This window comes from Glycine soja, chromosome 3 (assembly GCF_004193775.1).
Source record: "Glycine soja cultivar W05 chromosome 3, ASM419377v2, whole genome shotgun sequence".
In the NCBI taxonomy this organism is placed as follows: domain Eukaryota; kingdom Viridiplantae; phylum Streptophyta; class Magnoliopsida; order Fabales; family Fabaceae; genus Glycine; species Glycine soja.
Window position 1 is genome coordinate 7,367,057 of NC_041004.1, and position 72,089 is coordinate 7,439,145.

General features: G+C 31.1%; 4 protein-coding genes and 2 pseudogenes across 5 annotated transcripts in view; 1 reads left to right on the plus strand and 5 right to left on the minus strand.

The window, feature by feature from the left end:
- Window positions 1-504: 504 nt before the first annotated feature.
- LOC114405397 lies at window positions 505-1,532 on the minus strand (annotated as a pseudogene).
- A 13,290-nt stretch (window positions 1,533-14,822) lies between these two features.
- On the plus strand, window positions 14,823-16,167 carry LOC114404899 (annotated as a pseudogene).
- Window positions 16,168-24,017: 7,850 nt separating this feature from the next.
- On the minus strand, window positions 24,018-28,725 carry LOC114404900. The gene is made up of 4 exons (XM_028367628.1): window positions 28,579-28,725; window positions 25,808-25,847; window positions 24,754-24,862; window positions 24,018-24,436 (listed from the first exon to the last, which is right to left on the minus strand). Exons 1-4 carry the CDS (start codon window positions 28,723-28,725, stop codon window positions 24,166-24,168), a joined length of 567 nt encoding a protein of 188 aa, XP_028223429.1. The 3' UTR covers window positions 24,018-24,165.
- A 20,360-nt stretch (window positions 28,726-49,085) lies between these two features.
- On the minus strand, window positions 49,086-51,522 carry LOC114406098 (UPF0098 protein CPn_0877/CP_0992/CPj0877/CpB0906-like). Of its 2 annotated transcripts, XM_028368672.1 has the most exons (3): window positions 51,006-51,522; window positions 49,387-49,482; window positions 49,089-49,293 (listed from the first exon to the last, which is right to left on the minus strand). In XM_028368672.1, the coding sequence occupies exons 1-2, from the start codon at window positions 51,438-51,440 to the stop codon at window positions 49,405-49,407; spliced, it is 513 nt and encodes a 170-aa protein (XP_028224473.1). In that variant the 5' UTR covers window positions 51,441-51,522; the 3' UTR covers window positions 49,089-49,293; window positions 49,387-49,404. The 2 variants fall into 2 exon arrangements, with proteins under 2 accessions (XP_028224472.1, XP_028224473.1); XM_028368671.1 differs by having other exon boundaries at window positions 49,086-49,482; window positions 51,006-51,521.
- A 7,463-nt stretch (window positions 51,523-58,985) lies between these two features.
- On the minus strand, window positions 58,986-60,006 carry LOC114405398 (transcription factor bHLH140-like). Its single transcript, XM_028367959.1, has one exon. It carries the CDS (start codon window positions 59,808-59,810, stop codon window positions 59,262-59,264), a length of 549 nt encoding a protein of 182 aa, XP_028223760.1. The 5' UTR covers window positions 59,811-60,006; the 3' UTR covers window positions 58,986-59,261.
- An 11,685-nt stretch (window positions 60,007-71,691) lies between these two features.
- Window positions 71,692-72,089, minus strand: part of LOC114406099 (receptor-like protein 7) — a 3,949-nt gene continuing 3,551 nt past the window's right edge. The window contains exon 1 of the mRNA XM_028368673.1: window positions 71,692-72,089. This exon is cut by the window's right edge and continues 3,551 nt beyond it. Within this exon, the coding sequence (XP_028224474.1) occupies window positions 71,894-72,089 (196 nt within the window). The 3' untranslated portion in view covers window positions 71,692-71,893.

Sequence of the window (72,089 nt, forward strand, 5' to 3'; positions counted from 1 at the left end):
AGCTTAATGCAATAGTTTCATGCATCAAAGGGAGTTGGATATGAATACAACAATTACCTTCCACCATAGAGAAGAAAGCCAATGGCTGCACACAAAGAGAACCCTATTGCAATGCACCTGATCAGACTTAGGGAGAGAATATAGTCTAACGAACTGCCTAATTGAGCTATGCTTCAGCTAGGCCTAGCTTGATTCACTTCTACATAGATAAGGCAGAGGAATCAAAGGAAGCTATGAGAGTGGGAGTCACTTGTCAATGGAAAGAAGCATGTTAACAAATCTAGGATGCCAACATAGAGGAAGCAAAAGAATTCAGTTTGATGTTTCAAGGTAAAATAGAAAAAATTTGAATCTAGTTTGTTATTATTAAATGCTTGCATATTGCTCTCTTAGAATTTAGAAACCAATATTATTATCTATTCCTTCATATCTCTACAACCATAACCTAGTTGTACAACTATACTACTATATCCTATTATTGGATATCACACAATTTTCCTTCTAGCCACCATATAGTGAATCACAACCAAAGTCAAACATCATTCAATAGTTGATCACATACATAAACTTTGTAAACAGTAGAATTTTCACCTGAACAACATAAACCACAATATTAATCGTATAGAAACTTGGTTTCAACCCATTAGTTGATACAACATGTGCCTGCAAAAGCATTTAACACCCAGGTGGTAATTAGCCCATCAAAACCAATCAGCAAAACACACTGCCATGGAAGAAGAAAATCATAGGAGGCAAACCAACCATGTAGAAGCAAATGCACCACAAATCAAACTTGCCTGGTAATAAATCTCAGCCTAGAACAGGACCAAAAGTGCATATGTTGTAAAGAAAGCAAGACTCGACATATCAAGCAAGATGTGTTGAACAATCTACAAACACAAGCAAACGCAGTGAGTGAGTATAAGTGTGAATCTAACCACATTCTGTAATTAGAAAATAATAAACAACTAATCTTATGTTAAGAAAAAATTACTCATATTAAATGTTACATTCTATTCCCTATACTCCAATACCTCTAGCTTCAACCTCTGCACGTTCTGATAGAAGATAAAAACTACACACCGAACTGCAAAATTAAAAAGAGTGCACAATCCCTTAACAAAACATCACATTATTAAGCAGTTACTACACAAATAATTTTAAAAAGTAAAATAACAAAAGGTTTGAACGATACAAACCCCCATTCACCAAAATATTGATAAGGTGAAAGACCACTCTCAATTGTATCCAAGCCAGTTGAACCTAAAGTTCAATCAAAATAAAAAAATTATAAAAGAAAATCGAAATAACAAAAATAAAACCCTAATTTGGAATTGAAAGAGTACGCGACGCAACGATACCAAAGCTACGGTGGCCACGATACCGTAGAGTACAACGAGAGTGTAGGAAATACGATCCTGCCACGCTGGAGAGTCATCAATTTCGTGCCACCAGCTGGAGGCGTCAGTGAGCTCGACGGTGGCCATCGACATGACCTCCACCACCATCGACGGCACGCCCTCGCTGCCCATTCTCGAATAGACGGTTCTTAGCACGCGCGGTGCCGAGAGTGAATGTGTAACATCCCAATTTTTCGTAAATAAATTTAAAAAGGCTTTTTAGTATAAATAAATAAATAAATAAATATAGAGCAAATAATAGGCTGAGTACCCTAGGTATAAATAGTTATGTTAAGTCAGCTGCCTCCTTTTGGCCTCATTTTCGTTTTTTTTCCTTCTCCTCTCAAAACCCTTTCTTTTTCCCGCAGCCCACCAAACCAGTCTCAGAAAAACGACGATCTCAAACCCGTTCACCGTTGGATCGTCGTGAAATTTGAGTATAATGTTCGAAACCCAATTCCGAACATTCTCACCGTTGGGAATTTCAAAATCATATCTGAGCTTAGAGGAAAACCCTTCGCATTGTAACATTTTAATTTCCCGCAGAAACCCAAAAACTGTCTCGGTAAAACTACGATCCCGGTTTCGTTAGCCGTTGGATTTCCATGAAATTTGGATATGTTGTTCGAAATTCAATTACGCACGCTTCGACCGTTGGGATTTGTGAAATAATATTTGTGGAGGGAGAAAAAGGAATCGCATGAAGACAGTACAAGTGGAGGTTTCAATCTCTTCTCCGTCTCTCTGACGTTTGGGAATTCTATCGGAGTAGTCGGATGAATAATTGAAAGAATTTCAGGAAACCGCTAGAGATGTTGCTATCACTTGCTGAAGACACGTGAGTCCGCTCAGAGGTAAGGGATGAGTTATTCACAGTTGGGGATTAGTGAGAACATGTGTAGGGATCCTTAGAGGATTAAATTGGGGTTTTATTTTGGGATGTTTGTTAAATTGCAATTTTTCCTTTATGATTATAAATAAAATATTGATGTCCTAATGAAAATTGCTTGATAAATTGTGTTCTTGATATTTGTATATTTCGACCTATGATTTTGATATAATTGTGTAATATTATTTGAGGGGTTTTAGTCCTCATGTTGTGATAGTCTTTTATATAAATTGTTATATTGAGGATATGAAATGATGATTCAAATTATGAGTATGTGATGAATTGTAGAATAACATGTTGCTTTAAGATTATAATATTGTTATTGAGATTGAGTATAAGTGTAAAGTTGAACATGTGTTAATTTGTGAGATACATGTGAACATGTGATGGTGGATTGTGACACTATGAGATGTGAAATTGTGAATGAGTTCTAGTTGTGGATAAGTGTGTAGTTAACACTTGATGTGAAATCACTTGTGTTGTAAGCTATGAATTGTACAATAACCCGACCAGTGTTATCTTGAGAAAAGCGTTGATGCGCAGTGTTAAAGAGAAAATGTAGGTTTCCTATTTAGGAACCAGTGTTAAATCATAGCGCAATTGTGTTGAACGTGTTTAAAACACAAGTGTAAGGTCGTGGGTGTTGTATAATTCATGAGCAGTGTCTGCATGCAAAAATTATTTTAGGGGTTGGACCTGAATCAGGAGGGAGAGGCCCTGACGGACTCTTCGGAGTGTAGGCCTTGGGGGTCACCGGGTTTGAGTGCTCCTTTAAGCCTATGCTGATCTCATATGGTTGGAGCATTCTCGCAAAACATCGTGACCCTGACTGGTCTCCCTATGATCTTACTTAGTGAGAGTGACCTGACAAACCCATTGTGTGGTGTGTCTTGTTATGTACTCCTAAGCGCCCCAGGGTGGTTTTTCACTGACATGGTACCACATTGCATATAGGATTGAGTCTTAGCATAACTATTGCATATGCTTGCTAATTGATGTGTTATTATATCTTGATCGAAGTGTGAGATTCTTGTGTAATGTGATTGATAATTGAAAAGTGAATTTTGAATGATGAAGTGGTGAAGTTACGTGAGCTATGTTTAAGCAAGTGGTATCTCATTTATATAATATGTATATTTAATTGTCTTGTCTCTCTATTAGCTAGGAATGTGATAACTCACTCCGTGTGTGTTGTTGTGTTTGGATCCTGTGATGATGTTGAACTTGTGTTCGGGGGAGCAGATGAATAGGTGGATGACTATGAAGAACCTCATCCTAGAGGACACGGGAACACAACGCTCTGATAGGATGTGACATTAGGATATAAGTTCTATATTAATTGTATGAAGCTTAGACGACCTTGTTGAGTCGAGAATACTTTATTATTTATTTGGACAAGTTTGAATATGATGTAGAAGAAAATGAATGTGAGCCTTTTTCCCCTTTGAAACACTTGTTTAAAAAAAATGTTTTAAAAATACTTTTAATTAATATTTGAATTTTTTATTCCTTATTAGTATATATGTGAGGGGTAGAGGGTGTCACAGAATGAAGGAACAAACGAACAATAGAGGGAAGAGAAAAACATTGGTATGATGAGGAGCTAGGCTTGTGTGTGTGGTAATAACTTAGATTCGATTAAGTTTAGGGAAAGGAAAGCAAACAAAGAAAGCCAATCAAGAGAAAGGATGAGAAGGAAGATGGTAATCTTATAAGTAATCTATATTTTTCTTTATATGTTATTTTTCATTTTTCTTTATCTTTTATAACTTCTTAATTATCTTTTTATCTTGAAATGAATATACATTATCATTATCATTCTCTCTAAATTCAACTTTCTTCTGGTATAACTTCTTAATTATCTTTTTATTTTCTTTCTATTTTTTATGGGATTTTACTTGCATGTATTTGTAGGTAGAAACTTTTTAAATTTTATCTACATCAATAGACCCTAGGTACAAGTTTTATAGGATTTGACCAACAACAAGTAACCAAATAATCGTAGGTATATGTTTTTTGAAATTCTTCCAACACTGGACATTTGTAAGTAGAAGTTATTTTAGGTTCTACCTACATCAAATAATAGTAGCTAAAAATCTTTGAACTTTACCTATAACAAACAAACAATTGTAGATATAAATATTTTTTGACTTTTACTTATGATAAGTTATATCTATAGGCAAAAATTTCCGTAGGTATATGTCATTTTTCTTGTAGTGTGTAGGTATAAGTTTTTTAAAATTTTGGCTACACTGTGCTTCTGTAGGTAGTAATTCTTTTGAGTTTTACCTACACTAATCAACCATAGGCACAATTTTTTTGGAGTTTTACCTACACAACATAGTTGTAGGTAGAAGTATTTTTTTAGTTTTAATGAATTTGTCTACACCAAATAATGGTTGGTACAAGTGGTTGAGTTTTACCTACATTAGTCAGTTGTAGGTAAAAGTATTTTTGAGATTTACCTACACTAATTTATGTCTGTAGCAAAAAAGCGTCCGTAGGCATAGGTTATTTTTCTTGTAGTGTGTCAACAACCACTTTGGTGTTTTTCATGTATTTTTTTAAGTTTTAGAAACAATTTTGCTACTGTAATGACTATTATTTGCGAATAAAATTAGATATTTGTTCATTTCATTTTGGTATGCATGCACTCAAACTTTGAGACAATGTGTTGTATTTGCATTCGGAATTAGCGTGGGTAGGATATGTGTTTGTTGTGCAACTAAGCTGGCCATTTTTGCAGGTCTTTGGAAAGTTTTGCATTTGAAAAATAGTAATGATACCGAAATTTTAGAATGTTCATTATAATGTGTGGAGTCATCATGGGCAAGTGTAGTGTTGTCAAGTGTAAGGCCCCTTAAAAAGGTAAGCCATAATCATTTTTGCTTTTGTTTCCAATTTGTCATTATTGGTGTCTAAATGTGTTTCTTCATTGGTACTGGAGTCTGCAATGTGTACACAAGCACTACTTACATCAGGTGATGTGGAGCACGAGGCAACAGTTTCTGACAACCCTTTCACAACTACAGATCTCGTAGTCACGGATATTAAGATATGTAATGTTGAGAAATGACATGAATTCTGGTTGAGTGCCTTAGAGTTTTTTTCCTCAAAATAGAGACCTTCTTTCCTTTTCAACGTCAACAAGGAGGAAGAATGAAGGGGTAGTTTGGTTCTTGACTAATAAAATGCTTTTTATGTCTTGTTGTTGTATTTTCAGTGTGTTTAACTATTGGATCTTATTCAAAATGGCTTGATTATGCATCTGAGGCAATGTTTGTATTGCCATTAGTTTTAGATATCCTAATGAATGGCATGGGTACATATGAAGAATGTGCAGTTGCTACTGCTTTGGCATTTAGAAGGTCTATTCCACATCTACAACAAGACCGTTAATGGAGAAAATAGTTTCAAAGTTCCTACTGAAGACTCTTTGCATCTGGTTGAAGCTTTCAGGCAGTTTAGTTCCTTTAAATATTTGCATCTAGGATTGTTTGCTATTGTTTATATCTTGAATTGTAGGTATTGATTTAAACGTCTTTAATTTGTGTGCAGTATGGTTGTTACTGAACTTCCTCAAGATGATGCTAAGAGAGCTCTTGAGGCATTATGCATACCAGTCATAACTCATTTACAAGTTAGTGTCCAATCTACAGAGATATTTTTAATTATACATTTTCTTTTGATGTTTTTGCCTTCTATATTTTGCTTTATCAGGAAGGAATGCATGAAGGTCCAGAAAGCTTGAGTAAAAGACCTTCTCGTCAGTTAACAATTCATATTGATTAATTTGCCTACATCTTTAGGTGTGTTCCATACTTAATATTGTCATGTCTATGCACCCTACTACCTTTTATTCCTTTTAACTCAATTTTGTCACAATCCTGAACGCATGACTGAATCTTCTTCTACATTTGCAAATCATTCTCAAGTTGTGGTAGATGTTATTCAACGGCTATGGCCAATTTTTAAGGCTATTTTTTATATGTAAGTGGTCTCTAATTGCTTATGTAATGTCTATCATTTCTTCTTTTGTTTTCTTCTATTTTCTGAATCTTGGTTGTCTAAGACATGTTTATGTGATATTGATGTCAAACATGCTTGGGACATGAGAACAATGGAATCTCTCTATTGAGCATGTAAATATGTAGTAAGCTAAACCATTAACTTTGCTCCATATGCAAATTTACAATGTAAACAAAATAATTAATAATGACAACACATGAGTTGGTATTAAGTCATCCAATTTGGATAAGGCATTTATGTTAAATTTCCATATTACTGCAATTTTTGTTTGTGGATTCAACTTTCAACCCAGGCTTATTATTTCACGGGGCTCACAATTGGTATCATGCTTGAAGAGATTCAGAGTCTTTATAGGCAGCACCACCAACCATGTTTTCTTTATTTCTCCAGTGAAGTTATAAAGGTACAAAGATGTTGCTACGCCATTGGTCATTCCTAATGACCAATTGTTGCCAAAGTTATATATGGTATTAGCTCAATTTATTATGCATGTTAGTAAATATCTTTTATTATAAGAATGAGTTTGGATGTAAAGGTGGTCTTAGAATTACCTTTCAACTTTTAATGAAGATCTTTTTTACCCTAGGTGAACATCAATTCATGCTTATTAATCCCTGATCATGGCATGCATGGCACGGCCAAGCCCAAAAATACCACAGCAGGATAGCAAAAAATACCACACAACCAAGTCAAAACAATTGTGCTATGATGCATGAACAAAGTCCAAATAGTTGTGCTATGATTTCATACACTTACATTTACAAGCATAGTTTTGTAATGATTTTTCAAAAATGTTAAGGAGTTTTGCTATAGTGGTAAGGACGGGGTTCCTTTATCACTTTCATTGCCTAAGTTTAGCCTATCTTGGTTAGGGACTGAGGTAATGACCACCAGCTTTTATTTTGTAGTGTTTAAAAGTTTGTGAGTGAAATATTGCTTGTTTGAGCGAGAAGTGTAGGAAATTTGTTTCTGAACTTGTTGTCAAACATATTGTTACTGTGATTCATTGTGACAACATGAGCAGTGTGTCTCTTGCTCATAACCCTGTTCTGCATGTTATGTCTTTACACATGGAACTTGATCTGTTTTTTGTCTATTGGTCCTTAGCAAGTTTCTGAAAGTGGTCTATGTTCCTGCCCTTGATCAATATGTTGATATTATCACCAAGGCTTTGTCTCCTACTCACAGCTCTTTTGAACAAAACCATTTTTTATAGTGTGTGATTCTTCTGCTTCTACTCAGAATCACCCACCATGAGCTTGCAGGGGAGTATTGGAGTATACTTATTACGTCAAGTGTTTTTACTTTGTGTATTTTGTTTTCTATTATCTGTGAGCTGTCAGTTAACTCATACTTTGTTATAGCTCTAACCAGAGTTACTTTGTAACAAATATATAACTAGCCTTTTCATTTTTTTGATCAATGAGAAATTAGAGGTTCCCAAACTCTATTAGTTAGTATCCAGAGAATTATAGACATGTGCTGCAATCTTTGAACTTCTTTTATACTTGTATCAGTAAAGAGAGAACAACCCTTTGATAGATAGATATAAGGAGAAATGAAGTTTACTTATTTTATTTGTCTCTCCCCCTTTCTTTATTACATGTATGTTCTTGCTTCTTTTAAGATTTCATATTCTTGAGTAAATTACTCCTGCAATTTGTTTTCCTAATAAAATTTCTTATTTTAAATTAAAAAGGAGTTTTTATAGATGTACTTCTCATTACCCCCAGTTTCTTATTCTACTTGTATGCTTTTTCTCTATGATTGAGATATCAATAAAAACGAGCTTTACCTATTTCCATCTTTCCCCTTGTATATTCTTGCTTCTTTGTGCACTTGGATTCCTCAACTAATTTACTCCCCTAATAGTTTAAGTTATTAACTCATAGCCACTTTTTCCATTGAATCTAATAATGAAAGCAAATTTCATGTTAATACTCAATACAATAGGAAATTGCAAATACATAATGTAGTGCTCATACTTTTGCTATTTTTTAAAACTAGATACACAACAGGAGCTGCTACTTTGCACATATTTTGAGTATCATTCAATCCATTTATATAGGAATATACACAAAAAGGGGTTGTTTGTTTGATGTTGAATATTCAATTTTATAGAAGTTTACTTGTGTGAAAAGCTATCACTAGTAAATGAGATGTACTTAATTTGCTATAACACTGGATCGCACGAGTGCTGATCCAGTAAGTTTCCTATTTCAAAACTTTTTCTTTCATTTGCTTTGTATACAAATTTAAATTCTTACAAGTACCATTAATACCAAATTATTCCTTGTTATCATGTTTAATATATGGCTCCATCTTCCCTTCAATTACACACTACTACCATTAATACCAGATTATTCCTTGTTAAACATCTCATCTTAGGTTAATATATAGTCTGTATATCAAATATGTGATAGATTATAAAGTTAACGACATTACAATCATGCTAATATATAGTCTTTTTTTTTTGTTTTTTTCAGCTTCTCTCCGTGTCTGCTGTTAGAGATAATATCTTGGAGGCTATCAAAGTTTTAGTTGGTCCTCTCAATTTTTGGGAAAAAATAATTATTTAATTTAGGAGTTACTTTATAATAAAAAAATTTGATAAATTTTTTTTCTATGAAAATGTCTTAGGAATTTTTAATTTGTCAACCTCTTATTTTAATTTAATCTATCATTTCAATATTTATTTTTAAATAAATTTTAATATTAATATTAATTACAATCATACTAATAAAGATTTTTTAATTATATTCGTTCAAAAAAATATCAATAATTAAAAATAATCCTTATTTCAAGGACGGTGCCTACATAAGTACCGTCTTAGAAAGCAAACACCGTCCTATGTAAGCACCGTCTTAGAAAGCAAACACCGTCCTTGAAAGCTTGTTTTCTAAGACGATGTATTCTTACCCATCGTTGAAAGTGTTAACTTTCAACGTTAGCTTCTACGATGGTCGACAACCATCGTTGTATGCTGTTTTCGACCGTCGTAGAAAACCATTTTTTTAGTAGTGTCAAAATAACATACGTTGGGCCTGTTTGGATGCACTATTGTAAAAGACCTTATAGAGAAAGAACTTATCCAAGAAGCTCTTATTTGAAAAGTTACTTTTCCATAAGTTAATTTGATGTTTGGATGATAAACTCTTAAGTGCTTATTTAAATTAATATGGTGTTTGGATGAAATTGTAGAAGATCTTTTGCATAATTAAAATTACCAAAAAGGATATTATATGCTTTGACATTATTAAAACTAATAATTAAATACTTAAACATTATTATATAATTATTAAATGCCTTAAATAATTAAATATTATTAAAAATAATAAAAATTATTTTCTTCTTCTATTTCATTTATAAAAATATTTTAACTTTATCATTATATTTAAAATATTGTTATATATTTTCTAGAAATTTTGATTAAAAAATAATTATTTTTATAAAAATAAAATAAATGTATCTCATAAAAATATAGTTATACACCTTTCTACATAATTACTTTTCATATTTAAAATCTAATTAATTTATTGTTTTAGTAATGTTGTCACATACATTCTAGTTTATAATTTAATTATTATCTATGTAATTATAATTTATAACAAAATATAAAATATCATTAACTTGGTGATAATACGATCAATAATGTCTTTCAATATAAAATTGTTCAAATGTACCCATACCATAAACATGCAACCTTGTAGTATTAAAAAATAAAGAAATTAAATACGTGTTGGAAACATATTCTTCAAAGATTCTCTAAATCGTTCCATTTGTAGAGTACTTTGAGCATCCGGTTCTTCCCATGTTGTAATACTAGGACCAACTTCACTTTCATCCTCATCACTATCTATATCTTCATTATCTTCATCTAGCGAATCAAATTCTCCATCACTCTTGTCATTTCTTTGAATGAAGTTATGTATAGCCATGCAAGCAACAATGATTTGGTTTTGTGTCTTCAAAGCAAAAAGGTGGCATATTACCCAATATCTTCCATCTTGCTTTACATAAACCAAATGCACGTTCAATTGTACTTCGAAGACTGGAATGATAATAATTAAAAACTTCAACTCTTCCCCTGATTCTAGGCCCAATTCTAAATTGCGGGAGATGATACCTAGTTTTCTTGTGCGGTCCTAGAAAACCCATAAAAGTAGGGTAACCAGAATCAACAAGATAATATTTACCTAAAGAATAAAACAATAGAGCATGTTAGGACACAAAATTATAATGATACATATTTATAATATATAAATTTTAAGTACCTTGAGGAGGATGAGGAAAATGCAATGCAGGCTTACATAAAGCCTCCATAAATATCTTAGTATCATGTGCAGAACCTTCCCAACCTGCCCAAACAAAAGTGAAACACATGCTAAAGTCACAAACAGCCATGACATTAGTGGTAGTGTAGCCTTTCCGACCAATATAGACTCCTTGTAGATGAGAGGGAACACAAACTCGTATGTGAGTACCATCTATTGCACCAATACAATCCCTAAAGTAAGGGCGATATCTGGCATCTTTTAGAATCTCATCAGGAGTATCCCTAAATGATGGATCAATAGGCTTAATTATATCCTTTGCAAACATACACACAGCTTCTAAGACATTATGGAAATGTCTAGATATTGTTTCACTTGAATGTTGAAATCTTTCCTCACAATTACGAACAGAACCTGGTTGACTCAACATGTATAAAAACAAGCCAACTTGCTCATAAATGCTGACATTTCGAGTTTTCTTTAAGTTGTACTTGGTTTCCAAGATATCACATAATTAAAGAAAGACAAGTTTCTTCATTCTAAACATCTGATAACAACATATTGGATGACCATTTAGAATTTCAGATACCCAACGATGGCCTGTCATGCTTGAATCTCTACATGGATTTTTCACAACATATTTCATGAAGTAATTGGTAACATTAGCTACAACAAACATCAACACTTTGTTCTTCGTAATGTGATCGTCATCGTCAGAGGAAGAGTCATTTGATGATAGTGATGAGTCATTTGATGATAATGATGAAGACATCCTGTAGAAGGAAAAAAAATCATAACACAACTGAAAATAAAAAAATCAAGAGCCAAACCATAACTAATATCCATAACATAACCAAAATTAAAATCAAAGATCCATGACATAATTGAAATTAAAAACTAAGATCCATAACACAACCAAGGTTCATAACCAAGCAAAACTAGCAAGTGTCAATGATATCAAATAGAGGAGAAACTAAGGAATTTGTGCTTTAGTTTTAGACTTGATCCATCCAAGTTGTAGCTCAGGCTCTTCTAAAGCAACAAAGGTGATCCTGTTTGCCCTTTTTTTCATAAGTTTAGTGGCTTTGTAAAATAGTTCACTCCCACGCTCAAGTCCTGGTAGATCTTTCAACTTTGCTACACATGCAGTAATGCTAGTTGGGTCTTGAGCAGATACACTAGATTCAAATGTTTGAATAATACGATCTAATTGTGAGGAAAGCTTGGCAGCAACCCCAATTCTTTTATCACCCTCTCTTCCTCTCTTCCTCTGTCCATTTTCCTTTGCCGAAGACGTGTTCTGAGTTGTCGTGTCTATCTCAGGCTCATTCACTTCCATGTCAGTGTTATCATCAATGTTATCATTTGTCTCTTCTGTTCTTGTGTTGAATCCTTCATATTGTCTTGAATCTTCAGATGGTGCATATGCTGCAAAACCAGTAGCAATAGTACCTTTAAAAAGGAATTCCATCTCAGGTAAGAATTTGAGGCCTTGCTCTCTAAACTTTGCTACTTCAGGATCCTCCTATAAAATAAAAAATAAGAATTATAATATATATTTGGCATGAGAATTAAGAGATAAAAATCAATCTCATTATAATATATTTGGTAAGGTTGACATTCCTATATAATTTAAATTAAGCAAAACCAACTTTCTAGCTAGCAAAACTTGTGTTATCACGAATAATCAATTTGGTGACCTTCGAGTGTTATCATGAATAATCACTATTAAAAAAAAGGACAAGTTGAATTGACCAAAAGAACAAAAGAATAAGAAATGGAGAGGAGTCACTAGTCAGTACAAGTAAGCAAAATAATTTAATTAGGAGCAACAATAAATGTTATAAACTTTTTCTTTTTTTTCTATAATGTGTTAGGAAATCTCCCAAAGCATACATCACTACCACCATCACGCCTAGATGCAGATTGATTGGCCTGTGGGACACAATATTATAAGAGGTCAACTTGACAAACCACCCAAGAAATAGTCCAAATTGTGCAAGCAGTGAAATTTGCAACGTAAAGAAAATTAGACAACGTGATGACCAAACTAGATCTGGTGTCTTAATAAGCAATGTAAAGAAAACTAGACAACGTTACAAGCTTAGCAACAACCTTAATAAAGCAAGTAGTGAAATTTGCATTTATATTATTGTTCTCTGCATTGACATTAAGTAACCAGTGACTCAACGAACTTAGTGGAGGGTGAACTAACTACCTGCCAAATACCACCAATAAAAACGCGAAAGGCAATGCTATCTAATACTAATATGCTAATATAAAATATTTGGTTTATCTTTTAGTTTTTTTCTTTATATGAAGTTAGACCAAACAAAATTTTAAAAATTATTCTAAAAGTAAAAGTAACTTTTTAATAAATAATTTTTTTATATAACTTTAAAAGAGAGACAAAAACTAAAAAAAAAAAGTTAAACATTGCAGAAGTTCCTACTCCAGAAGCAGAGTGGAATACTGAAAATATGTATATAATTCAAGACCAAACAAATTAGCAACTTGCCTCTGCAACATACAAGAGGCTCAACATGACATAATAAATCGAAAAACCTCCTTGAGTGCCTCACCGAGTCAAAAGAAGCATGCATATATAGTAGTATAAAAACAAGGAGATCAAAGAAAAATATGACAATCAATGCATATAAATATGTAATAAATTAAACAATCATTAAAATTTGGCAATGCAGAGGCTACAATATCACACAATGATATTATGAACCTAGACAATGAAAGGGTAAAGTATATTCACTCCAGGCTCTCTAAGAATTTGGGTCGAGAAAATAGTGTGAAGGAATTGGATTCAACTACCCTACCCACCAAGTCTGATAGCCATTTTGGGTCTAGAATATATTTTGTTGTTGTTGGTCTTGGTACACCCAAGAGGGACTTGTCACTCATTTTTGACACAGGTAGTGATCTTACATGGACTCAGTGTGAACCCTGTGCTGGTTCTTACTACAAGCAGCAAGATGCAATCTTTGATCCATCAATGTCAAGGAGTTTCCTTGTTGGTTTTGTAGAAGGTCTAGTTCTTGCTGTTCTGATTCAAGCTCAGGACCAATCAAGTTTGATAACAAATTAAAACATGAACTTCAATATAGAAATATTTAATTTAAATTTTAGGTGAGGCCTCAAATCCCATGCATATATATACATTTCTATGTCTTTAGGATTCACCAGCATAGACTGCAGAGCTCCTGCAGATTTAAACTACACTGAGTCAACAACAGGCATAAATTATACTTCAGATGCAAATTTCATAAATACTGGTGTGAGTGGGACAATAGTATCTGAACTTAGAAATGACTATCAACGAACGTACGAGAGTGTGAGAAGCTTCCCAGAAGGAAAAAGGAACTGCTACAAAATAAACATCACAAGAGGCTCTAAATATCTGATCAAGGCTGGTTTTTTGTACGGAAACTATGATGGCCCCCCAACCCAAATCCTTGCTCTTTATTTCCCAAGAAAATGGATTTTCAGTTTTTACCACTTTCAATTTTGGGTTTTGATTGGGCATTGGGATTGTTGGCCTTTTGGATGCTTTCAATTGAGTACAAGTCACAATTTTCAAACTAGTGTGTAAAGATTGTGTTACTTGGGCTCCTGATTTTTGGTTTTCTTTATCTATACCTCTTTCCTTACAAGATCCTGGAGGACTCAACCAACTGTCAATACCTCCCTTTATTCCTAATTTGAAAATTTAATGTTGGGATTAGCATTGCATTTTGCATTAGCTCTTCACATGTTTTGTTAGTCTCTAGGTTCTAAAACTGCAGTGTGTTAGGTATATTTTAGCAAATAGTTTCTTAACGTGCTTGTCAATAAATTCATTCTGCCATTTCAATTTTGAGCCTTCTCTTCTTGCTGTTAGTTGGATACAGCCTTATGGTGAGATCTGTTCTATTGTATGCCTGCAATTCAGCTTTCAAAAGCTAATCCTATTTATCTTTCTTTTTATAATTTTTGCCAATAAATTGTTCATTATACATGATTTTTCTGGTTTTCCTGTATCTTGCTTATGAAGAAAATGCTTCTTCTATTTGACTTAGTTTTATGTGGGATTGCTAATCCGAAAATAGAGAGATTGACTAGTTGAGAGCTGCCTTATCAGTTTTAGCTCAATTTCTGTTAGAGGAGTGATATGAACACACTCCTTCAAACACATTCTATCAGTAAATCCAATTGTTTGTGAGTGCAAAGAAGGAAAAAAAGATGCAATCACTTGGTCAAAATGAGGCACCTCTAGCATGCCCTCAAGGGTGTTGCCCTACTTCTTTATTGTTCAACCCTCCACCACCACCACCACAATCTCAGAACACAACAGCCAAACCTAGAAACAGTTCTGCAGAGTGTAGACACAACTTTGCAGCTACAACAACATCCTCAATCTTCCCAAACACCAAATTCACCAACCATGAGTCCCTTCCTTCTCTGCATGAATCATTCAGTGGGTTCAAGAAAGTGTATCCTCAATACTCCGAGACTGATCAAGTGGACCATGTGAGAGCCAAAGAATATTACCACCTCTCTTTCTCCAACCAATCATGCCTTGACTACATTGGTATTGGCCTCTTCTCCTATTACCAATGCCAACACCACCATGACACCTCAAACACCCAACTTGCATCTTCTTCAACACCCCAATATTCTGATAATATTCCCTTCTTTAGCATATCCTACAAGACTGGGAATCTGAAGACACTTTTGCTTCATGGGGGACAGGAATCAGAGTTTGAGTCTGCAATGAGGAGAAGAATAATGAAGTTCCTCAACATTTCTGACAATGACTACTTCATGGTTTTCACAGCAAACAGAACCTCAGCTTATGACTATGAGAATGAGGCAGTGGAAGCAATGATTAGTTGCTCAGAGAAGAGAGGAGCCAAGGCACATAGTGGCACCTGCAAAACCAAAAGAAGGTTCTGGAAGTGTGGAAGCAAAAGGACTAGTTGAGAGCCTTCAAAGTAAGAAAGCACAAGATAGTGGTGAGAATGGGGGGTTTAACATTGAGTGCAGGTGTTTGGATCAAGTGGACTCTTTGGGATTGATAATGATCACCAATAGAACGAGGTACCTTATAAATTGGCTGGTGAACTCCATGATGAAACTGAAGCACCTTAATGCAGAAGGGGTTCCCCTAGTCAAGATTTATGGTCCTAAGGTGAAATTTGATAGGGGACCTGCTTTGGCTTTCAATGTGTTTGATTGGAAAGGTGAAAAGGTTGAGCCTGTCCTTGTACAGAAGCTTGCTGATAGGAACAATATATCTCTTAGCTATGGATTTCTTCATCATGTTTGGTTTGCAGATAAGTATGCAGAAGACAAGGGGAAAGTTCTACAGACCAAAGAAGGAAGAGTCCAAGGAGTTACCACCAACAAGAAGAAAGATAGAGATGAGCTAGGAGTAATTGTGGTTACTGTTGCATTAAGCTTCCTGGCTAATTTTGAAGATGTATATAAACTATGGACTTTTGTTGCCAGGTTCCTTGATGCTGATTTTGTGGAGAAGGAGAGATGGAGATAAACAACTCTCAATCAGAAAACAATTGAAGTTTAATACAATAAATTTCACCTCATTCTTCTGGATTGTGGAACACAGAAGACTCAAGAGTGTGGATTCGGATGAGGATTTCAAGAGGAGAAAATAGTTTACTTATCTAATCATTTTGTTGATTAGTTCATAAGTCATATAGACAATTCATCAGTCAAATATATTTGATTTTACTTGCTTCTTCTATTTTGTCCTTGCATACACATTCAGGCAAAGAAATCACAACTAGAAAATTGAATATACCCTTCTATTTATTCCCAAACTGACAAAAGTGTAAGTTCCAGCACTAGTATATTGAGCAACTATTCTTCAATGATATGTATGTCTATTTAACAAAAATCAAAATAAATAATAGGCGAGGTTGGTTCTACCTCAGTTTTCTTGTCACTACACTGGTTGCAATGGTTTTCGTTGAATAACACATAAAAATCAAAATCAAGAATTACACATAAAAATCAAAATCAAAATCAAGAATCACACATAAAAAACAAAAGAACAAAAGAAGGCTGCAATGGTTTTCGTTGAATAACACATACCTGAATTTTGGCTTCCCACCATTCATCACTAGCTGCAATGGTTTTCTTCTCCCCATCCCAGCCAAGACCTGTGTCCTTCCCAATAAGCTTAGCCCATAATTGCCATTCTTTTTTCAAAGAATCCCACCTATTTCTGAATTGCTTATATTCATATCTCAAATTTGTTGCCTTATTGAACTTTTCTGCAATATTTGCCCAACCAAGCTTAGTGAAGTGGTTGTGAGGTTTATTTCCAGCATTCACCTCTTCTATGCACACTTTCAACATAATCTCAGTATTTTTATCACACCATTATGCTTTCTTTCTTTTCACAGGAACTTGATTGAGAGACATTTCACAAGCTTAACGAAACAAACAAAAGCATACAAAGGAAGAAGAAAAAGTGACGAAGGAAGAAGAAAAAGAATGACGAAGAAAAAAACCTGTGATGCTAACAAAGGAAGAAGAAAAAATGACAAAGGATGATCGGAAGAGATGACGAAGGAGATCGGAAGCATGGGAGAAAATTTTCGAGGAAGGCACAGCACGGCAAGTTCTCAGGAACGAGAGAAAATTTTAGGGTTCAGAAAAATGAGGAGGATATGCTTGTCATTTTGAAATTTTCTTGAGGACATTATTGTCCAAGCCTTATTTTGGGATCAGATTCCCGAAAAAGAGATTTGAGAAGCTGGAAATCAGAGCTTAAGAGAAAGATCTGCTGAGAGCTTTTGCTTTTGTAAAAGCTAAAAAAAAAATAACCAAACACTCTTAAAAAATAAAAAAGATCTTTTTTCAGTAGATAAGATGATAAAAGATCTTTTGGGCCACATCCAAACTGGCCCGTTCTGACAAACTTGTCTCTCCCTTCCTTAAATATATAACATGATATGGTATTATTGTTGAGTGTAAATGAAGTCAATAAACCATTTTTTAGTAGTGTCGAAATAACATAGGTTATGACAAACCTGTCTCTCCCTTCCTTAAATATATAACATGATATGGTATTATTGTGAAGTGTAAATGAAGTCAATAAAACTCATTTAATATATTTTTAATAAATATTTAATGTCATTAATTATTTATTATATATTTAATATCATTAATTAATTAACTTTAATGTCATTTATTCAATATAGTACATTTACTAACTTTATTTAACCTATATCCCAAAATAAGTATCTTATTTAGAAAAAAAAAATTCCAAAATAAGTGACATATTAGCTTTTCTCTACTAATACTCCTAAAAATTTAACTTTAGTTTTTCAATATAATATTAATTTTACTCCATGTGTCCCATTATAATTATCACCTTAGTTTGTCTTAAACAGACAAACAAAATAATACATACATGGTAGAGAATAACAATTTTACAAAATTAATTTTATCATCATTTATTCATTTTGTTTTGGTAGCCCATATCATTAATATTATAAGAGTTATAGGTATAAAACAATTAGTTAATGTTACATTGAAAAACTAAAATAAAAATTATTTCAAGGAAATTTTTTTCTTCTTACATGAAGATTATTATGAGATTGAGAAACTATCATCTTTTATTTAATAATTTTATAAAGCTAACCTTATTCAATAAATGAAAGAGAACAATCCCTTAATTTCATACTAAACACTTTGTAAGAACAAAAAATTTATTCCAAAATAATTGTCTTTTTAGTTTTTCAATATAACATTAATTAATTTTTTTCACTTATAATTCTGATAATATTAATGATATAAACTACAAAAGCAAAATGAATAAATGATAATAAGATTAGTTTTATAAAATCGTTATTATCATTCATCTATTTATTGATTTTTCTTCGCCTACTTAAAACAACCTAAGATGAATTATAATGAGACGGAAGGAGTAAAATTAGTATTACATTGAAAAATTAAAGTAAAATTTATTAGGAGTATGAGTAGAAAAAATAAATTAATATTACGATGAAAAGCTAATATAACACTTATTTTGGAATCATTTTTTTCCAAATACAATATTTATTTTGGAACGGAGCCCGAGATTAATGAAGTTAGTAAATGTATTATATTGAATAAATAACATTATATTTAATTAATTAATGATATTAAATATATTATAATTAATTAATGACATTAAATACTTATTAAATATATATTAAATGAGTTTTATTGGACATTATTTAACATCAACAATAATCTCATGATATATATATATATATATATATATATATATATATATATATATATATATATATATATATTTAATGAAGGAAGAGAGAGGTTCATTTGGCACAACCTATGTTATTCCCGGTTTCAAATTGCTATAAGATGAAGATATTCATAGGAATTTATTTAAGTTCTCATTCATTGTATTTTTTTTTTTTTATTTTCAGGTGCTATCATTCTCATATTGCAACAAATAATTCTTTTAGTAACAAAAAAGTGCAACTACCATCTCTTTTTAGATATAATTCTCTCTGGTAACATCCCTATTCAATCTCTATATATATCTCTCTCTATATAAACCCCCAGATATGTCACAAAATCCAAACTAGCCCAGGTATATCACTATAACCTTCAACTAATCATGTGTTTTTTTCTTCTAGAACCAAATGCAAAGTTCTTTTTCTTTAATTTTGTTGCCCCTCCCAGGGTGATAGTTTAATGGTTTAGATTTGATTATACAATGTTTGATATTGTATGTTGTTTACATGTAAGCTTTGAATAAACTCCTTATTACTGTAAATATTTTTATGAAGGTGCCCCCTTCTTATATCTTGCATTGAAACTATTTGCCTTGAAAGCGTGAATTGGTTAGATGCTCAATTGGTTTCTTGATCGATAACTTTAGTGTATATTAAATAATCTTTGGTTTGTCTTTAGGAAACTTTAACTGGAATTAGGAATTGGTTCAAAGTTTTTAAGATACATGATGGAAAAGGTGTTAACAAATTTGAATTTGGCAACGATGCTGCTAGCAAACAAGGTATATATTATTCCTGCATGAATTGAATCTAGAGTAAACGTTATGAATATTTCTAGTTAATTATTTGCTTATATTGCATTCTCAATAATTATCATAATATAAAAAAAAAGATGTATTGAATCTATATGTTATAACTTGGCATAGAGTCTCAAACAAGGTTTTCGATTAACGAATTACAAAACTAATATTATTTACGAATTATGTAACTAGCATGCACTCGCTCAAGATCATGCGTGACCATATATCATTAGTATTCAATACATATTTTTCTTATATTATGATGATTCTATAAAGAATCTAATAAAAGTAATCGTTTTACTATCAATACTACCAGTGACAACAATCGATCTTCTCTTATTCCAGAGGTTCGAGTTCCCTTAATTTTACATATTCTATGAATCCATATAAATTAAAATAATAGATACTTTCACTAAAATTATTTTTACATGCTTTATGAATATACCCAATTGCTTCTTATACATTAAATTTAATTAGTTTTATATTGTTCAAACAATTATTTTATAACCGATACACAATAAATATATTAAATTTTAAAAATTATTAAAAAAAATAAAAAAAAAGATTTTGATGTTTGTGAATATAAACAGAATTCTCCTATATCAACATTTGAAATAAAAAAGGAATAAGGTTTTTATCAATATCCTCATCTTATAGTAGTGAGAAACTCAGAATAGCTAGCATAGGTTATGACAAAGCTCTCTCTCCCTTCCTTAAATATATAACATGATATTATTCCGAAGGGTAAATGATGCCTGATAAAACTCATTTAATATATTTTCAATAAATATTTAATGTCATCAATTAATTATTATATATTTAGTATCTTTAATTAATTAACTTTAATGTCATTTATTCAATATAGTACATTTACTAACTTTATTAAACACTCACTCTATCCCAAAATAAGTATTCTATTTGTAAAAAAAATCATTCTAAAATAAGTGTCAAGTTAGCTTTTTCAATGCAATATTAATTGATTTTCTCTATTAGTACTCCTAAAATCTTTAATTTTTTATTGTAATACTAATTTGTTACCCCATTCATGTCATTATAATTATCATCTAAGCTTGTCTTGTACACACCAAGAAAAATCAATAAATAGATGACAGGGAATAACAATTTTATAAATTAATTTTATCATGATTTATTCATTTTGTTTTTGTAGCCCACATCATTAATATTATAAGAGTTATAGGTGGAAAAACATTAGTTAATTTTACATTGAAAAATTGAAATGATAATTATTTCAAAATAATCTTTTTTTTACTTGATAATTATTATGGGATTGAGGAACTACTCTCTTTTATTTAATAATGTTAGTTTTTTAAAATATTTTTTCACCTATTTATTAGTCTTAGGTTGTTTCACCTATTTTTAAAAATTATTCTAAATAAAGAATAATAATTTTATAAAACTAACCTTATTAAACAAACGAAAGAAAGTACTCCCTCTATCTATACTAATCCTCACGTAAGAAGAAAAAATTTGTTCTAAAATAATTTTTATTTTAGATTTTTAATGTTACATTAATTATTATTTTTTCCACTTATAACTCTTGTAATATTAATGATATGGACTACAAAATCAAAATGAATGAGTGATAATAAGATTAATTTTATAAAATTATTTTTATCTTATTTATTGGTTTTTCTTAGTTTGCTTAAGACCACCTAAGACAATAATTATAATGAGATGAAAGGTGTAATATATTAGTATTAGATTGAAAAATTAAAGTGAAATTTATTAGGAGTATTAGCAGAAAAAATAATTAATATTACATTGAAAAGTTAATATGATACTTATTTTAGAATTTCTTTTTCCAAATACGATAATTATTTTGAGATTGTTTAATAAAGGTAGTAAATATATTATAGTGGATAAATGACATTAAAGTTAATTAATTAATGATATTAAATATATTATAATTAATTGATGACATTAAAGATTTATTAAATATATATTAGATATGTTTTGTTGGGCATCATTTACCATTAACAATAATCTCATGTTATATATATTTAATGAAGGAAGAGAGAGGTTCATTTGTCGCAACATATGTTATTCCAGAATTCACATTACTATAAGATGAAGATATTGATCTGAATTTATTCAAGTTCTTATTTGTTGTATTTTTTTTATTTTCTTGTCCTATCATTTTCATATTGTAACAAATAATTTTTTAGTAACAAAAAAAAATGTAACTACTATCTCTTCCTGCATCTGATTCTCTCTAGTAACATCCTATTCAGTCTCTATATATCTCTCTCATTCTTTTTTATTCTAACTTTAAGTTCCATCTCTTCTATTCTCTCTTCTCCTCTTTATGTTTTTCTTTCTACAAAGATAGGTTTAGGAGTTCTTTCCTACTTCAATTTGAGTTTTAAGATTTTGGGAAGGAGGGGAAGTGGAGTAGATCTCGTGTCATTGTTGAAAGTCTTGAGATGACAACATTACGAAAGTACGAGTAAATGAATGGGTTAAGGTTTTCATGAAAAAAAATATGCAATAAAGGGTTGGATGTTGAAAGTGGGAATATCCAATTCCAGGCTAGGGTCTAGCCTCAAATTGCATAGATTCTAAAATAACACTTTTGAAGAAACTAAACCACTAGATATGATACAAATTTAAAATCCAAACTATAGCCTAATTTTATCACTATAGCCTTCAACTAATCACATGTTTTTTTCTTCCAAAACCAGGTGCAAGGTTTTTTTTTCTTTTATTTTGTTGCCCTCCTAGGGTGTTAGTTTGATGGTTTTAGATTTGATTATACAATGTTTGATATTATATATATATATATATATATATGTGTGTGTGTGTGTGTGTGTGTGTGTGTGTGTGTGTGTGTGTGTGTGTGTGTGTGTGTGTGTGTGTGTGTGTGTGTGTGTGTGTGTGTGTGTGTGTGTGTTGTTTACATGTAAGTTTTGAATAAACTCCTTATTACTGTAAATATTTTTATGAAGGTGCCCCCTTCTTATAGATCGACAACTTTTGTGTATATTACATAATCTTTGATTTGTCTTTAGGAAACTTTAACTGGAATTAGTAACTGGTTCAAAGTTTTTAAGATGCATGGTGGAAAAGGTGTTAACAAATTTGAATTTGGCAACGACACAACTAGCAAACAAGGTATATACTATTACTACATGAATTGAATCAAGTATGATGAGGAATTATATACTTTGTGTTAATGATATAGAAGTTAATAGTTTACATGTTCTATCAAATGGGTTGTTGGTTGTTGTTATGATTATTGATGATGAGTTTTTTTGGCTAATTTTTTTTTCTAGAATGACTTGATTAGTAGAATTTTCTATTTAAATGACATCTTTTTGTTAATTTGTTGTTTGTATCTTGAAGATTGCTACAACAACATGAAGACTTTAGTCAAGTCACTTTGAATTAATCATGTATCCATAATATTATCATACAATATTAAACATTGTAATAATAAAAAAAATGAACAATACATTAACAATGCCTTAACAATGCCTACAGATTGATTCTTACAAAATAGGAATGAGATTTAGTAATAAACTAGTATGCAACTCGTGCACATGCACGGGTTGTTTGTTAAGTTACTTTGCATGCTTTTTTTAATTGCAATATAGACTTAAAATTAATATGAAGAAAGATAATATTTATAATTAACTAATTACTCTGATGGATGTAAAAAGATGACACAACAGTAATTCTCAGTTGCAGGTCATCTAAAATAATAATAATAATATTTGAAGTGAAAAATCAGACTTACTCTGAAATTTCTTGTGCATGTGCCTGTCAAATTCCCAAACCAAAAAAGACAATTGTGGATCAATACGCAGCGAAAAGTTATGGAGTTCAATGGAATTAATGGAATTTGTATGAAGAAAGCCATTAAATTATGGCCTTAATATGAAGAAATGGAAAGTCATACCCATGTGACTGGCCTCCTTTAGTTGTGGCTGATCCTTTAGATGTTAATAAAGTTGCATGGGTTGCAGTTGTTCCACAAGAATCTAGAATATCAACACCAAGTGATAAGCGCAGGCCAACAATTACTTTTATTGGAGCTAACATGCATGGCCACAAATGATGTCTATTTAAAAATGGGGTAACCTGTAATATACAATTTAGTCATAGATGCATACAGCAAATAAATGGACATACATGAGCCTATATAAGTTCGACTGCAGTTCATTATATTATAGTTTATTCTTACAGCAAAACCACTTCTGTGGCCGAGTTCAAAATCCAAGTCACCTCCTCTTCAAAGTTAATATTTTTAAAATCAAAAACCACATACTGTGATGCTAAAAAGATGGGAAAGTTCAAATTGTAAAACACACAGTTTGATATTAATTAATCGCTAATTATTGCTACATGTTGAATGTGTACTCCTTTGAAGTAGCATAATACATAAATGGGTTACGAAGCATCAAAGTTAGTTTTTTTCTTTGTGGATCAAGTCAGTGCTTGAAAGATAATGTATCAATTATCAAATAAAATGAAAGAACAAGCCTTTATTCAAATGCCAGAGTCTCCTAAAAGGACTACACTTGCTATGTTCTTTCCTCCTGGAGCACATTTAGGATTCGCAGGATGAGAAAGCAAAATTTGTCTCATTTCCTTGGACAACTCATTCACAACAGCAATTGTGTTTCTTACTTCATTGGAATCATCCAAAGCTCTTGCTGTCAAAAGAATGTCGTTGTCCTTCAATGGGCATGTTCCTGCTATATTTCCACTCCGATTTGCTTCTTTAACAACCACTCCACATCTATCTTCTGCTGCATACCTAATTAAAGGAATACCCAAAACATATAAAGAATTGATAATTGCTTTGGCAAATAAGTGGTGGCAATAGCACAAACACATGGTGGGCAAATAGACATCGTCTATTTTTTGGCAATTATATTCATCCCATTATGATTATAGATGATAATTGAGCGTGGAGTATGCATCAAGAGAAAGAACATTTTACACTGATTATCCTCAAGAGAAAGAACATTCACATTTTTCTGAAATTTCAAAGTGGAAGGAAACATTCACAAATAGATAAAATAAATACATCAAAGATAAAACCATAAAAATGACAAAAAGGAATGAACTTACCATATCAAACCGTTGCATGAACACAACCCTTCACAAATTCTTCGGCCAAAGCGGAAAATGCTCGTAGAGAAAAGGAAGGTTGGGAAAAAAATAAAAATTAGAGACCAAACTGCAATGATAGAAAAAAGAAAAAGAAGCACTTACATAATATAAAATGGAAATTAAAGGTTGGAAGAAAATAAAAATAAAAAAACAAAAATTAGATACCAAGGTGCAGTGAAAGAAAAAGAAAAAGAAGCACGTATATCATATAAAATGGAAATTAATCCAAGATAAATTTTCATCTCTTCACATAAAAAATATATATTATGCAGAAAAATACTAACTTGCCAAGTCTTCACAGTACGGTCAGTGACTTCATATGAGTTGTAGAAAAAGAAAAAGAAAGAAGGAAATACCTTTGGGACTACCCCGTAGCTAGCAGCAACATGAATTTGAAAATCCAAAATAGTATGAGTGAGCTGGCAAAGGCAAAGTGATTTATAATGAGCAAGCAACAACAAAACTTTGGGAGTCAAGAAGGATTTATAATGAGCTGGGTAGCATTTTGGTTTGATGGATAAAAGAGTACTAAATTTCAACTTCAGAAAAAAAAAATTAAAATTAAATAAAAATAAGGCAACCATTCTCACAAAGCAAAACTGAAAGGAAAAAATAATATGGCTAAAAAAAATCCGAAGCCAGAAGAGCAATGCAACACTACAAATTACAACACCAGAGAGAGAGAGACAAACAAAAAACCAAGAAGAAACGGTTAAAATTTCAGAAAACAAAAAAGGAAAAAATGACCTGAAGGCTTCCATTCTTCACTAAAGTGACAAACTGCCCAAAACTTGTGCTTCTGAGCCGATGAATTTCTGCTGAGAAAGTGAGAGAGTGAGTTTAGATGGAAAGATAAAATAATTTTGGGGAAATAAAGCGTACACGCATCAATCTTTCAAAGTTTTCAAAATTCCAACTTTGTTAACTACAGGGGTACACGTGTCAAGCTCTCAGCCATGGGTACAACTCATGGAGAATTTAATAAGGAAGGACAGAGGTTCAAACTTAAAACCTTTCTGAGCTTTGTAATCTTTTGATAAACCATTGCCAACCTGCAATCACAAAGAAATGGTAAATCATTTCCTTACACCTTCAAATTTAAAAGAATAAGGTTGGAGAAAAATAAAACCTTAGTACCACAACAGATTAATAAAGCATCACCAATAACAAAGCATCCTTACAATCCCCTTGTCTATCTCCTCATGTAACCCTTTTCTGGAAAATAAATTGCACACCCGTAGTTATATAACCCTTTTATAAAAAGAAAATACCCCATTTTATATATGCTCTTAAGCTAATCCTTTGAAATTTCATGCCAACAATGAAAATCTAGGCTACAAAATCAAATTTATCAACATTGAAATTTGACCATTTGAGAAAAACTTCTCCAATCTTGAGAAAATGTCTATCCATCCTAATCACCCCCAGAAACTAAAACAACAACCACAACAATAAACAATAGAGACAAACCTCATCTTATACAATGTGTATGAGAATTTGAACTACATATGCAAATAACATGTTCTTTAACCAGAGATTGCAAGGGCACAAATTCTGTTTCGCCTTGTAAGGAGTAAAGAAGATTAAAGTAAACATTACAAAAGAAAAGAACAAATACATTGAAACACGAAGGGAGCACTTTTCCTTTTTTGTTGGCTTTTTTATACACCTTATCTGCAAATCCCATCACTTTTTTCACCATATTCCTCTTTGTTCTTATCTTTGTGCTAGTGTATTGAATACGAAAATACTTACCCATTTTTTACTTCAAGGGTGCATGAATCTTTGCTTATTAAGCTTGACACAATGACATTCAATCACTATTTTTTTTAAAGATGGACTATAAAATGATTTCTTATTTATGATAAATAGTTTTTTTTTGTTGGTAAAATAAAGTAGTTTCTTTTACTAAAGGGATGGTCCCACATTATAAGATGGTATAAGATGGGTAAGTATTATAAATTTGGTGATATCATATTTAATTGGTACAGATAAAAAAAATCTTCTTATAAATTACTATTATAGCATATTAAATTAAACAAACTCATTTCATTCAAATTCAAACCATGAAAACTCAAAACTCACTCATACATACATTAAAGATGTCAAATGACAAGGTAAATCTCTTAAATATTCTCGCACCCATTATGAGAAATCGAGACATGTTAATTGCCTCCAACTTGTAGTTGTTGCAACAAAAACAGTATATACTACACATATATTCATCCAGTTAATTTTATATCAATCAAAACAAAATCTGAAAGCCAATATTTATGTGTAACACACCTCAACTGCATCAGAAATACACTCCACCCACAGAATGCTTAATTCTGGCTCTACCAATAATATTCATGTAGAAAATAAACATCATTGCTGTAGAAATGGATTGTAGTTGTGGAATTTCATTCCGACAGTAGCAAAATGTGCTATCAAAAAAGGGGGAAAATAGAAAAAGTTAGACAATATGGAGAGAGAATTGGATTTGGTTAGACAATGTGTGGTACATCAAATACAAATACATAATTTTCCAAACTGGAAAAAGCAGCCGATGAATCGACCTTAAAGAAAGATCGAAAATTACACAAAAAAGGGGAAAGCCAAAGTGGAAAACAAAACAAACTCAGGCAAAAACAAACTAGGAAAGTTACCAACAAACCAAAAAGAAAGATAAAAAATTACCCAAAAAGGCAGAAAAATAGATGCAGTCGCCGCATAATATATATTGATGTATAAAGAATTATATAATACCACCACTTCTCAACATTTAACATATTTATTATTTATATATATACATGCTCCCACTCACAACTCAGGAGAGTGTATAACCGCAAAACTCCATATCCCTCTTGTTCATGAATATATACATTATCATTTTTCACATGTGTGCTCAAATAAGTCAATAGTGATTGCGGGAGACATGTCAAATTATCAATCACAAATAAATTCAAATTTAACTTGATTCAACCGAACACACCTACACATCATTGGATTCAAAGCTATTGATTTCACTATGACCAACATTATATATCATATAACTTTTTAATAGAAAAAAGATGCAAATTAAACATTCTCACTTCAACTTTGACATGAATAAAGTTGCAAGTCTTTCTGATATACTACTATGAAAAAAGTTGTTAACCTTCTGTCAATGCAACTTCTGAGGATAAAGCTGTAAACCCTCAGCAGCATCAGCAACGTAACTTATAATTTCATCTTCCTCATTCTGTTATACTTCCAATAATTCTCTCTATACTTTCTTTTTAACTCTGGGTATTTCAGTTAATCTTTCAAAATATTGAGATATTTCATTTGAAAGACAACATCTTTAAACATATTTTTCAAACTGCACTACCTCAAATAAGTCTCTAATACAATATTATAAATCTAAAATTGAAAATTGCTTGACAAACATCTAACCTATATATGGGTAGTGGAGATGGAGATTTCCCTATGATAAATTACGGTACTCTGTTTTGAATCATAGAAATTTTGTCGCTGGATGTATTTGGTGCAATCTATATGCCTGCGCATTAAACGATTTATTAGTTTGCTAATATGAATAATCAATTTAGAAGCAAGAATAAGAGTATTTGAAAATTTTCAGTCAATAAGAATATTTGATAATTTTCATTTGATTAAGAGCCAGTGCAAGAGAGAACTAAAGTAATTTAAAATTTAACAAACTCAAAGAATCTGACAATCAAAATGTTTAGTGACACCAATTTTATCAGGCATGCAAAATCCAGGGAGATTAATTAAAGAGGGTATTAGGATTGGTCTTACATGAAAGATAAAAGGAATAGCAACCCATGATGGTGACTTCCAATATCTTGCAATCTGCTCATATTTGAATTGGACCACTATACCAACCAAGTATGGAAAAAGAGTTGCAGGAACTACAGGGCCAGTCCATGGCCAGGTCAAACCCATTATGACCAACGAAATTGCAATACTAACCAATCACAACCAGGGCAATATCAAAAGACACTCATTGTTCCAATTGTAGGCTCAGAGTATTACTGTTGTTTGCAGAAAGATCCAACTGTTTGGGTCTCATTAAACGGTCTAGCATAAGAAGAAAAACCGCAACTCCATAATAGAAAGTCGCTTCCGTGAAGAATAATAGGAGGACAACTGGAGATAAAAAATGAATGGAAGTTCAAAGTTCAGCATTAAGTAAAAAGAAGGAACAAATAAAAGATATTATAAAATATCAATATTTAAAGCAAGCAATGGGATATTCCAGTAGAAGAGGGGTTTGTTCAGGTAAAAACAAAACACCAGGAAAAAGGTAAAAAAGTGCCACTCATAAAGACAACCCGTATTGAGGATATGCAAGCTGATGTCCAAAGAGGAAGAAATCATAAAGCTGTAACTAGGGTCGAGGAGGCTTCCTCCCGTCCGAATCCATGATCATTGCCTCTTGGAACATCAGAGGCTTTAATTTGCCTCTGAAGCATCATGCGATGCAGAACTTCCTTCGCTGCAAGGAAATTAACGTCATGGTTGTGTTGGAAACAAAGTTGAATAAGGCTTCAGTTAAGGAAATCATGAGAAGAAATTTTGGTGACTGGCACTTCACCCATAACTTCGCTTCTCATAATGCTGGCAGAATTCTTATCCTCTGGAAGCAGGATAAGATTCATCTTTCTGTTTTGGAGTCAAATGCCCAATTGATTCATTGTGCTATTGATTGTAAAACCACTGTCAAGCGCCTTCAGGTTTCATTCATCTATGTTATTCACTCCATTATGGCAAGAAGATCTCTTTGGATAAATCTGAATAGTATCAATGCTAATATGAATTGCCCCTGGCTCCTCATTGGTGACTTGAACTCCATTCTGTCTCCCACCGACCGTTTCAATGGAGCTGAGCCCAATGCTTATGAGTTGCAAGATTTTGTTGATTGCTATTCTGACCTGGGGTTGGGAAGCATCAACACTCATGGTCCCTTGTACACGTGGACTAATGGCAGGGTGTGGAGCAAACTGGACAGAGCTTTATGTAACCAGGCCTGGTTCAATTCCTTTGGAAATTCGGCTTGTGAAGTTATGGAGTTTATTTCTATTTCAGACCATACTCCTCTAGTTGTCACCACTGAGTTGGTAGTGCCTAGAGGTAATTCTCCATTTAAATTCAACAATGCTATTGTGGATCATCCAAATTTCTTAAGAATTGTTGCAGATGGCTGGAAGCAAAATATTCATGGCTGTAGCATGTTCAAGGTCTGTAAGAAATTGAAAGCTCTTAAAGCTCCCTTGAAGAATCTTTTTAAGCAGGAGTTCAGCAACATCTCCAACCAAGTAGAGCTAGCTGAGGCTGAATATAACAGTGTGCTTAATTCTCTAAAGCAAAATCCTCAGGATCCTTCCCTTCTTGCTCTGGCAAACCGCACTAGAGGGCAGACCATTATGCTTAGAAAAGCGGAGTCTATGAAATTTGCTCAGCTCATCAAAAACAAATATCTCTTGCAGGATGATAAATGCTCCAAATTCTTTCATGCTTTAATCAAGTGCAACAGACACAGCCGGTTTATTGCTGCCATAAGGCTAGAGGATGGGCATAACACTTCCTCCCAAGATGAAATTGCCCTTGCTTTTGTGAATCACTTTAGGAATTTGTTTAGTGCTCATGAGCTGACCCAAACTCCTTCCATTTCGATCTGCAACAGGGGTCCTAAGGTTCCCACCGATTGCTTTGCGGCCTTACTTTGTCCTACTTCTAAGCAAGAGGTTTGGAACGTTATTTCTGTGATGGATAACAATAAAGCTCCTGGGCCAGATGGTTTCAATGTTTTATTCTTCAAGAAGGCTTGGAATATCATTGGTGATGATATCTTTGCAGCGGATAATGAATTCTTTACAACTGGAAAAATTCTAAAGCAGCTCAACCATGTTATTATTGTGCTTATTCCTAAGCATGATCAGGCCTCCCAGGTTAACCATTTTAGACCCATATCTTGCTGTAATTTGTTATACAAGATTGTATCTAAAATTTTGGCCAACCGCATAGCCCCAGTGCTTGAGACTATTATTGGGGAAACTCAAAATGCTTTCATTAAGAACAGAAAGATGATGGACAACATCTTCCTAGTTCAAGAGATTTTGCGCAAATATGCCCGGAAAAGATCCTCTCCGAGATGCCTCCTGAAAATTGACTTGCATAAAGCTTATGATTCCATTTCGTGTGAATTCTTGGATTGGATGCTTAAGTCCATTGGCTTCCCAGCCCAGTTTTGTACTTGGATCATGGAATGTGTTTCTTCCACTTCCTTTAGTGTGGCAGTCAATGGATCCATTTATGGTCACTTCAAAGGGCAGCGGGGTCTTAGACAAGGGGATCCTCTCTCCCCTTATCTGTTTGTGCTCTGTTTGGAGTACTTTTCCAGAGATATGAGCAGCCTCAAGGATGATGCCAATTTTAAATTTTATCCCAACTGTGCAAGTATTCAACTATCTCATTTGGCTTTTGCAGATGATATTATGCGTCTATCTAGAGGAGATATCCCTTCTGTGTCAACTATGTTTGCCAAGCTTCAGCACTTCTGTAAGGTTTCAGGGCTTTCCATCAGCTCCGATAAATCTTCCATATACTCAGCCGGTATTAGGCCTCATGAGCTTTCTCATATTCAGCAGCTTACTGGATTTAGCTTGGGTGACTTCCCTTTCAGATACTTGGGTGTTCCCATTTTATCATCTAGATTAAATGTATGTCATTATGCTCCCTTACTTTCCAAGATTACTGGCCTGATTCAGGGATGGAGCAAGAAGTCTTTATCTTATGCAGGTAAGTTAGAGTTGATCAGAGCAGTTATTCAAGGAATTGTGAATTTCTGGATAGGGATTTTTCCTTTGCCACAATCTGTTCTGGACCGGATCAACGCTTCGTGCCGTAATTTTCTGTGGGGCAAAGCGGATATTGGCAAAAACAAGCCCTTGGTTGCTTGGTCAGTAGTTTGTTCTCCGAAAAAAGAAGGGGGTTTAGGCCTTTTTAATCTCAAGGACTGGAACCTTGCGATTTTTTCCCGTATCCTGTGGGACTTTCATTGTAAGAAAGATTCTCTATGGGTTCGGCGGGTTCACCATTACTATTTCAGAGGGAGCGATGTGTGGAATTACAATACTTCTTCATCAGATTCAGTTTTGATAAAGAAAATCATTCAAATAAGGGACTTTATTATCTCTAAAGAGCTAAGTACGGAAGAGGCCAAAAAGAGGATTCAATCTTGGAGCACCAATGAACAATTGCTTGTTGGCAAAGTCTATGAATACATTAGAGGTGTCAAGCCTACTGTTAGTTGGTGTTCTGTTATATGGAACCCAGCAATCCCCCCTAAGATGTCTTTCATTTTGTGGCTTGCTAAAAGGAATCGGCTGCTTACTCTTGACAAAGTTGCTTTTTTGAACAAGGGTTCTCTCTGCCCTATATGTTCAAATGAGCCTGAGTCAAATGCTCATTTGTTCTTTTCTTGCAAGAAATCTCTCCAAGTTTGGGCTCACATTCGTGATTTGGCTCATTTCCGCAGGCGTTTGACTTCTTTACAGCGCATTACTGACTCTTTAATTAGGAGCAAATCCACATCAGGTGTTCAAGGAAAATTATGTTGTCTGGCTATAGCAATTACAGTCTACTGCATCTGGCTGTCTAGGAACAAGCTGATTTTTGAAGATTATCAATTTTCTGTAATAGAGGTTATTAGCAAGATTAAGTTTCTTATGTATAGACAAGCGCACCTGTTGCATTTGTTTTAGCATCTTGATATAGGTCTTCTTGTATTAGGGAGGTTTTTGATTTTCTTTAACTGCGGGGTATGCCTCGTTTATTATTGTATCATTTTGGGTTTAATATAATTTACATTTTTTTCCAATACTAAGCCACCACTTCTCAACATTTAACATATTTATTATTAATACATTATCCCATCAACTTCAGATGTTGTGATTGTTGAATCATCCATCAAGGTTGCACTATCTTCTTTGGCAGTAACTTGTTCAGCACTTACTACGTGCAACAAGAGCCACTGGTAGAAGATCATCAAAAGGATCCATCGAGGCAACTAATTAGGTGGAGTACAGTTGTATGCCGCAAGCCCAAATCTGGAAACAACAGAAGAATTGTCCCGTAACTGCAAACTTGGAATTTACATTATGATAGAAATTCGACATTCATAGCAGAGGTAGTTAAACTTAGAAAACAGTTTATTAATCATCTAAATAAAAATTATAAAGGTCTTCATCAACAGTCAGCGCTTTTTCCATCATAATTCAGTAAAACAAAATACCTTATACCTGAGGGTACTCCACCCAAGGGGCCCAAACAAATTTACATATACACACAATATCATAGGGAGTAATGAAACAAACATGCATAACAGCAAAAGGGGAAAAACTTGTCTGTTGGATGCTTCTTCGTCGATAGCCCAGGAAAATAAAAAGGAACAAAAAATAGAGTTGAATCAGTAAGAAAAAATAATTATTAAGAAGAAAACATGCATAACAACAAGCATGCATAATAGCAAAAATAAAATCAATACATAAACACCATTTTAATAAAATCAAAATAGAAGAACCTCTATCTTCCTCTTAACTTCTCCGACAACTTCTTTGCCAAAGTCTTCGTTGTTACTGTAGCCTGTTCCAAAAATAAAAGCACAAAAAATCAGACCAATCAAAGAAAAAGAACCGTAGGAAAACTGCAACAACCCCGCCAAACACAGACATGCACAAAAGTCCCACCTTGAACCATAGAAGCAACAAAAGAGGAAGAAGAAACACGAAACAAAAAACTATGAATCACCAAATAAACACGCATAACAAAAAAGAAAAGGTAAACCATGGCCTTGAAAAAAGATGCACAACAACAAAAGTAAAACCTTTATTCGAACAGAAATTCCAAAACTCAGCAGAAAACAAAAACATAAACTCAAAGTGAAGATGGAACAAATAGACCACAAAAATGAAGAAGAAACAAAGCAAACGGTGAAAGCAAAATGATGAAGAAAGAAAGCCAGTTGGTGAGGAAATGACGCAATCAGAGGCAATAGCTTTCAAGTTGGTGAAAAGACTCCAAAAGAAGAAGGCACGTGGGTGAAGATTGGATTACTCAGCAAACACATGTCACAACCAAAGCACTCTCAACTGGGCACCCAAAATGACCAAAAACCCAATAAAAGGGACACGTGGCAACATTTTAAGCTGGGGTACAATAGTATTTTTTCTATACTTCCCTTTTATAATATAGGATATAGAAACATTTTTCAAGTAGGTTGCTCAAAGAAAACCCAACATTAAAAAGTATAAGTACGAGAAACCTACTTATATTTACAAATATCAAATTTTTTTTATTTTTAATAATATTTTAAATTTATCATCTCTATCATGCTTTAATTATAAAATAATATTCAAAACAATATAAAACTAAGTAAATTTAATGTATTAAAAAATAATTGTTGTTGTATATTCATAAAGTTTGTAAATTCTATGTAAAGTATCTATTATTTTAATTTATGAATTCTTAAACATGTAAAATTCAAGGCTAAACTAATCTTTGGGATCAAAGAGGATGGATGGTTGTTACAACTAGTATTACTAGTTAAATTATTGCATTCTCTAGATCAAATTTTCATAGTATAAGAAAAATATGAATAAATTATTTCTTTACACATGGAACTTGATCTGTTTTTTGTCAATTGGTCCTTAGCAAGTTGCTGAAAGTGGTCTATGTTCCTGCCCTTGATCAATATGTTGATATTCTCTCCAAGGCTTTGTCTCCTACTCATAGCTCTTTTGTACAAAACCATTTTTTATAGTGTGTGATTCTTCTGCTTCTAATCAGAATCACCCACCATGAGCTTGCAGGGGAGTATTGGAGTATACTTATTACGTCAAGTGTTTTTACTTTGTGTATTTTGTTTTCTATTATCTGTGAGCTGTCAGTTAACTCATACTTTGTTATAGCTCTAACCAGAGTTACTTTGTAACAAATAGGGCTAGTCTATGGCTAGATTTCAAGTCTCTCTCTCTCTCTCTCTCTATATATATATATATATATATATATATATATATATATATAGAGAGAGAGAGAGAGAGAGAGAGAGAGATGACTATATTCTTTGTAACTAGCCTTCTCATTTTCTGATCAATGAGAAATTAGAGGTTCCCAAACTCTATTAGTTAGTATCCAGAGAATTGTAGACTTGTGCTGCAATCTTTGAACTTCTTTTATACTTGTATCAGTAAAGAGAGAATAGCCCTTTGATAGATAGATATAAGGAGAAATGAAGTTTACTTATTTTATTTCTCTCTCTCCCTTTCTTTATTACATGTATGTTCTTGCTTCTTTTAAGATTTCATATTCTTGAGTAAATTACTCCTGCAGTTTGTTTTCCAAATAAAATTTCTTATTTTAAATTAAAAAGGATTTTTGATAGATGTACTTCTCATTACCCCCAGTTTCTTATTCTACTTGTATGCTTTTTCTCTATGATTGAGATATCAATAAAAACGATTTTTACCTATTTCCATCTTTACCCTTGTATACTCTTGCTTCTTTGTGCACTTTGATTCCTCAACTAATTTACTCCCCTAATAGTTTAAGTTATTAACTCATAGCCACTTTTTCCATTGGATCTAATAATGAAAGTAAATTTCATGTTAATACTCAATACAATAGGAAATTGCAAATACATAATGTAGTTCTCATACTTTTGCTATTTTTTAAAACTAGATACACAACAACAGCTGCTACTTTGCATATATTTTGAGTATCATTCAATCCATTTATATAGGAATATACACAAAAAGGGGTTGTTTGTTTGATGTTGAATATTCAATTTTATACAAGTTTACTTGTGTGAAAAGCTATCACTAGTAAATGAGATGTACTTAATTTGCTATAACACTGGATCGCACGAGTGCTGATCCAGTAAGTTTCCTATTTCAAAACTTTTTCTTTCATTTGCTTTGTATACAAATTTAAATTCTTACAAGTACCATTAATACCAAATTATTCCTTGTTATCATGTTTAATATATGGCTCCATCTTCCCTTCAATTACACACTACTACCATTAATACCAGATTATTCCTTGTTAAACATCTCATCTTAGGTTAACATATAGTCTGTATATCAAATATATGATTGCATTATAAAGTTAACAGCATTACAATCATGCTAATATATAGTCTTTTTTTGTTTTTTCAGCTTCTCTCTGTCTGCTGTTAGAGATAATATCTTGGAGGCTGTCAAAGTTTTAATTGGTCCTCTCAATTTTTGGGAAAAATAATTATTTAATTTAGGAACTACTTTATAATAAAAATAATAATAACTTTTTTTATGAAAATGTCTTAGGAATTTTTAATTTGTCAACCTCTTATTTTTATTTAATCTATCATTTCAATATTTATTTTTAAATAAATTTTAATATTAATATTAATTACAATCATACTAATAAAGATTATTTTGAATTATATTCGTTCAGAAAAATATCAATAATTAAAAATAATCTTTATTTTAAGGACGGTGCCTACGTAAGCACTATCCTTGAAAGCTAGTTTTCTAAGACAGTACATATATAAGCACCGTCTTAGAAAGCAAGCACCGTCCTTGAAAGCTTGTTTTCTAAGACAATGTCTTCTTACCCGTCGTTGAAAGTGTTAACTTTCAACGACGTTAGCTTCTACAACGGTCGACAATCATCATTGTATTCTGTTTTCGACCGTCGTAGAAAACCATTTTGTTAGTAGTGTCAAAATAACATAGATTATGACAAACATGTATCTCTCTTCCTTAAATATATAACATGATATGGTATTATTGTAGAGTGTAAATGAAGTCAATAAACCATTTTTTAGTAGTGTCGAAATAACATAGGTTATGACAAACCTGTCTCTCCCTTCCTTAAATATATAACATGATATGATATTATTGTGAAGTGTAAATGAAGTCAATAAAATTCATTTAATATATTTTTAATAAATATTTAATGTCATTAATTATTTATTATATATTTAATATCATTAATTAATTAACTTTAATGTCATTTATTCAATATAGTACATTTACTAACTTTAATAAACCTATATCCCAAAATAAGTATCTTATTTAGCAAAAAATTGTTCCAAAATAGTTTCATATTAGTTTTTCAATGTAATATTAATTGATTTTCTCTGTTAACACTCCTAAAAATTTCACTTTAGTTTTTCAATTTAATATTAATGTTACTCCATGTGTCCCATTATAATTACCATTTTAGTTTGTCTTAAACAAACAAACAAAATAATACATACATGATAGAGAATAACAATTTTACAAAATTAATTTTATTATCATTTATTCATTTTGTTTTGGTAGCCCATATCATTAATATTATAAGAGTTATAGGTGTAAAACAATTAGTTAATGTTACATTGAAAAACTAAAATAAAAATTATTTCAAGGCAATTTTTTTCTTCTTAAATGAAGATTATTATGAGATTGAGAAACTGTCATCTTTTATTTAATAATTTTATAAAATTAACCTTATTCAATAAATGAAAGAAAACAATCCCTTAATTTCATACTAAACACTTTGTAAGAACAAAAAATTTATCCCAAAATAATTGTCTTTTTAGTTTTTCAATATAACATTAATTAATTTTTTTCACTTATAATTCTTATAATATTAATGATATGAACTACAAAAGTAAAATGAATAAATGATAATAAGATTAATTTTATAAAATCGTTATTATCATTCATCTATTTATTGATTTTTCTTTGTCTGCTTTAAACAATCTAAGATGATAATTATAATGAGAGGGAAGGAGTAAAATTAGTATTATATTGAAAAATTAAAGTAAAATTTATTAGGAGTATTAGTAGAAAAAATAAATTAATATTACGTTGAAAAGCTAATATGACACTTATTTTGGAATCATTTTTTTTCCAAATACAATATTTATTTTGGAACGGAGCCCGAGATTAATAAAGTTGGTAAATGTATTATATTGAATAAATAACATTAAATTTAATTAATTAATGATATTAAATATATTATAATTAATTAATGACATTAAATATTTATTAAATATATATTAAATGAGTTTTATTGGACATTATTTAACGTCAACAATAATCTCATGATATATATATATATATATATATATATATATATATATATATATATATATATATATATATATATATATATATATATATATATATATAATTAATGAAGGAAGAGAGAGGTTCATTTGGCACAACCTATGTTATTCCCGGTTTTACATTGCTATAAGATGAAGATATTCATATGAATTTATTTAAGTTCTCATTCATTGTATTTTTTTTTAATTTTCTGTTGCTATCAATTTCATATTGCAACAAATAATTCTTTTAGTAACAAAAAAATGCAACTACCATCTCTTTGTGAATGTGATTCTCTCTGGTAACATCCCTATTCAGTCTTTGTATATATCTTTCTCTTTCTTGTTTTATTATAACTTTAAGTTCTATCTCTTCTATTCTCTCTTCTTCTCTTTATGTTTTTCTTTCTACAATACAAAGATTGGTTTAGGAGTTCTAGCCTATTTTGATTTGAGCTTTAAGATTTTGGGAAGGAGGAGGAGTGAAGTAGATCTTGTGCCATTGTTTAAAGTCTTGAGATGGCAATATTATATAAGTACGAGTAAATGACTGGGTTAGGGGTTTCATGGAAAAATATGCAATAAAGTGTTGGATGTTGAAAGTGGAAATATCCAATTTTCTGGCTAGGGTCTCAAATTGTGTGGATTCCAAAATAACAATTTTGAAGAAACTAAACCCCAGATATGTCACACAATCCAAACTAGCCCAGGTATATCACTATAACCTTCAACAAATCATGTGTTTTTTTCTTCTAGAACCAAGTGCAAAGTTTTTTTTCTTTAATTTTGTTGCCCCTCCTAGGGAGATAGTTTAATGGTTTAGATTTGATTATACAATGTTTGATATTGTATGTTGTTTAAATATAAGTTTTGAATAAACTCTTTATTACTGTAAATATTTTTATGAAGGTGCCCCCTTCTTATATCTTGCATTGAAACTATTTGACTTGAAAGCGTGAATTGGTTAGATGCTCAATTGGTTTCAAGATCCATAACTTTAGTGTATATTAAATAATCTTTGGTTTGTTTTCAAGAAACTTTAACTAGAATTAGAAATTGGTTCAAAGTTTTTAAGATGCATGATGGAAAAGGTGTTAACAAATTTGAATTTGGCAACGATGCTGCTAGCAAACAAGGTATATATTATTACTGCATGAATTGAATCCAGAGTAAAAGTTATGAATATTTCTAGTTAATTCATTGCTTATATTGCATTCTCAATAATTATCATAATATAAAAAAAAAGATGTATTGAATCTATGTTATAACTTGGCATAGAGTCTAAAACAAGGTTTTCGATTAACGAATTACAAAACTAATATTATTTACTAATTATGTAATTGGGCCTCATGCACTCGCTCAAGATCATGCGTGACCATATATCATTAGTATTCAATACATATTTTTCTTATATTATGATGATTCTATAAAGAATCTAATAAAAGTAATCGTTTTACTATCAATACTACTAGTGACAACAATCGATCTTCTCTTATTCCAGAGGTTTGAGTTCCCTTAATTTTACATATTCTATGAATCCATATAAATTAAAATAATAGATATTTTCACTAAAATTATTTTTACATGCTTTATGAATATACCCATTTGCTTCTTATACATTAAATTGAATTAGTTTTATATTGTTCAAATAATTCTTTTATAACTGATACGCAATAAATATATTAAATTTTAAAAATTATTAAAAATGATTTTGATGTTTGTGAATATAAATAGAATTCTCCTATATCAACCTTTGAAATAAAAAAGGAATAAGGTGTTTATCAATATCCTCATCTTATAGTAGTGAGAAACTGGGAATAGCTAGCATAGGTTATGACAAAGCTGTCTCTCCCTTCCTTAAATATATAACATGATATTATTCTGAAGTGTAAATGATGCCCGATAAAACTCATTTAATATATTTTTAATACATATTTAATGTCATCAATTAATTATTATATATTTAGTATCATTAATTAATTAACTTTAATGTCATTTATTCAATATAGTACATTTACTAACTTTATTAAACACTCACTCTATCCCAAAATAAGTATTCTATTTGTAAAAAAAAATCATTCTAAAATAAGTGTCAAGTTAGCTTTTTCAATGCAATATTAATTGATTTTCTCTATTAGTACTCCTAAAATCTTTAATTTTTTAATGTAATACTAATTTGTTACCCCATTCATGTCATTATAATTATCATCTAAGCTTGTCTCGTACCTACCAAGAAAAATCAATAAATAGATGAAAGAGAATAATAATTTTATAAATTAATTTTATCATGATTTATTCATTTTGTTTTTGTAGCCCACATCATTAATATTATAATAGTTATAGGTGGAAAAACATTAGTTAATTTTACATTGAAAATTTGAAATGACAATTATTTCAAAATAAATTTTTTACATGATGATTATTATGGGATTGAGGAACTACTCTCTTTTATTTAATAATGTTAGTTTTTTAAAATTATTTTTTTCACCTATTTATTAGTCTTAGGTTGTTTCACCTATTTTTAAAAATTATTATAAATAAAGAATAATAATTTTACAAAACTAACCTTATTAAATAAACGAAAGAAAGTACTCCCTCCATCCATACTAATCCTCACATAAGAAGAAATTTTTTTTTTCTAAAATAATTTTTATTTTAGATTTTTAATGTTACATTAATTAATTTTTTTTCCACTTATAACTCTTGTAATATTAATGATATGGACAACAAAATCAAAATGAATAAGTGATAATAAGATTAATTTTATAAAATTGTTATTATCTTATTTATTGATTTTTCTTAGTTTGCTTAAGACCACCTAAGACAATAATTATAATGAGATGAAAGGTGTAATATATGGGTATTAGATTGAAAAATTAAAGTGAAATTTATTAGGAGTATTAGTAGAAAAAATAATTAATATTACATTGAAAAGTTAATATGATACTTATTTTAGAATTTTTTTTTCCAAATACGATAATTATTTTTGAGACTGTTTAATAAAGGTAGTAAATGTATTATATTGGATAAATGATATTAAAGTTAATTAATTAATGATATTAAATATATTATAATTAATTGATGACATTAAAGATTTATTAAATATATATTAGATATGTTTTGTTGGGCATCATTTATCATTAACAATAATCTCATGTTATATATATTTAATGAAGGAAGAGAGAGGTTCATTTGTCACAACATATGTTATTCCCGAATTCACATTACTATAAGATGAAGATATTGATCCGAATTTATTCAAGTTCTTATTTGTTAATTTTCTTGTCCTATCATTTTCATATTGTAACATAAGTTTTTAGTAACAAAAAAAAATGTAACTACCATCTCTTCGTGCATCTGATTCTCTCTAGTAACATCCCTATTGAGTCTCTATGTATCTCTCTCATTCTTTTTTATTCTAACTTTAAGTTCCATTTCTTCTATTCTCTCTTCTTCTCTTTATGTTTTTCTTTCTACAAAGATAGGTTTAGGAGTTTTTTCCTACTTCAATTTGAGTTTTAAGATTTTGGGAAGGAAGGGGAGTGGAGTTGATCTTATGTAATTGTTGAAAGTCTTGAGATGACAACATTATGAAAATACGAGTAAATGAATGAGTTAAGGTTTTCATGAAAAAAATATGCAATAAAGGGTTGGATGTTGCAAGTGAGAATATCCCATTCCAGGCTAGGGTCTAGCCTCAAATTGTGTAGATTCTAAAATAACACTCTTGAAGAAACTAAACCACTAGATATGATACAAATTTAAAATCCAAACTATAGCCTAGTTTTATCACTATAACCTTCAACTAATCACATGTTTTTTTCTTCCAAAACCAGGTGCAAGGTTTTTTTTTTCTTTTATTTTGTTGCCCTCCTAGGGTGTTAGTTTATATATATATATATATATATATATATATATATATATATATATATATATATATATATATATATATGTAAATTTTGAATAAACTCCTTATTATTGTAAATATTTTTATGAAGGTACCCCTTCTTATATCTTGCATTGAAACTATTTGACTTGAAAGCGTGAATTGGTTAGATGCTCAATTAGTTTCGTGATCGACAACTTTTGTATATATTACATAATCTTTGATTTGTCTTTAGGAAATTTTAACTGAAATTAGGAATTGGAACTGGTTCAAAGTTTTAAAGATGCATGGTGAAAAAGGTGTTAACAAATTTGAATTTGGCAACGACACAACGAGCAAACAATGCATATACTATTATTACATGTATTATTACATGAATTGAATCAAGTATGATGAGGAATTATATACTTTGTGTTAATGATATAGAAGTTAATAGTTTACATGTTCTATTAAATGGGTTGTTGGTTGTTGTTATGATTATTTATGATGTGTTTTTTTGGCTAATTTCTTTTTCTAGAATGACTTGATTAGTAGAATTTTCTATTTAAATGACATCTTTTTGTTAATTTGTTGTTTGTATCTTGAAGATTGCTACAACAACATGAAGACGTTAGTCAAGTCACTTTGAATTAATCATGTATCCATAATATTATCATACAATATTAAATATTGTAATAATAAAGAAAAATGAACAATACATTAACAATGCCCGCAGATTGATTCTTACAAAATAGAAACGAGATTTAGTAATAAAAACATTTTTCAAGTAGGTTGCTGAAAGAAAACCCAACATTAAAAAGTATACATACGAGAAATCTACTTATATTTACAAATTTCAATTTTTTTATTTTTAATAATATTTTAAATTTATCATCTCTATCATGCTTTAATTATAAAATAATGTTCAAAACAATATAAAACCAAGTAAATTTAATGTATTAAAAAATAATTGTTGTTGTATATTCATAAAGTTTGTAAATTTTATGTAAAGTATCTATTATTTTAATTTATGAATTCTTAAACATGTAAAATTCAAGGCTAAACTAATCTTTGGGATCAAAGAAGATGGATTGTTGTTACAACTAGTATTAGTAGTTAAATTATTGCATTATCTATATCAAATTTTTATAGTATAAGAAAAATATGTATTGAATACTGATGATATATGATCACGTGTGATCTTAAGGTGGTGTGCAAAGTTTAATTACAGAATTAGTAAATTATATTACTACCATACTTCTATAATTGAATACTTTTTTGAGACCTTGTGTGAAGGTATATCATATAGATTACATACCTCTTTTTTATATTATTATAATTCTTGAGAAAGTAATATATAAAATGTATTAACTAATAATATTGATAGTGACAACAATTGATCCTCTCTGATTTCAAAGCTCTCTTGCCTCTTAGTCTCGGTTGAGAGACTTATTCTGATAATTATAAAGTATTAGATCTATTAAAAATTGTGATCATAAAACATTATTTCCTCTCAACTCACCAAAATAATTTTATAAGAATAAAATTGTGACAATCAAAATAATTTTATAAGAATAAAATTGTGACAATCAATCGAACACTTTGATACCTTAAACATACAGAAGAAGATCCTAACATGGTCGTCTAAGAATTTGAGATTCGATACCTTAAACATACAGAAGAAGATCCTAACATGATCGTCTAAGAATTTGAGGTTGGATGTTGGTTAATTTGAAAATCGAGATAATACTGGATAAATCTGAAATCGTGTATAACACTTTCAGATTGAATCAAATTTCGGGGTTCAACCAAAATTGTTCAATCGGATAAAATCAGAAGATTATAATTCAAGAGTATTGTTTTGGTCTTGTATGTTTTGTCACCCGTTATGCTTTCTGAACCAGACTGATTATTTATGATCAAAGAACAGGTGGTTTTTGGCGGTTGATGGAAGTTTTATTTTTTTTAAAAAAAACTGTCTTTTCCTGAAAGTCACTTCCATGTAATTTCCAAAATTTGCCTAAACCGAACATCTCGTTATTACATTAAAATAAGCGTGCACTCTTATTTTAACATAATAAAGAGATCAATTACACTAAAATGTTTTTGTCACCCGTTATGCTTTCTGAACCAGAATGATTATTTATGATCAAAGAACAGGTGGCTTTTGGCGGTTGATGGCGGTTGATGGAAGTTTTATTTTTTTAAAAAAAAAACTGTTTTTTCCTGAAAGTCACTTCCATGTAATTTCCAAAATTTTCCTAAACCGAACATCTCGTTATTACATTAAAACAAGCGTGCACTCTTATTTTAACATAATAAAGAGATCAATTACACTAAACTGTCCAACAAACCTCCCCCATTTTTGTGTAATTACCGATCAAATCACCAAAGTCATAACATACAACAAACTACTGCATAGATGAAATATCGTGACGATTGAATTTCATCTTAGCAAATTACACGTTTCAAATATTCGAATATCAGGGTGTCACTAAGGATTGAAGCCTTTTTATTCATAATGAATACATGAAGATAATCTGCACAATAGTTTATAACATTACTCTTGCTCGACACTAGTTTACTAGCCTGTGTCCCTATCCTTCATAAGCATATCAAAGCCAAGTCCCAGCTTCTTGAAGCGGCTAAACTTCATGCTTATATAGGTAGTCCTTTTCTTTCTTGCACCTGCAAATGCAATTTTTCAAAAGAACCATTGAGAAGTTATACTTCAACCTCCTTAACTTACAGAACCGAACACATACCTTTTGGGATACTTTCGATGATGTGTTCCAATCTCTACATGTTAAGCTTTCCACATTGAATTCAGCACCTAATGTCATATTAGATGGGAATTGGGTATCTTAACATAAGAGATTTCAGATGGACTTTAATCCTAATCCCACAGCTGACCTTTTCATGAGATCTCTACTTAACCCTTTGGTTAAATTATCGGCCAAATTATGCTGAGTTCTCACAAACTCCACTGATATCACACCATGCATGATTAACTCTCGAACCATGTTGTGTCTAACACCCAAGTGTCTAGACTTCCCATTATACACTTGACTATATGCCTTAGCCAAAGTAGCCTGACTATCGCACCTGATAGACATGGGAGGTATAGGTTTGGGCCACAATGGAATCTCATAGATCAGATTTCTTAGCCACTCAGCTTCTTTACCAGCTACTGCTAAAGCTACAAATTCAGATTCCATTGTTGAATTTGTAATGCAGATCTGTTTCTTGGATGCCCAAGAGATAGCACCTCCTCCAAGGAGGAATACCCAACCACTTGTGGATGAATAATCTTCCATATTGGTTATCCAACTTGCATCAGAGTAATCTTCAATAACCGAAGGAAATCCAGTATATGTCAAACCATAGTCAATGGTTCCCTTTAAGTACTTGAATACTCTATTCATAGCTTGCCAATGATGAGAACTGGGATTACTTGTAAACCTACTAAGTTTAGCAACAGCATAAGCTATATCAGGCCTAGTACTAATCATTGCATACATGAGTGATCCTATTGCCCTTGAGTATTCAAGTTGAGACATTGCTACACCTTTATTAGGTAATAGCTTCAGGTTAGGATCAATGGGAGTACTTACCGGAGAACAATCTTTAAAATTAAATTTCTCCAATATCTTCTCAATATAATGTGATTGAGAGATGGAAATGCCATTGTTTCCACGTTTGATCTTTATTCCTAAGATCACATCCACCTCCCCCATATCTTTCATATCAAACTTAGAAGACAAAAATGCCTTAGTTTCATCAACTTGATCTTGGTCGGTACCAAAGATCAACATGTCGTCTACATACAGACAAATGATAACTCCTTTGCCATGAGTATCAAACTTGCTGTATAGACATTTATCTGCTTGGTTTAGAACAAAGCCACTAGACAACACAACCTCATCAAATTTTTGATGCCATTGTTTAGGCGCTTGTTTCAAGCCATAAAGAGATTTCATCAGTTTACACACCTTATTTTCATTTCCTGGCATAACAAACCCTTCAGGTTGTTTCATGTATATCTCTTCATCCAATTCACCATTTAAGAATGCATTTTTCACATCCATTTGGTGAATCACCAGATTGTGGATAGCAGCAAGTGCTAATAGCAGTCTAATAATGGATATCCTAGCAACAGGAGCATATGTATCGAAAAAATCAATACCCTCCTTTTGCCTAAAGCCTTGGATAACCAATATGGCTTTGTACTTGTCAACAGTACCATCCACTTTCATCTTTCTCCTAAAGATCATCTTACATCCTAATGGCTTACATCCAGGAGGTAAGTCAACCAATTTCCAAGTATTATTTTGCATGATGGAATCCATCTCACTTTGGATTGCTTCTTTCCAAAATACAACATCCCTTGAAGCCATTGCTTCACTAAAAGTCTTTGGGTCTTCCTCAACATTAAGGCAATATTGATATTGAAATTCAATATCATTCCTTGACCCTTCAACCAAATAGAGTTGAAAGTCATCACCAAATGACTTAGCCTTTCTTACTCTCGTACTCTTTCTAGTTTCAGTACTAGTTGAAGGTATATCCTCAATATTAACTGAGACTTTCGACATGGAATTCATGTCCTTTGGCCTAGGTATAGATGTAAACCTTTGTTCATCAAAGATAGCATCCCGTGACTCTATAATCGAGTTCACAGCAACAGAATCATTAGATTTTAGCACATAGAATCTATATGCTTTAGAATGTTCAGCATATCCAATAAATATGCAATCTATACCTCTTTCACCTATGGTTTTCCTTTTAGGTTCTGTAAGCCTGACTACAGCCCTACATCCCCAAATTTTGAGATAACTCAAATTTGGTGTCTTTTTGTGCCAAAGTTCATATGGGGTAACCTTATTCCTTTTGTTAGGAATTCGGTTCAACAAGTAACAGGCTGTCAACATAGCCTCACCCCAAAATCCTTCACTTAAACCCGAATAGGATAACATGGAATTCACCATTTCTTTCAAGGTTCTATTCTTCCTTTCGGCTACACCATTCTGTTGTGGTGTATAGGGAGCTGTAGTTTGATGTATTATTCCAGTAGATTGAAAATAAACCGGATCATAATACTCACTTCCCCTATCCATACGAAGATTTTTTATTAGCCCATTTTGATGAAGTTCTACCTCTTTCTTATAAATTTTAAATTTATCAAGAGCTTCATCTTTTGTATTTAATAAATATACATAAAAATACCTTGATGCATCATCAATAAAAGTAACAAGATATTTTTTATGACCTAATGATGGAGTAGCATGCAAATCACACAAATCACTATGAATAAGGTCTAAGACTTTAGTCTCACTTTTAACATCCTTAAAAGGTTTCCTAGTAATCTTGGTCAACATGCAAGTTTTGCATTTTTCAATGTTCATATCAAAAGGAGGAATCATACTTGTTTTTGACATATCTTTTAATCTTTTGTAATGAACATGTCCTAATCTAGCATGCCAAATTTCTGATTTTGTCATATTAGTTATAGAACTACACGAGACCATACAAACAGATTCATGAACAAAAGGAACATCAATGTTTAATTTAAACATTCCAGTACAACGATAACCAAATCCAACAAACGAACCATGTCTTGACAAGATGTACTTGTCACTTTCAAGTACTTGCTTGAAACCACAATTATTTAAAACCATACCAGACAATAAGTTCTTACGAATACCAGGTACAAATAAGACATTATCCAAACACAAACTTTTTCCGAAAGTAAAAACTAAATTCACACAACCTAATCCTAGGATTGGTTCAGTTGCAACATTGTCCATCTTCACAATAGAGTCATCATCGATTGGTCTAAATTCCTTGAACCAACGATGATCTTTGCACACATGGCTTGTTGCTCCCGAATCAAACCACCAAGCAACGTCATCATCCTGCACATAGAATGCATCAGATATTAGTGATACATAATTTGAATTCGTATTCGAATTAAAATTATTCACTACAATCTGACCTTGTTGCTTTTCAGGATCATTAGACCCACTTGGACCAGCCTTGTTCTTTCCTTTGAACATCCGGCAATCCCTCTTTAAATGATCAGGTTTCCCACACTTCCAACATGACAATTTTGTTTGTTTGTTTGGACCTTTGTTCTTATTTCCTTGAAATTTTCATTTGTTACCTTTAGCATTGTAATTTTGCTTAACTGTTCCACTTTCCTCTACCATATTAACGGAAGAGGAACTTGCTACGTTTTTATCATTGACTTTGTCAATTTCCTGAGCCCTCAGCGACTCCTCAATCATGAAATAACTACCGAGTTGAACCAGAGTCAACTCTTCCTTCTTATGTTTCAAGGTATGCTTGAAGGCTTTCCAAGAAGAAGGCAGTTTATCAATTATAGATGAAACTGTAATGGATTCATCCATTTTCAAATCATGTTGAGTAAACTGACCCAAAATCCGCAACAGTTCATTATATTGTTCCATAACAGACCTCGAATCAATCATTTTGTAATTAAAGAAATTACTAACTAAGAATTTGTTACTTGAGGCATCTTCTGCCATATACTTGGATTCAAGAAAGTCCCATAATTCCTTAGCAGACTCAACATTTTGATAAATATCAAAGAGAGAGTCAGACATACCGTTCAGAATGTGTCCACGACAAATGTAATCGTCGTTCTCCCATTTCGAACGCTTCTTTGTTTGATCCAGAGTTTCGTCTTCCATAAACACCGGCATCGGTGTACTCAGCACATACACCACCTTCAATGTTGTCAAGAGAAAGTGCATCTTCTTCTGCCATCTTCTGAAATCCTGCCCTTCAAACTTGTCCAACTTCGCAAACTTGCTTGTCATCTTCGAACTATCGTTCGTCATCTCGAAAAATTTGATTCAATCTTTTGTTGGTTAGTTTGAAAATCAAGATAATACTGGATAAATCTGAAGTCGTGTATAACACTTTCAGATTGAATCAAATTTTGGGGTTCAACCAAAATTGTTCAATCGGATAAAATCAGAAGATTATAATTCAAGAGTATTATTTTAATCTTGTATGTTTTGTCACCCGTTATGCTTTTTGAACCAGAATGATTATTTATGATCAAAGAACAGGTGATTTTTAACGATTGATGGCGGTTGATGGAAGTTTTATTTTTTTTAAAAAAAAATTATCTTTTCTTGAAAGTCACTTCCATATAATTTCCAAAATTTGTCTAAATCGAACTTACATTAAAACAAACATGCACTCTTATTTTAAGATAATAAAAAAATCAATTACACTAAAATGTCCAACATAAAAAACACATAATTTGGATATATATCATTCTAATCGAAAGTGCATGCATAATAACATTGATTTGAGAGTAATTTCGAAGTTTTGAACAAGAAATAATTATCTTGTAATATACAATGAGATGAAGCTCAAAAGGAAGAGACATACGGAAGTCAAAGTGATATTTGGTAAAATGTTTATCTCGTTGATGACACACTTTTAAAATGGTACATGTATAAAGCCAAAGACAATGCACCCACAATATGTTGTTACATTAGAATATAGCCATCAAGGTCGCTTCTCCTAACACTTTTAAAATGGTACATGTATAAAGCCAAAGACAATGCACCCACAATATGTTGTTACATTAGAATATAGCCATCAAGGTCGCTTCTCCTAACACATGTCCTTCAATGGTATCTTCCAACAACTTCTCCTTCGTCAACTGCAACAAATATATTCATGTAAGAAGAAACACTTTTGGCATGGAAAACAACCTTGTAACTCAAACCACATCAAGTCCAAGAGACGGATGTAAGGGGGGAAATTCATTTTTTTGAAAAGTATGTCCCCAACTTCTTCAATAAATAAATAAATAAATAAATAATTTTCGGTGGTAATTAGAAGACTCGGTTTTGTGTTATGAGGGGTTTCCCCAATTTGGTGGATATCATACAATGCACGCATTGTTTTTTCTATTTTTTTTGTATTTTGATTTTTGATCCAAGCTGGTACAGCGCTGTACCTTGGTCAGGTGGTCATAAAAAAAAATCTTGACTTTTTAATATATATATATATATATATATATATATATTCAATTTAAAAATAATATATACTAATTAATAAAATATACTAGACTTAATGAATACCATTAATTTTTAATGATATACTAGCACTCATTATAATCTAATAAAAAAATATCAATTAATAATTCTTAAAAGAATGATATCTACCCTTAATTTAGGTCTATTGACATTTTCTATAAAAAAAATTGCATAAATAAGATAACTTTTTAATTAATTAAAAAAATACCATTCATTCATACTAAAATTATTATTATTTATTTTATGATAATTACATTTAAAATATATAATACAATATCTAATTTATTATAAATATTTAGACGTTAACGGAGTATCACCAGTTAAACTCTAGCAGTACCTAATTTTATTATTTCAAAAATCTTCTAATAAATAGTTTATGTATCAAAAATCAAAAATAAAAAATTTACACGTTCAATCATCTTATCCGATGAGAAACTGCATCGGATTACAGGCCGCTGTTATATCAAAGGTTATTATTTTTTATGCTTAATTATTTATTTAATTTTTTAGTTTTATTTATTTAATTTTTCTACTTTTCAAATTTATGCCCTTTGTGAATTTTTTTAATTTTTATAATTTAAATTTTAATTCTCAAATATTTTAATTTTAAAAAATTATTATTATTATGCTTAATTATTTATTTAATTTCGTTTTATTTATTTAATTATTATATTTTTATATATTTATGTTCTAAGTGAATTTTTTAATTTTTAAAATTTATATTTTAATTCTTAAATATTTTTATATTTTAATTTTCAAAAATTTTAAAATTTTTTTTGGAAATTAAAATATAAATTAGAAGTAGAAAATTTTCTCATTTTTAATTTTTATAATTTATATTTTAATTCTCAAATATTTTAACTATAAAGGTTAAAAAATTTAACGATAAAAAACTTTTTAAAATTAAAATATAAATTAAGAATAAAAAATTTACTTACTAAATTTTAATCTAAAAAAATGAATTTAAAAATTATAAAAATTAAACAGATAACTAAATCTATTTTTTTTGTTAATTTACCCTATCTATGACATTTTTATACTGATAAAAATCACAAAGTCCAAACATACTTTTAAAATCAACAAAGGAAAAAATCAACCATTTTTCATTTTTCAAAAAGGCATTTTTTTTTCCATCACAACATACCTTGTTACCAAGCTTGAGCTCATCATCCAAAGCATAGAGCCTAAACTGAATCCTGTGTCCAGGCGTGGGCAGCCTGGGCCCATTCCACCCAGGCACCTTCAGGTCATTGTTCCCCTCCTTGATCGCCGCGTAGTCGCCCCCCATCTCGGCCGACTTGCCGGAAAATCCCTCCGGCAAGCCCTTCACCGTGGCCAAGATGTTTGCGACGACCCAGTGAGTCCATGGCACCATGGGCCCACCAGAATCGGTCGCATCAATATCCTCCACCACGAGGGCAAGAGTCTTCGTCCCCTCCGGGAGGTTATACCACTCCAATGGAGGGGATATGTTCTTCTTCGTACCCTGACCATCGTCGGTGTAGTGCCTCGGTAACTTCCCCCCGTTTTTGAACGCCGGTGACACTAGCCTGAACTCTTCGCTGCCATCGCTAGCCATAGTTGTTGTTACAAGTTACAATCTTCAACGTGCTTTCTTTTTTCTTTCTTCTTTGTGATGTTCACTTGGTTGCTAATTACTGCTTGTTTATATGTAGAGGAGGAATGTTCGGAAACTGTTGGGTGCATGACACGTGGCAAAGCGTGTAAGCGTGTCGTGACGTCGAGAGGGAGTGAGAAAGAGAGTAGGGAAGGTGACGCGTGTAAGAATTCGTGGAGAATGATAGAGCGTTCTGGACGAAATTGAAGGATCTCACTCATCTAATAAAAGATAGAAACAGTTTCAGAGGGTTCTTGATTTCGTCTTAATTCCTCATTTTAAATGTATGTACTTTATTTTTCTTGGGTTTATAATGTATTTTATTATATATCTTCTATGTTTTGTTTATATAATAAACAAATTAAGAAATTAACTAGCAACTCCTTTTAGTCTTAAATGGAAATATTGAAAATTTATGTATGTATGTTAACAATGAAGCATATGAGACAGTTCCAATTCTAAATAGATGTCTTTATGATGCGAGTGTTTTAAACTCTGCAAAATGTGGGACTGCACAAGCAATAATATGTTACCTGCACGTTTAAATATATAGTGCAATCAGCATTTATGAATCAGATAAGTTGGATTTGTTGTTAATGGAATAAGATAGGATGAATTTATATAATTGATCATACTCGATCTTAAGTTTGGATTTATATTAATTAGGCCGAATTTAAATCAATAAAATTGATTTATAAAATGAGAGTTGTTTAGTACTTTTATGTACAATATTAATATTAACATTATCTCTAATTAATATATATGGAGCTGAGGTTTTTTTTGGATGTATCCCTTCATATCCAACATATATTGGATTTGATAAGAAGGTGATGTAATAAATAAGTAATACTTTATGGATAAATTTTGATAATGTAATTTTGGAATTAACTTAAATTTATAAAATTAACTTATAATGTATAAGAGTTGTTTTTAACTTTTATACATGATATTATCTTTAGATGATCAATGAACATTATTTTGACACATTATTTTTTGTTTAAATCATGTATTTTACCTGAGAGACAATCTTATTTGAGTCAGATAAAATCATTATGAATGAATGACAAAATACTCTCTCTAAGTATTTAACATAGTTGTGAACTTAGAACTCGAATATCAAATCTCTACGATAAAATAATAACACATAAATTGAATCACATTCTTAATAATTTTTATATCTTACTTATATATAGTATCTTCACATTATCTTTTAATTAATAAGAGACTTAAATTTTCGTCAATCATCTATATGCCAAAAAGATGATGGACCTCAAATTCTTGTTAGGACGTAGGCCTGATTCATGATAATAGACCCTAGCCATCGAATAGATAATTGCTTCCTGCACCTCCTGAATGTAAAAAATTCTGAAAAGGCTAATTACATTCTGAATTAAGCAAGAAGCAAATACGAAGAAACAAGAAGCAATTGCCCATCAAATAAGCCACTTGACAAGCCGAACAATAAAATGATTATTGTATCATGCACTCCTACTATATAGAATATAAATTTATCAAAAAAAAAGGAATAAAATAAAAAATAAAATTCTTTGAGGCCAAATAGGCTGTGTTTTGAACAAGGTTTTTAAAATCCGACCGGTCGGTTCAACTGATTGGACTGCGAATTGGGTGCTTGTCCGGTTCAGATATCACGCAAAACCGTCCAGGCATCAAACCGAAGTAAAACCGGTGGAACCCATCCCGAACCGGCTAAACTGGTCAAAATCGGGGGTTTTACCGGTTGGCACGGTTAAGTGGAAATCAAATAATCTTCCTCTTTCCTTCTTCAGTTGGCAAGGTTACAGAAACGCCCTAAATTGGAAACGCTTTGATATGTTTTACGTTCCTTCACTATGCACGGCGGAATGTAACATCTTCTCCGGCGAGTTTCTTTCTAACGTCGGCGACTTGCTTCCCATCTCCGGTAGATTCACTCTTTCTCCCATTTTTATTCAGTCATATAGGCATTCTCTGATCTCTCAGATTCTATGTATTGTCGTTTGGAATTGCACACAAGCCAGGGCGTTTCAGATTTTGGAAGCGCATCACATAACATGTCACAGTAACTCAGATTGAAAATGACCGAAAGAAAGAGCAAAAATAGAAAAAGGAAGAAATTTATTTAATATAGAGTGCATTGTTTGCTTGTTAATTATAAAAATATTATAACCGTGAACAAGGAACTTTGATTTGACTAGTGGTGTTTAAATTTTAATATTCTGAAGCTATGAATTTTAGGTTATTTTTTGTTTTGTTTTATTTTTATATATTATACTAAAAATACAAAAGGTGTTTTTTACAACTCTAGTCTCTATTGAGGCTTTAAAAGTGTTGAGTTGAAACTTAATATAAAAATATTTTTCTTTTTGTTCGAACAGCCCTTGGCCTTCAAATAATGATTTTTCTCTCTCGTCATATTGTATTTAACTATTTATGCTATGTAAGAAAACTAATATTTATTTATATAATTATATGATACTGCATTTCTTATGATAAATGTTTAATTATAAAAGTTATATTATATTGAATAGTGTTAGTAAATGTATTGTATTTAATAAATGGCATTAAATTTAATTAAGGACATTAAATTTTTAATAAATCAATATTATATTTACTAATTTATTAAATGATTTATTATATATGAAAAATATACTATTTAATAATATTATAAAATATAATTCTATATTGTGTTTGATAAATACAATAGATATATTTTCTACAATATATGTCACGAAGTTCATCCTCATTGAAAAAAGTATCTACATGTAAAGTTCAAGTATGTATTAAACATACATAAAAAAAGTATGTATTGAACAAAATTATCTTTAGGGATGATCATACCCCATTTTGTCTTGTCCCACCCCAAGTCAACAAAAAGAAGTTGGGATGGGCTGGCTTGGCCACCAATGATTGACTGAAAATCATGATCAGTCTTGGCAAAATGAAAAAAAGAAGAGAAAGTTCAAATTTTTTATTTTGTAAAATTAACTTAAATCGGCAAATTTAGCTAAAGGATCTAACGTATATTGATTATATTTAAAAAAATAACTAGTAACCCCAACACGCACGCATATTTAATAATATTATTATTTAAATTTAATGATAGTATTAATTAAGTTTAATCATATTATATTTAGTAAATACTATAATTGATGCTATATACAAGCAAGCATATTGATCTAAGCACATGTATTTTTCATTGAGTTTTTTTTTTTAATAAATCACATGTATTTTTCATTAATCAGAAGTAATCATGTTAAAACCGTTGATGTATATTTGAAAATACTTGTGTGTATAATTAAAAGAGACATGCTTTGATACTATTATACATGTTTTAAAATCACATTTTTCAGCTTAAAGTAGTTACCCTAAATATAACAAAAAAAATGAATAGAAATAATATAAAAGACATTGAAGACAAAAAGAAATCAAAACATTAGCAATTTTTAAAATCAAATACATATTCAATGTAAAATATTAATTACACTTAACTATACCTTGGACAATATAAATACAACTAGATCTCATTATCTCAATTAGCAGATCCACTTGTAATACTATGTAGAGTAAAAATTAAATCACTCACATATGTATACTTATCAATATCATTTTCACCAAAATATACTTGAACTTTCTTAATTAAGAAATGCAAAATATAAAGATGACAAAAGAGAACAAATAATATTAGATGAAATTAAAGATTATATAGATATATAAATGTTTATATTATAGTAATCGGAGAGAGTATCATCCCCTCCAAAAAAGAAATCAAAATTATGCATAAAAAGAAGCATTTTAATTAAGAAAATAGATGACTAAGTGTATTATGAAAAATGAATTCAAACCAAGGATTGGATGGTTCAAATATACTTATCTGTATTGTATTTTAATTACGTATTAAAGTAAATTTTACAGGAAAAACGAATTTAGTATAATTAGGTGCGTGATTATTTAGTTGTATATATAATAGATGATTTTTCATACCATGTACCACATAATTTTACTATAAATAAGTTAAACTCTAATGTACCCTTAAAGTTAATTTGTTTCAAAAACTAATCCAGATGTATAGGTTGATATTCAATTAGAGAATATCTATGAGAGATTTAAATATTTTAATTTCATTATCAATGTGACAGTAATATACCAAGAGATAAAATGTCTACTGAAGCTTACACAAGAGTCTGAAAATGTAGTCAAAGACAAAAGTCCATAGACAAATGGAGCGTCTGTGATGCTTAATCGTAGTCATGACCTGGGAGGATTGAACTAGAAAGGAAAATTTGCGAGTGATTGAATATCAAACGAAAATAAGTGAAAGATATTGCAATCATGCTCCACACGTTACTCTAGCAGTGCATTGTTGCACCTATTTCTGCATATGCTATTTCTACTCTGACTGCATCAGCACCTGCATTTGCTGTCTCATCGAGAACGCATGGCTGAGTTTTCACACGCATTTGTGCTTGCTCTTCTTCAGTATCAATTTCATGGTTTGTATGAGCTTCATCTATCATCAATTCATCATAGTTATCAAATTCTCAAGTTAATTAGTTAACTCTTATAAATTTACTAATCTACTTATCTTCTACAAATTAACTCTTGAATAAACTTTTTTTAGATAAATTTTATAAATTTAAGTAAACTTTATAGACTTTCCAGTTTATCACCTAATCAATGAGTTAACAACTTCAAAAATTAGGCTAAAATGTAAGTTATTTTTTATTGTTTTATGTTTATTTAACATTCAAAATACCTCTATTTAACGTATTATTCTCAAATATAAAATTCTCACATTTAATAATATAAGTCCTTGTTCTCTAATAATATTCTCTCAATGAAAATAATCTACAATTATTATAATCTCTGTAAATTATTATCTAATATGTTATTTATAAATATTTTATTATTATTTTTATATAAAGTAAATTCTTATAAATTTACCAATTAAATTCACAAGTCAAATATATAGAACTCTCACTCTTAAGCTTGATAACATTTACGATCACCATATATGAAGGTGTTTCAAAACTCGACTTTTATTATAATTAACTACCGATTCATGACGTACATGACCAAGTTTTGTCAAGGCTATACAAATTAAATTCACGAATTAAATTTACGAGCAAAATATATAAAACTCTGAACAGTTTAACTAAACTCTTAAGTTTTTTATAACGTTCACTATCATCATATATGAAGGTGTTTCAAAACTCGACTTTTATTATAACTAGCAAGTCATGACGTACATGACCAAGTTTTGTCAAGGCTATACAAATTAAACATTGAAAATCTTAATATTCTATATACTCCAATTAAGGATAAATGTGCCTAGTTAATAGAGCCGTAATTGCATGCAAACTAGTCTCCAAGAAGTTTCCGATCTATGCATCACAACCAAAAAAGTTTATCTAAAATTATACCAGATTATTCGGAAAAGAAAAATAAAATTGTAAATTCACAACTGAAATTATGAAATGAGAAATTAGGTGTAAAATTTTGTACCTTGGAAACACAATTTATAGATATACATTAGGAGTAAAATGGTCATTTAGTTCCTAAAATAAGGAATATTTTTTATTTATAATCACTGAAGTGTAACAGTTAATTTATGCCGTTAAGTTGCGGAATGATTTTATTTTTAAATGTTTAAGAATCAATTTAATATTATATTATATAGTTTGGTAGACTAAATTAAAGATTAAATTAAAGAATCACTTTGTGCATATTAAAGATTATAAATTAAATTTTTTGTTCATTTAAAAATTAAATTATCATCATTTTATATTTTCAGGGATGAAATAATGTAGCCATTTACTCTATACATTATCAACGATAAATTAAATTAAAATCTTAAATATATTTTGTCATCAATTTTAGGTAATTTTGTTTTTCATTATTTTCTAAATTTAAATTTGTTTTTTAGTCTGTCAATCTTAAAAATAATTTTTTATTCCTTTTTATAGAAAAAAATCGCCACAGATCCTTTATTTAAACCGCCAAAAATCAATCTGTCAAAGAAACTAAAATGAATATTTTTTAAAATTAAAGGATTAAAAAATTATTTAAATTTGAGAGAAACTAATTAAGATGACTTAAATTAATTTGAAACATAAAAACATATTTAAGGCTAAATTAAAAACATAACTCAATGAAATGATTGTCAACGGTAAAATGAAAGGTCTCTTTCAAATTCACTTCAACGATAATATTCGCTCACAAATTCATTCCACACATATCGTTTCAAATGTAGGTCTAATGTACAGTGGATATTTGTAAGAGACCTTTCAACGATAATAACATCAGTGTTTAGCTTGGCTTGAGGTAGGTGAACCGCCCTCTTTGAACAATACCAATGTAGTTTGAATAGCAAAGTATGATGATCCATCTACCATGTGCGATCTTCGTCCCATTGCTATATGTAACGTACGTGGTTTATAAAATATTGTCATGAAAGTTCTTTTCAATAGGCTGAAGGGTGTACTTCACAAATGTATCTAGATCTCCTAAGAGCAAGCAACGTTTATCCCCAATATCGTTCTATAACAGACAATATTCTTGTTGCAATCGAAGTGATCCATTATCTGAAAAGCAAGTATAGGATAGACATAAGTAAACCATAAGATAGGATAGATTGGAGTATTTGACATCAATCGTGAATAAGTTAGGTTTCTCTCATAAGTGGGTGCAATGGATTGTATTTCTCAACTGATTTTGGTGGAATAATATAAGTGTGTTGCTATAAAAAAAAAAAAAAAAATCACAACTATCACAGTGTCATGTGCTAGTGTACATTTTCCAAAGTCAAAATAGCAAGAATAGTTACTGGGTTGTTCATCGGAATTTGTTGGAATTTGGAAATAGTTTTTTTAAGATGGAATTGTCAATATTATAGAGCAATGCTATTTTTTTAACAAATTTTATACAGTAATTTATAAGAAGGGGGAGAGATTAAAACGAAAAAACAGAAACCAAAAAAAAAACTAACTGAATGATTTAATAAAGAAAGACAAAAATAAAGTAAATTTATAAAAACTATATTGTTGAACTTTACTTTCTTGTAAAAAAAATTACTTCACGTATTCAATTTAGGTCTGCTACAAAAAATAAAAAATTAACCATAATATCAAACTAGTTCTTTATACAATGCCGATGTTAGTCAAGACTCGAGAGAAAACCCATCACGAGGTTAAAAGAATAGCAATTCGTTACCGGGATATCCTAACTTTTGCTTTATACCTTTACTTTCATCTTTCTAATTAAGTTGGATCGGAGCATATTAATATATATTAAACAAGTATAGTTTTTTCTGGGTACAGAAATTAAGTATAGTTTATGGCATTCAACATTTCAACTATTTAGTCAATTTAATTTTAATATTATAACTTATGAAATTAACTTCTTGTGTATTTTCTCATGTTAATCTCTTAATTTATATACAATGCATTTTCCACTCGTGAAAAAGTTCTGCATACGCATTAGCTTAAACAGCCACGACCACTTCACATAAACGCAGTAAGAACGAGTTGTTTTGTGACAGAGAGACACCAAAACATTAACAATTTAACACGCAACATAACACGATTACATGTAAAGTCTACAGTACACTCTACACTAAGTTTTTTCTCTACGTTGATAAAATATATCACACTTAAAAAGATAGCATTCATAAACGAATTACAAATTTCAAGAACTTATAAACTATAACACTATCAACTATAGACATAAATACCCCAGATAATTAAACTAGTACACAGAGAACCGAAGAACCTAATTATTAACTAATCAAGCTGGCCAATATTTCAAAGAGGCATCAAAATAGTTCGAGTCTTCACCTTGGAAGCCGCATTGTGCTGCCAGTGGCTGCAGATGCTGCAAATCCTGCATGTTGCTATAATCAAACGTTGCATTTTGCTGAGGTGAAACAAAATGTTCAGAAGGGAAGTAGTAACAATCGTTATTAGGGTACAGTAAAGAAGAAGACTCATTATTATCATTAATATTGTAATTATCATTGTCCATGAAGTTGATCATGGTTTGGTGGAGCCAAATCTGGGTCTTGAGGAACTTCACATACTGAATGGCTTCTTCAAGCATGGATACTGTATCCATCTTGCTCCCACCAGGGACCATGCTCTGCAGGATCTTGAACCTGTCACTGATTCTGTGCCTTCGTTCTCTTGCTGCCACGCTTTGTGGGTCGGTGGAAAGCCTCATTACCCCTTTGCATTTTTTGACACCCTTTTTCTCCTTGTTTGAAATTTGGTTTGGTTTTGAAGAAGAGAATTGAGATGATGAGGTTTGGTTAGTGGAAGGAGTGTGATGATGATCCATTGGGGAAGATGATGGAAGGGGTGATGCTGAGATGAGGGGAGAACTGAGAAGGTAGTGGAAGTGGAATGAGTTGGGTTTTGGACTTGGTGGGGAATAGGGTTACTTTCAAGGAGGATTTATATCGAAAGAAGAGAGAGTATGAACCCGTGGTACAATGATTTTGATCTTTGAATGGATGAAAAAGGAGAGATGTGGACGTGTGAATCTGCCAGTTTTTTGACGTAGGATGTGGATGGCTCATGGAGAGAAATTTTTGTTTCAACATTTTGTTTTTGTACTATAATAATTAATCAAAGGTTTGAAATAGCTTTAACGCAGATTTGAATTAAATATCGTTTTTGCAAAGGTCTTAAATTACGTGTGAAATAATATATATGTACAAAATTATTTCATCTTACACGGTAATCTCAAAAAATTCTGAATACATAGCAGTTAAATACTTGGGAAAAGTTTTATCCCCCACATAGTAATAATCCTACTTATATAGAACATAATTAGCTCTTGTGTTCTAAAAGAAGTCTTAAATTATCAATAAAGGTGTAACTCTCAAAAACATTAATACTTTGAAAGATTTTGTAACATTTAAAAAAATGCTTTATCATATTCTTTACTATTGAAATTCACATTAATTTCACTAAATATGCGACTTTCATTTTCTATTTAATAGATTTCACTTCCAAACTAGTAAGACTTGTGTAACAAGAGTAAATACTTCTGATTGGGGTGAAGTGTATAGGAACACGGTCACAGCCCATTGGGAAGATCTTCAAAATCTTAATATTTTGGCTGCAATTACATTACATGCATATTACAATTTGAGGATATTTTATGCTAGCTTATAGATATTGGAATTGGACCCAAGTAATAATTAATCTGATTTAAGCGGGGACCCGAAGCTTAGGTCCACCCAAGAGTACAGCTTATCTCCATTTTCCTTTCTTTTCTTTATAATTTCCTTTCTTTAATCTTCTTTAGGATATGCTGCTGCTCTTCAGTTTCTTGCTTCCATAATTTCTTAACTTTGATTAGGTGTAGTACAAATATCCCTTCACACAATGTGACATGATGACCCACTTGCAAGAAGACTGGAAAGAGAGCAAAATCATAGGTGAGTGAGAGAAATTAATTAGGCCCTCAAATTTATTTTTTTGATTCCAAAGGTCAAGATGTGATGATCAAAGAGAAAGTAAGTCCCTTTCCCCTGAAATCGAAGCAAAATGTATTTTGGTTGCAGGCATGTCTAAAACGAGTGACGAATAGGCCATTAGTTGCCTCTCTTTATTGTGTACAGTTTTTGTGCTTTTCATCCTTAGGTTGCACACAGTTAAAAGAGAATAACAACTATTCATATCCTTTAATCTAAAATACTTACTGATTTTATCGATTTTTAAATTTGTTAAAAATATGACTGGTTATTTTTAATGAAAATTTTCTTCCTAATCGTATTATTTTCATTCAAAAGTTTTAAAATTTAAACCTTAGGTCAGAGTTTAAGTTGAATTCCACTCTAATCAATATATCACCTATTCATGTTTTTTGTTTCATTTGGAGACTTTTCTTTTTAATGAGATCGGGAAAGAGCTTAAGGTGGAATCAAGCAATCAGCACTTCTTTTCAAGAAAAATACAAAACCAAAGTATCCCACTTGAAGATTAAAGCTTTAAAGCCTACAATTTTAAAATCCCACACATCCCGAAGGAAACAAAGTTCTGTTTTTTCACCTGTATCTTTGTTGGGGCACATCTTCCAAAAGCAATGTTTTATCTACATTTCACTGTATAACATTAATTTTTTTTCCATTACGCTTTTCTACTATGAAAGGGTCCAACATGCACGATAAATTTGAACAAAGTGACTTCGTCTTAAATTGCTTCTTTTTATTTATCTCCTTTTTAATGCTGCTAGAAATGCTCTCTTTGTTGGGTCACACGGTATGCGTAAACTTAATGATTTAGGAGCTCCTCTGCATTTTGTGACACTATATAATAATGCCCTGCTGCAGGAGCAGAATTTGTTCTTTCTGCTACATAAATGATGACATAGAAGCTTCGTGAGAAATCAAAGCTGAAAATATTGGTAGTAACAAGTAACTTATAGAAGATGGAAAAAAATTTGGAGTCAGAGACAAAGGGTGAGTACAAGTGCAAGTGTACAACCAAAACCACATCTGGCTCTGGCTTCTATGATAGCCAAATAGGGTAGGGAAACAAGTGTGTATTTTTTTGGTCAATATAATATTCATGTGAATGATTTATTGACTTCACCTTTTAATCACAATTTTTCTGTATAAAACTTGAATTTAAGTTTGGCATCCCTCAAACTAACATGTTAATAACAATTTTAACAACATGCTGATAATAATATATGAGTATATATTATTTTTGTAAGTAACAAGTGTATATTTGGATGAGTATTTATAAATTAATTTTAAAAATATTTAAAAAAATAAAAAAATGAATATATATACTCATTTTTTCTTTTTTTCTATTTTTATTTTTATTTTTTCTTCTTTTCTTATAACATTAGTTGTTACATTGTTGGAACAATAGTTTATGGCAAACCGAAAAAATTATTGACTAAGTCGCGGACAATGGCGCTTTCTTTAAGACGTTTCGTGGCACTGTCAAAAATTATGCAAGTAGACTATCAACCACGACGTCCCCAAGATAAAATAGTCCAGATCACTATATAAGATTCCCACTGCACTGAGGAAACCTTTTCTAGAATTACACCCTCTTGTATGACCTGAAAAGTCACTCTAAAGCCACCCGAAAATATAACTTGAAAAGTCACTCTAATAGCCAACCGAAAAATATGACTTGAAAAGTCACTATTATAGCCAACTGAAAATATGACTTAAAAAATCACTATTATAGCCAACCGAAAAATATGACTTGAAAAGTCACTCTTATAGCCAACCGAAAAATATGACTTGAAAAGTCACTATTATAACCAACTGAAAATATAACTTAAAAAGTCACTATTATAGCCAACCGAAAAATATGACTTGAAAAGTCACTCTTATAGTCAACCGAAAAATATGACTTAAAAAGTCACTCTTATAGCCAACCGAAATTTTAGAGCGACAGAAAGAAAGAGGGAGAAGTTTGCCGAGAATGCATCGGCTGAAATAAGGGAGGGAGAAAGAAAAGTTGAGGAAATGTTTTTCAACTGGGGCAAGGAAAAATGAAGAAATGAGCTCTCTATATATAGGGAGTGAAACACTATTCAAGTGTTTATCCTGAGCGATGTGGGATTTGAAGCCCTTTTTTTTCTCCTTTTTTTTTTTCAAACTTTCATCCTTTGTTCTAACAATCCCCCACTTGAAATTTGAAAAGAAGATTTTCGAGGATTTTCATAAAATTGTGCATAAACAAAGGTGTCATACAACTTGAACCTTTGCATAGTAAGATTCAGATTTTACTAGAGTGACTCGAAGTCTTGAACTCTATCTCCAACACCAAACCACACACAACCTTTTCATAGGTGTATTCTATAAAGCCCGTGCGTTAAAGGCCATGCACGTCTATCCCGGTATAGTGAACGCGCTCTAGAAATTTTTGCCCAAAATTTCATATGAAGTGGCCCCCACTTCAACATTCACATAAGTGAGTCTATCAAGAGTACTCTTGTAGCCTAGGTACTCCACTCAACGTAGAGTATAGATCTCATTAAGAATTATGAATTTTTTTTTCATAACTCATCCTCTTGTTACTTCAGGAATCATGCTGCTTTCACTTATAACAGCATGTTCATCTCATATCACTTTGTAACTTGTTATTACCCATTGAACCTAGTTCTTGGGATCTCCAATCATTTAGGTCGGGCTACCATTATGAATGATCATCATAGTAAGGGCAATAGTCTCATTCTTTTAGAAGTGTTATTGAATTTCTCTCTAGCTAATCCTTTTGTCAAAGGATCTGCTAAATTATCATCAGTGCGTACGTGATCCACTCTAACAGCTCCTGTTGAGAGTAATTCTCTAACAATGTTGTGCTTACGACGTATCTGTCATTTCTTACCATTGTAATAACGATTCTCAATTTATTCAATAGTCGCAGTACTATCACAATGGATCAACATAGCTGGTATCGGTCTTTCCCATAAAGGAATCTCCGCAAGTAAGCTTCTCAGCCAACTTGCTTCCTCACTAGCAGTTGCTAGTGCTATCATCTCAGATTCCATAGTGGACTGAGCTAAGATAGTCTGTTTCTTTGACTTCCAAGACACAGCCCCACCAGTTATGCTAAATATATAGCCGCTGGTTGCTTTGGAATCATATGAAAGAGTGTTCCAATCTGCATCGTTGTATCCTTCAAGTACAGCGGGAAACCTTTTATAATGTAATCCAAGGTTTATGGTTCTTTTAAGGTACCTCATTACCCTTTCAATAGTGTGTCAATGCTCCTTACTAGGTCTACTGGTAAACCTGCATAATAATCCCACAACATAGGCTATGTAGGGTCTAGTACAATCAGTGGCATACCTAAGGCTACCAATGATACTTGCGTACTCAGTTTGTCGTATACCTTCACCAGTGTTCTTAAACAGTTTTACACTTGGATCATATGACGTACTAGCAGGTTTACAGTCAAAATAGTCATATTTCTTTAAGATCTTCTCAATGTAGTGAGATTGATCCAGAGAAATTCTCTCTTTTGACCTAGTAATCTTAATATCAAGGATTACACTTGCTTCTCCGAGGTCTTTCTTATCAAAGTTGTTACACAACAATGATTTCACATCTAATAGGTTTGCAGTCAAGAGGCAAGTCTACTAAATGCTAGGTCTTGTTAGATTCTAAATAATCCATCTCATTATTAATGACTTCTTGTCACAAGTCAGCATCCAAAGAAGACAAAGCTTCTTGGAGGTTTGATGGATCCTCCTCTAATGTATAGGTCACATAATCGGGCCCATACTCTTTAGCAATTCTTGCTCTCTTACCTCTTCGAGGCTCGATATCTGGTTCTGGTTGTGCAAGATTTTCACTACTAATAGCAAGAAGATAACTGGATGAAGTATCCCCACTATTCCTTAATTTAAAAGAAAATCAGAAACCAGATTCTTTCTCATCTCTGGAGTATGCATCACATCTTTGAGAATCAAAGTCTTTTCAGAGGTAAACTTCAGTTCAACATCTCCAGTTCCAGCAATAGTAGTGGTGTGGGAATCTCCCAGCAACACTTTCTTATTTTCAACATTCGTGTATGTTTTAATCATAGCACGATCATAGTAGACATGGCGAGAGGCGCCAGTGTCTACCCATCATCCATCTAATCCTCCAATCATATTAATCTTAGTTATCACAGCTATGTATGACTCTTGAGCATTTTTCTGTATCTCATGGGATTGAGACTCTACTGATTTATCATTAGTTATTTGATACTTGAGGTAGCGGCTAACAACATACTTTTTAGTCCCAGCTTCCTTAGTATCATACTTCTCTTCCAAAGCCAGCCAAACTAATTTGACAGACTTATATAGGCTATAATAATCATAGAGATCATCAGCTAACCCATTCAGAATGAAATTATTGCATATGTAGTCATTTTATCCTTCACTTCCTTCTTAGCATCTTTAGGCATCACTGGAATATCAGTGTTCAAAATATAGGCAACTTTTTTCATAGAAAACATCATCTTTTGTTTTCAACGTTTGAAATGATACCCTTCAAACCTAAAAGGTTTGTTGAGGTCATTGTTGTTCGAGCCAGTAATATCTACGGTAGCCATAGCAGAGCCGAAAACATCTTAAAATTGTTGGAACAATAGTTTATGGCAAACCGAAAAAATTACTGGCTGAGTCGCGGACAATGTCGCTTTCTTTAAGACATTTCGTGGCACTGCCAAAAATTGTGCAAGCAGACTATCAACCACGACGTCCCCAGGATAAAACAGCCCAGATCACTGTATAAGATTCCCACTACACCGAGGAAACCTTTTCTAGAATTACACCCTCTTGTATGACCTGAAAAGTCACTCTAAAGCCACCCGAAAATATGACTTGAAAAGTCACTCTAATAGCCAACCGAAAAATATGACTTGAAAAGTCACTCTAATAGCTAACCGAAAAATATGACTTGAAAAGTCACTATTATAGCCAACTGAAAATATGACTTAAAAAGTCACTATTATAACCAACCGAAAAATATGACTTAAAAAGTCACTCTTATAGCCAACCGAAATTTTAAAACGATAGAAAGAAAGAGGGAGAAGTTTGTCGGGAATGCATCGGCTGAAATATGGGAAGGAGAAAGAAAAGTTGAGAAAATGCTTCTCAACCGGGGTAAGGAAAAATGAAGAAATAAACTCTCTATATATAGGGAGTGAAATACTATTCAAGTGTTTAGCCTGAACGATGTGGGACTTGAAACTCTTTTTTTTTTCTTTCTCTTTTTTTTCTCCTTTTTTTTTTTCAAACTTTCATCCTTTATTCTAACACATCACATGTGATATTCTCATTCTTTATCTATTTTTATTTTCTTTTCACATCATTCATTCTATTTTGAGGTATACTTTTACCTTGTCTTATAAGTTTTGATTTTATAAAATTATCATGTTTGAAAATGGTTGCGTAAAAGTGTCCAACATGCTGACAAAATTTTCAACACCTCTTACTGACCAAAGAAAATTATCAACACCTCTTCAATAATCATTATATTCTTACAACTTATTTTTACAATACTTTTTATAATTTATTCTTCTTATTATATTATTTCTTTATATTTTTTTCCTAAATATATATAAAAAGGAATAAGACTCTAATTTCTCCCCTTTAAAATGACAACAGGTTTTCCAAACCATTGAGTTTTACATGTGTTGTTGCTTGTGCATGTAAAATTCACCAACTTCATATGCACTCTGATTTTACAGCTTCTCTACTCAACACATCAATCTCTGTCCCTAAAAATACAGAATAAAATCTAATAATTAATAAAATTGCAAATAAAAACAAAGTGAAACGCTACACACATCAGTCACTCCACCATTTCTTTTCCTTGCACATGCAAATGGCGATGAAGATAATTGAAGTGAACAATTATTAATTTTTGGTGAATTTTAGTGAACTGGGGTAGCTATTGATTGGACTTGATAAGTGATAACAAAAATCAGATGTGAAGGAGTAGGTGAACCTTTGGATAACTGATTTGATGGTGAATATAGATAGGTAGATTGCTTGATTAGGTTTGGGTCCCACTTATATAGTCAGAATAGTGTGGTAAAACTCTGCTAGCAATTTGCTAATAGTAGTGAGACATTGGCCCTAACAAGGTCTGATATTAGTTCTGAAGAATGGGGAGTGTGACTGTTTTGGAGAGACATCTATGTATATGGTTATGGTTACCACTTACCATGGGTTATGGTGAGGGAAAAAAAAAAAACAGTTCACAATATTTTGAGTAATGGAAACGCTACCAAAAAGTAGGGTATTGACTGCCATACACATAATTACCTTTTAAGTTTTAACTAAGGCATTGTTCTTATTCTGATTTTTTTAAGTACAAATAATTGATAAATTAGTTTAAAATGAAAATTATTAGAAAGTTAAAATTTTTAATGAATTCTATTAAATCAAAAGCATCTGATACAATTAATTACTTAATTAGTTAATAAATACCAAATGCCATAAAAACATATACATATATATATATATATATATATATATGATTTTTTATATAAAATTTATTTTATTTTTCATATAAAATATAATTTTAAATAATTATTTTTAACTCATATATTTTTATTTAAATATTAAATATTTTTAAAATAGTTAATATAGGTAACATAATAATTAAAATTACCGTGTATTAGTAAAAACTAACCCGAAAAATACTAAAGGCAAGAGCAAGGGGGCGCTGTTGTATTGAAGTAGACTCAGAGATGGGTATTACTCCATCAATTACGCGAGTAAGCATGAGGTTTTATCTGAATTATAAAAGGATAAAGGAGAAATTTTATAAAAATATTAAAGATAAAACTAAAATTAAATAAAATTCATTGTCTTAAAAAAATTATAAACTAATAAAAAATTCATTTGCCTAATACTTTTGTTTTGGCTGAGTAAAGACTAGTCACACTTACACATAGGCTTTGTGGGTCTAGCGAAATCATAACTCTTTAGGTTATTCTCAATAGAGATAAAAAGAGGGGGGGTGTTGTTGAAAAATAATCGTAAGCTACAAATTTTTAGCTTCTTACAAATAACTTATTCTTTCAAAGAATTTTTTGTCTCTAAATTTAAGCTAGGATCCCAAACATTCCGTTCATTTTGGAAACAATTTAATTTCTATAAAAAAAATAGCAGAAATTTTAGATGATAAGTTATTCCAAATATGCTCTTAATTTCGCGTCCTACTACGAAATATAGCTTTGAGTAGAGACAAGGATAAAATAAAAAATCAATATTAGGGGGGTTCTTCGTGAACTTCAGTTTTTTTTAAGAGTACGTCCTTTTAAGATGTTTTTTTTTTTAAATACACTTTCTCTCTCGATCTAATTTATTAAAAGATATAAAATTACGAGGAAGGATCAATAAATATAATGTGAGAAACCACAAAATTATATAATTTTTTTTTAAAAAATTAACCAAATAAAGAATATTTGTTCAAAAGAGTATATCAAATAATGTTTCGAGTAATTCTCTTTCTCTTAATGTATTAATTCAATTATGGATTTAAGAAAATGATTTTCATTTGTTATAAAATATCTTGAGTAAAACAAACATAAAAAGGCTTCAGAAGAAGAAAGAAAAGACAAAAAGGCTTCAGTACTACAAAGGAGTTAATTTGAGCATGTTTGATAAGTAGTTCAATTATTTTACATCTTATTTAATTAATTTATAAGTGTATCTAATCCAAATAGAGATATTTGGTACTATAAGGCTGTTGTTCTTTTTTCATAATACATTATGTTGTGCATTTTTTTTTCAAAATACACAATGAAATTCAGTTTCCTTTGTGTATTTTCTTTTAAAAAAAACACAATAAAAATATGATTCCATTTCATTTTTATTGTTCATTTCAAATGTAGGTCTAATGTACAGTGGATATTTGTTTTCATGTTTTGTTGATGGAATCACATTTCTGTTAAGGGTACTTTTGGAAATTCACATACATAAGTGGGAACAGTAACTTTGGGGTGGGAATAGCATCTCTCTACCTTGATTCTTGAGTAGAGGACTTGAATCCATTGAACAATACTTATACTCCACACTCCTATATGATATATCACTGATATCAGCCAACACTTATATATTCAGAGATTCCATAATATTCAATGAATAAGGAAACTCAATTGTTGGAGGAAGGCCTTGTGGACATGTTCGATTATCATGTCTTCAATGTGATTCTCCTACAGTCAAACCCTAAAAATTAGATCATAGCAAAAGGACCAGGTACACACGCATCCGAACCCTCCAAATAAGTTTTTATAAATTCCTAAATTTATAGTTTCTTTTTTGGCTTTTAATTAAGTTTAAATTATTTTTATCCTTATATTTACTAAAATATTTTTCTTCTATTATCTCACTAGAGATCAAAAGTATATGATTTCTTTTATAACTTTTAAATTTTAAAGAGAGACTTATTTAATAAAAAAACATTATATATTGAAAAGATATTGAAATATTAACGAGCATTCAATACATTGTATGATTATTTTTAATTTGAATAAAAATTTGAAAAGTATAAATCTAAAGAAAAATACTTAATTTGATATTTAAAAAAACTACGTATCGTTAATCCATATAAAATAGCTAAAGAATGCTTAAGTTTAGAAGAAGAAAGTATAAAAAGATACTTGATTTTTTTAATTTGAAAATATAAATAGTTATAATACGGAAGTATAAAATTTAATTTAATTTTAAAACAAGAAATTAAAATATAATTATAATTTAATTATTTTAAAGCTAAACTCAATACAAAATAATGCTAACTCGTATAGAAAATACTAAAATATAAGTTCCATTTCAACAAGAAAGACTTAATCATCTATTTGGTGGTTAAGATAAGATATGATAACATATAAAAGTAGAATAAGAACTTGATAAAATAAGAGCATGATAAATTTTAATCCTATCAAATATTTGTTTTATGCACACCATATATTAGTATTGTGTTATCTTATCTTCAATTTGATATGAACTAGATAACAATAAGGTTGTGGTAATGACAACGATGAAAATGATGGTGAGAACAATGACTATAACAATAATGAGGACAATAATAATGGTGATGACTACTATGGTAATGGTAGGAGTGATGACAGGAGTAGTTGTGATAATAATAATAATGACAATGATAATAACAATGACGACATTAATGATGATGATGATAACAACAATGACATGTTGGTGGTGGGGACAACAATATGATAGTGGAGGTGGTGGCATAGACTATGCCATTGATGATGAGAGTGATGCCGACAATAACGATAATTGTGATTGCTAAGACGATGATGGCAACAATAGTAATGATAAGAGCGATAGTGGTGGAGATGACGACAATGGTAAGGGTGAGAGGGACCCGAGTGACTCGCGAGCCTTGTTTCTTTTTAATCCAACTGCTCACATGACCTAAAAATAGGTTAAAATATGATTTTAGTCCATTACATTTTTAGATTTTCCTATTTTGGTCCTTTATTTATGTTTGTTAATGAATCCATTTTAATTCTTTTCACTAGGTAATAGACTTTAGTAACTATTGAATGTCTGTAAAATAATTATTTTTGAAATAAGTTAGACTCTGGTCTTGCAAATAACATGTTGCAAGTTTAAACCCCATTCATTTATTAGGGTTGGATAATTATGGGTGAGTTTGTTTAAACTTAAAAAAATCAACTTTAAAATAAACACTTTTTATATAAATGTTTTTTTTAATAAACATTTAGATTGGATAATTATGGGTGAGTTTGTTTAAACTTAAAAAAATCAACTTTAAAATAAACACTTTTTATATAAATGTTTTTTTTAATAAACATTTAGAATGAGATTTCAACTCAGCACCTTTTGAAAGCACAGTACATTGTGATTGTGTTCGCGGGCAGGGGGAGGGAGTTATCATCTATCATTTTATGGTAGAATCAGTCCGGGCCTGAGAGGCGGTGGTTTACCCTGTGGTGGATGTCAGCTTCTTGAAAAACACATATAGCTATTTTAAGTAAAAATGATTTAAACAAATACATCAAAAAATCATAAAATTGTTTATTTTATCTAAAAAATACTTATTTTAAAAAATAAGCTTAAACAAATTAGTAAGTATATTTGTAAATGGTTTTTCTTGTCTTACAATGAAGTGGCATTTCCTCTTAAATTTGTACTTACCCAAAAATAGAAAAAACTTTGTATTTTTCGTGTACAGAGAAAAACTTTTTATTTTTTGTTTTGATATTTGCTAATAATTTTTCTTTCAAAAAAAAGTATGATGATATTTTTGTAATAAATAAAGGGTTAAATTACTCAACTAATTTCTGAATATTTGGAGTTTTTTAAGTGAGTTGCTAAACTATTTTTTTAATTAAATCCTCGATTATGCAATTTTTTTTAATTGAGTACGTGTTTTAAACTGTCATAAATTACTCATAAAAAACGTCATAAATTATCATTTTCTGATAGATTGAAGCTGCCCCCATATTAGGATGACTGAAAAATTAACATGACAAATAAAAAAAATACTACGAAAACTAACCGTTAATTCGTTATGCATACTTTTGAGTCCAAAAGCTACAAACCCAATGACGAAATTGCGCGGCGTCTTAAATTGTGATTTTATTTTACTAAACCTAAATCTATAAATATAAGCCTCCGAGATTTCTTTCGACTAAACAGTGATTACCTGTGATCTAATTTTTAGCAATAATCGACGTTAGTAAAGATGCAATTGTTGAAGTGCATGGTGCACCCAATTGTCCAACAAAACATTGAAGTGATTCAGTTATTGTTGAATACGACATATACATGTGTGCTTTAATGTGTATTATATACGACATATACATGTATGCTTTCATAGGAAATAACAAAGGCAAGAAAAGAAATAATCAGAAACAGAAAGTCAGAAACAAATGATCATCTTGTGTGCGTGACTAAGGGGAAAATGATTTTGATGAATGAGAAGAATTTGAAGCTGATGATGAGGGGTAACATGTGCAAGTGGGGTCATGAATGACCTTCTTCATACTGATGTCAAGTTTGGAACAGAAAACACAATACCTTCCTCTGAAGCTTGGATAATCCAAATAATCTTCTTCTTCTTCTTCTTCTTCACTAGAGTCATCGTTG

Coding starts and splice junctions, on each gene's coding strand:
- LOC114404900 (XM_028367628.1), bottom strand. CDS start 28,725: ATGGGTTTGACCTGGCCATGGACTGGCCCTGTAGTTCCTGCAACTCTT. Junction 24,863..25,807: donor AGATTACAAAGCTCAGAAAG/GTTTTAAGTTTG, acceptor CTATCATTGCAG/TTTGGTCTCTAATTTTTATT. Junction 24,437..24,753: donor TCATGCAACGGTTTGATATG/GTAAGTTCATTC, acceptor TCCTTTAATTAG/GTATGCAGCAGAAGATAGAT.
- LOC114406098 (XM_028368671.1), bottom strand. CDS start 51,440: ATGGCTAGCGATGGCAGCGAAGAGTTCAGGCTAGTGTCACCGGCGTTC. Junction 49,483..51,005: donor AGCTCAAGCTTGGTAACAAG/GTATGTTGTGAT, acceptor TATTTGTTGCAG/TTGACGAAGGAGAAGTTGTT.
- LOC114405398 (XM_028367959.1), bottom strand. CDS start 59,810: ATGGATCATCATCACACTCCTTCCACTAACCAAACCTCATCATCTCAA.